Below are 72,089 nucleotides of genomic sequence, written 5' to 3'. Positions count from 1 at the left end.
AATGTCTTGGTTGCGTTATCCTCCATTCTGGTTATTTTGCATTTCAAATGTTTTCTCTTCACAGGTGACACAGCTGGAGCAGAGCTGTGTAGATGTGCATTCGGGACTCTATACGCAGTGAATTAATGATACCACTAGTAATCCATGCTGCTTTCTTCATCCAGTACTAGAGAGAGCAGTGCCGGGTGGATTCTGTTTTCTCCCAGGCTAACATTACTGGGACCAGCTGTCATTTGTATATAGCCTCATAAGCTCTATTCATTGCTCTGATGGGGGCAGCATTCCCATCAAAAGATTAGCCGCTCTCGCTGATTTAAAGAGCTCTCGCTTGTCCTTGTGTGGTAAGTCCTTACTCTGAAGACCTTTACTGAATGACGAGATCAGGTCTGAGCGCTGTCAGCAGGGAGATGAATGGTCAAACACTAAAGCTCACATCAGGCCCACCACCTGCTGCATGCATTGTGCGGGAGTACCTCTTCCTGTATACAATGACCAAGAGCACACTGAATCAGCGGACTGGAAACACACTGCTGGCATGACACACACAGCCTAAGTGAATCTAGACAGATATAGAAGGTAGATTCTAAACCAGAACTTACGGTAGGGAAAGAGGGATGTGTGTTCCGAGTTAAAGGATATTTATGAATCAACGGGGTCCCTCTTTGTTTTAAAGCCTGTTAAAAAATACAATTCCTTGAATGAGACAACACGGGACGGAGACACTGTAAAAGACAATCTTTATTGTAACAAAGAACGAGAGAGGCAATAAAATTTGTCACTGGACTAACCCTTCAGCCCTGCGTGTAAAATGGAAGCCATCTCCTTTCCACCTCTGCGCCCTTCACAGAGCAGCCATGAAAAGCATATGTCCGTGCTCGCAGCGAGACCACCGCAGACGCCATCGGGAGCGTGTGTGTTTAACTAGAAGTGTGCGGCCGCGCTGGTAAAAAAAAAAAAACAAAGATCAAAGAAGCAGCATGCCAGTTGGGAGCAGGGAAAGCATTCACGACCGCTTAATCAAAGAAGCCGCGACAGCTGTGCATGACACGCGTGCTCTCGTGCACGTTCTAGCAAGCTGATCACCGGCAAAGTAGCATTTCTCAGACCACCTACTAAATGTCTTGGCCAGACCAGCGCATGCGCTGGATGAGGCAGAGATCTAAAAATGACACAACCAGTAACTACTCGTAAAATACTGTACTCAGCTTTGGCAACAAACACATTCTGTCTGCATCACATTAGGCATAAAACACATAATGCATAAATCACAATTAGGATTGCACCGTAGTAACACTCCCCAGGTGCATATATCACCCTCAGCATAAACTCATTATGCATTCCTTTAGGGCCTTGCGCCCTACCAGTACACACAGGTACCCAAAATGACACCAGGTCAACTGGCCTTCTGTGTGGCCCAAAAGCCCATGGTCCCAAATGTCAAGGCTCTAACTGGGGCCTTCCACTGGCCCTTTGGCTGCCAATGCAGCGAGGACAATGTGCACAATACACTGGGGGCGTGTGGGGTGGTGCATCGCACCCCCTCCTCCTCATGAAGCACAAACGAATCCCCTTTGTTGCATCGCACCCCCTCCTCCTCATGAAGCACAAACGAATCCCCTTTGTTGCAGCTGCCCGCACACTCGGTGTGAAGCTGTGGCACAGAAACTAGCACTGGCACTAACAGTGCCTAGGGGGCCGCCTTCAATGGAGGCCTCCTGGTGCCCCTCTCGGCATCTACAATGCAGCCAACACGAAATCAACACTGGCACTCTCCGTGCTCGAGGAGCACCGACCTGGGACTACTGAGCAAAATTGCCCACAACTTCATAGCTGCCCGCTCTCCTGAAGGGCAGCTGAAGAAAACAGGCTCTGGCACCAACATTGTGCAAATTCGAGCCCCACAAACCTGGGCTCTCCTTGACTCCCAACCCCAATATTTATACTCATTTTCCCTTTGTTCTGCCCTGGCACAGGGCTTGGGGAACCAGCCTCAACTGGTTCTGGGGGGGGGTGTTAAAGCACTCTGTTTACCAGGCTTCCACTCTCCTTTGTCAGATGGGGCTCGGTCCTCAGACACACCACAGGGGGCAGAGGCAGTATTCACCTAGGCATTTACAGACCTATTCAGGGTCAGGGGACTACTCCTCCCACTACTCCAAATGCAGATCTTCCATTCAGCCTAGCGTTGACTCACCCTGCCCTCCCTGGAGCCACACACCTCACCTACCCCTGTCACTCCAGAGCCAGACATGCAATACACATCAGGCAGGCAGACACATAGCATACAGAAATACCAACTTCAAAAAGTGGCATTTCTAAAATAGTGATAATAAATCTGCGCACCCCACTGCGCAGCATTTATTATTACTATTCCACACATACCAAACTTGACCACGCCACTCCTCTCATATCAGGAATTACCACTGAAACACATATCAGGGAATGCCCAATGCATTCCTATGGGAGGGCAGCCTCACATCAGTGAGAAACCAAAATAGTTGTTTGTCACTACCAGGACATGTCACATACTTAAGGTACATGTCATACCTTTCACCTACAAAGCACCCTGCTCATAGGGCTAGCTAGGCCTACCTTAGGGGTGACTGACATGCAGTAAAAGGGGGGTCACAGATATGGCACACACTTTAGGTGTCATGTCACAGAGGCAGTAACACTGCACGCACAGGCCCTGCTATGGCAGAGGCCTGAGACAGGTTTGAAAGGCTACTTTGGTGGGTGACGCAATCAACGCTGTAAGACCACCAGTTTTGGAAAAAGGGGGTGGTGATGGACAGAGTTTCTGAATGATGCAGAATACTCTTACCAAGTCAAAAGATCATGGTTTTAATCCATCACCTGTTTTTTAGCTCATTGCACCATCCCAGCTCAGAACCTGGCTATATGCAAATTAGTCTGTTCCTGTCCCTGTGCATGATGGGAACAGGGCAAACCAAACTACCAAGCTTCTTATACTGGGAAGGAGACAAGCTTCCGGACCACCAGTAGCATTTAATTTACTGGCCCTGGGTATCTGAGATACCACTTTACAAAGGACTGACAGGTAAATTAAATACGCCATGTTTACCAGAGAGAGCACAGGCACTTTACACTGGACAGCAGTGCTAACGTGCCCAGAGTTCTAAAACCACCAACACCATGTCAGAAAAAAAGCTAAGAGGAAGGCAAAAAGTTCAGGGATGACCCTGAAATAAGGGCCAAGTGCAACAAGGGCGCTCTCCGCCTCTCTCCTTTTCATATAGCACAGCGCAGCATTTGCGGATGCTGAGGTGTGCTACGTGAAAGTTGCTAAATCTCCCCCAGAGTGCTTAGGGGCTTATTTATGAGCCCTTGTGTCACATTTACTCCACCGTTGTGTCACTTTTTGTGCCGCTGTGGCGGCGTAAATAATGCGCCACGTTGCTCTATATTTACAAAGTGACACATATAGGCAGATGCGTCACTTTGCAAAGCTCTCCACTACATTATACCTGCGTCAGGTATAATGTATGCAGGATGGGCGTTCCTCCGCATCAAAGCCTCATAGAAGTGGTGCATTGAAATGTATAAGATTTCATCGCGCCACTGCTAGGATGCCTTTGTGTCAAATCCTTACGTCTGCCTCATAGCAGGCCTAAGTGTGACGCAGTGCTATAATCATAGCTCTCCCCTTGCATTGCTGGAGTTGCATCACGCTTCTGACACACCTCCAGCAATGCGTCCGTTTTGCACCGAAAGATGAGTCAGTGATACTGATGTGTCTGTCATTCTTTGCGACATGATGCGTCATACAGTAAATATGACGCATCGATGGTGTCGTAAGGAGGGTGCACTGAGAAGTGTTGCATTGCTTCTTTATCTCAGCGATGCGACACTTCTCATAAATAAGGCCCTTAATGAGTTGCACTTTCGCTGCGAAGCCAACGTGGTGATTGGCTAGTCGTGAGCTTCCAGGCAAGACATTCTTATCTTTCTTTCCATCGTCCGAAAGTCCGTAAAAGCACCGCAATCTCATTCATACTACCAGCTGTTATTTGTAGCGGTTATAAACTTATGAAACGCTGTGCAAAAACAAGTTATTGTAAAATATTTATGTTGACTGCTTGCACAGCACTCAATCAACCATTCCTTGCATTCTTCCCCACACAAAACCTCCTCTCGGTGCCTTTTGGAAATGAGCAGTCAGGCTCTGCGTTTATGTCCAGCCCAACGGGGATATTTGAGACAAGCCCTCGAGACAGGCCCAAAAATGTTGAATCACAACATCCTGGGCTGAAGAAAAATATGCGAACTATGTGTGACGAAGGAGTTATTAAAAGAACACGCTGGCCGAGTAAGGATGCAAAATGTAGTCTGCCTCGAAACACGTGCTGATTTTTAGCTTACATTTTATTATTCTGAGAATGACTGCAGCGTGCTGGTATTCGGGGAGGTTTCCACGCTGCCGTGAGTTGAGTGTTGTGACTGATTTCAAAGAACAACATTGCTTTCTTTCAGATCGAGATGAAAGAATTTAAAGAAGCCTTTGCAAATTTAATTGGGACCTTTTTACGTAACACAAAAGTTGGCGACTCTTCATGAATGCCATATAATATTGGTCACGTGACAGATAAGAGCAACTCAATGGGTCAGTGGCATCATTTCTCCGCGTAACCATTGTGTTTTGCTTCCTGCTGATGAATGGAAAAGTCGTGTTTATGAATTAGCAGTAGTTGTAAAGCGCCCCGACTCTTTCTTCCCTAAATTGGAGCGCGAGAAGCATTTCATAATGATGTGCGCGTGCGTTTCTTTGGACTGTCTGGACCACTGCTATTCTGTTATAATTCCTCCACAGTTAAGTCATTACGAGCAATCAGAACGGGCTTGTAGTACAATACCATATTTGGCAATGTCATGTGAGAGGCCTAAAGCAATCTATAAAAAAAAAAACAATATTAAAGGCCAACTTGTCTGGCTGTGGAGGGATTTACAACAGGCTTCCTGGCAGATATCTGTTGGGAAATGGAACGTGCTCCTAGGTCTCGGGTCACGAGGCCTCCAAACACAACAGGTGCATGATGTTTGTGTAGTTTTAGCATTCAGATTTAACATGAAAGGAACCGCCACATATATAATAAACTACACTCGTATACAAAGTTCCAAAATGTATTCCAGGACTGATCGCCCCGGGATGTTGCTCATTTGCAGTTGGTATTTTTGGAATCTGATGCACATAAAAGTAGAGCTAAATCTGGGATATAAACGCCTAATCCAGAATCGTGTACGGAGGAACAGATGGTGCAAGAAGCTTCACTAGATACGAGGCGCGCGCGTTTATTTTGTAAAATGCGCACAAATAGTTTCTCTTTTAGGATGGAGACCTGGGGCCTCATTTATGAAAAGTGACGCATGGCTGCGTGAAAACAGCGATGCGTCACTTTTCACTGTGCCCTCCTTGCACCACCAATGATGCGTCATATTTACAGTATGACGCATCATTGCGCAAGGAGTTACAGATACGTCAGTATTTCTGACGTATCTGTATGGCGCAAAAGTGACGCATTGCTGGAGTGTGTCACAAAAGTGACGCAGCTCCAGCAATGTATCCTTTCACATGGGGCAAGCCCCATGTGAAAGGGCCTGCGTCAGTCTTACGCCTGCTGTGAGGCAGGCGTAAGAAATTGACGCATTTGTGTCCTAGAAGTGGTGCAGTGAAATCACATAGATTTTACTGCGTCACTTTTACAACCCTTTCTTGCGTCAATACGCCCCCTTGCATACATTATACCTGGCGCAGATATAATGTGGCGCAGGGGTTTACAAAGTGACGCATCTACCTAGATGCGTCACTTTGTAAATATGGCGCAACAAGGTGCATTTTTTACGCCACTGGTGCGTCACAAAAAGTGACGCACCAGCAGCGTAAAAGTGACGCATAGCCTCATAATTGAGGCCCCTGGGGCCTCATTTATGAGGCCGTGCGTCACTTTTACGCCGCTGGGGCCTCATTTATGAGGCCGTGCGTCACTTTTATGCCGCTGGTGCGTCACTTTTTGTGACGCACCAGCAACGTAAAAAATGTGCCTTGTTGCACCAAATTTACAAAGTGACGCATCTATGTAGATGCGTCACTTTGTAAACCCCTGCGCTACATTATACCTGCGCCAGGTATAATGTATGCAGGAGGGCGTTCTGATGCAAGAAAAGGTCATAGAAGTGACGCAGTGAAATCTATAAGATTTCACTGCGCCACTTCTAGGACGCAAATGCGTCAATTTCTAACGCCTGCCTCACAGCAGGCGTACGACTGACGCAGGCCCTTTCACATGGGGCTTGCCCCATGTGAAAGGAGACATTGCTGGAGTTGCGTCACTTTATGACACACTCCAGCAATGTGTCACTTTTGCGCCATGCAGATACGTCAGAAATACTGACGTATCTGTAACTCCTTGCGCAATGATGCGTCATAATGTAAATATGACGCATCATTGGTGTCGCAAGGAGGGCGCAATGAAAAGTGATGCATCGCTGTTTTGACGCAGCGATGCGTCACTTTTCATAAATGAGGCCCCAGGTTTTGAAACACATGTATTGTTTTTTTTTAGTTGAAGGCCCGGCTACTACCTACTTTATACACAATTTAAAATACTGTGAGTTGTTGTTAATAAAGGCAGGTGAATGATTATTTACCTTGCTTTAATGATGCAATCTGACCAAAGGTGAAAACAACCACCCCTAATATTTGCAAATTATAGATGAGTTACATTTTCTCACCTTTTCACACTTTATATTCATTTTGTTGCTAATATCTACACCATGTGTCAGATGTTGTGCATTATGTGGCTATGGTTTGTTTGATGACAGCAAGATGTCAAAGCAGTTTACCGAATCTATATTTATCAGAATGCTGAGTGTAAAGTTCAAGTATTTTGTTGAATTTGGCAGAAAAAAGGGGGGTCCCAAAACGTGTTTTCCCGATGCAATTTCACATAGGACCTTTAGACACGGCTACAGCCCGAACGGCTGAACGGAATTACACCAAATTTGGCAGAGAGGTAGTCCTCAGTTCCGACTTGTGCCCTTTGCTTATATGGTGTCAATCTGTTTAGTAGTTCCTGAGAAAATGACGGTTAAAGTCATTTAAATATCTATGGGCGCGGTGGATCCGTGGATCTATCCACGTACCCAAAGCGCAGCCTGCATGCACCCTGCCATGCACGAGCTGCATGCTGATTGGCTGTCAACAGTCAAAATCAGAAAGTGTTGGCAGCCATCTTGTGCCTCGGTAGAACCGAGGCACAAAAAACTCAAAACAAACTCCACAAAACGCGAAAAGGGGGCAGGGTAGATACACCCTTACCCCCTAGGCCTGCTTAAGGGGTCCCGCAAGGACCCCCAGGGCCAACATTTTTTTTTTTTTTAAATACGAGATCATCCCTAGGCCACGCCCTCTCCTTGCACCACCCTGCAAACGCGCCCCCTGGTGCATTTGCAGAGGGGGAATGAACTCCCCTTGAATACTGGGGGTCCCTGGGTGCCAACTAGCCCACCAGGAACCTCCAGTATATGCCAGGGGGCTGTGTTGCAGAGAGGTGTTCTGAGGCCACGCCCCTTTTTACACCTCTCTGCAACACAGCTCTGTGGCGCTTACTGGAGGTATCTGGTGGTCTAGTTGGCCACCAGGGGACCGCAGGATTCAAGGGGACTTAATCCCCCAACTTAAAACACACCACGGGGCACGTTTTCACAGTGGTGAAGGTAGGGGGCGGGGCCTGAAGGTGATATGTGTGCAAACACGCCCTGTGGCGTGTTTTAAGTTTGGAAATTAATTTCTCTTCAATCCAGAGGTCCCCTAGGAGTCAACTAGCCCACCAGGTACCCCCAGTAAGCGCCACAGAGCTGTGTTGCAGAGTGCTGTAAAAAGGGGCGTGGCCTCTGAATACCTCTCTGCAATGCAGCTCCCTGATGCATACTGGAGGTACCTGGTGGGCTAGTTGGCCCCCAGCGGACCGCTGCATTGAAGAGGAATTAATTCCCCAACTTAAAACGCGCCACAGGGCGTGTTTGCACAAATGTCATCGCAGACCCCGCCCCCTTCCTTCACCAATGTACAAATATTCCTCTAAAATCAGTCGAACTACAAATTCTGATTTACTCACCTGTTATCAGGAGAGAACTCAGTGCTGCATCTTTTAGCCCAGCACTGATCCTGAAAAGTAATTCTAAGCGTACTTACCAGGAACTTGTATTTACTTTCATAGGAATCCATTGTGTGGTTGTCAGCAGAAAAGTTTCTAAGTGTCGATTTTTTAAACATACAAATATTCCTCTAAAATCAGCCGAACTACGAATTCGGATTTACTCACCTGTTATCAGGAGAGAAGCCAGTGCTGCATCTTTTAGCCTAGCCCAGCACTGACCCTGAAAAGTAATTCTAAGCGTACTTACCAGTAACTTGTATTGCCTTCCATAGGAATCCATTGTGTGGTTTTCAGAAGAAAAGATTCTAAGTGTTGATTTTTGAAAACGTACAAATATTCCTCTAAAATCATCCGAACCACGAATTACGATTTAGTCACCTGTTATCAGGAGAGAAGCCAGTGCTGCATCTTTTAGCCTAGCCCAGCACTGACCCTGAAAAGTAATTCTAAGCGTACTTACCAGTAACTTGTATTTCCTTCCATTGGAATCCATTGTGTGGTTTTCAGAAGAAAAGTTTCTAAGTGTTGATTTTTGAAAACGTATAAATATTCCTTTAAAATCATCCGAACCACGAATTACGATTTAGTCACCTGATATCAGGAGAGAACCCAGTGCTGTATCTTTTAGCCCAGCACTGACGCTGAAAAGTAATTCTAAGCGTACTTACCAGTAACTTGTATTTCCTTCCTTAGGAATCCATTGTGTGGTTTTCACCAGAAAAGTGTCTGTGTCGATTTTTGAAATGTACAAATATTCCTCTAAATTCAGGTGAAGTATGAATTCCGATTTACTCACCTGTTATCAGGAGAGATGTCAGTGCTGCATCTTTGAGCCCAGCACTGACCCTGAAAAGTAATTGTAAGCGTACTTACCAGTAACTTGTATTTCCTTCCATAGGAATCCATTGTGTGGTTTTCAGAAGAAAAGTTTCTAAGTGTTGATTTTTGAAACGTACAAATATTCCTCTAAAATCATCCGAACCACGAATTACGATTTAGTCACCTGATATCAGGAGAGAACCCAGTGCTGCATCTTTTAGCCCAGCTCTGACCCTGAAAAGTAATTCTAAGCATACTTACCATTAACTTGTATTTCCTTCCTTAGGAATCCATTGTTTGGTTTTCACCAGAAAAGTGTCTAAGTGTGCCGATTTTTGAAATGTACAAATATTCCTCTAAAATCAGGTGAAGTATGAATTCCGATTTACTCACCTGTTGTCAGGAGAGATGTCAGTGCTGCATCTTTGAGCCCAGCACTGACCCTGAAAAGTAATTCTAAGCGTACTTACCAGTAATTTCTATATCCTTCCATAGGAATCCATTGTGTGGTTTTCACCAGAAAAGTTTCTAAGTGTCGATTTTTGAAACGTACAAAAATTCCTATAAAATCAGCTATTGCGATTTACTCACCTGTTATCAGGAGTGACCTCAGTGCTGCTTCTTTGAGCCCAGTACTGATCCTGAAAAGTAATTCTAACCATACTTACAAGTAACTTGTATTTCTTTCCATAGGAATCCATTGTGTGGTTTTCACCAGAAAAGTTTCTAAGGGTCTATTTTCACAAACTAAAAATATTCCTTAAAAATTGCCTGTATGACTTAAATGCATTCTTTCGACTATTTACAGGAGAGGCACCCTTGCTGGATCCAGGATCCACCACTGAATAAGAAAAAGTAACGTTAACACTACTTACCTGATAAGTTAATTTCCCCCCATAGGATAACATTGGTGATTCTATGTGAAAAAGTTTCAAAGTGTAAACTTTTAAAATACAATAATATTCCTTAAAAATCACTACTGTAACCAAAACGTTTTTACTCAACTGTTTACAGGAGATATCCCAGGACTGAATTTAGGATCTAGTCTTGTGGTTAGAAAAGTAATCCAAAAAGTAACTAGTTGCATTTAACTAGAAATTCACATTGAGCTCAATGTTGCATTGTGTCTGAAATTGTGTTGCGCATTACAACAACTGTAACTATTGTAATTAAAAGTCTATTGCCTATTTGCAAAGTATTTAAGCTAAAGTAATTCATTCTGAGAAAGTATATTTTTTAATGTAATGTATAATGTAATTATAATGTAATTTAAAAAATAAAATATCTAAAAATAAATAGTTTAAAAAAATGTAGTAAATCACTATCAAAAAAATAAATATAAGAATTAATACATTTAAAAATTGTCATTTACAAAACCTTTGAAATTCACTGAAAAATCCATAGGTTTTAGACATGTTATAGTTAGGAATTAGCATTTAAAAAAACCTTTGAAATTCACTGTCAGTCAGTGATGTCATTTGAGATGTCATCAGTGATGTCATCAGTGATGTCACTGACCATGTCATGAATGATGTAATATGTGACATCATCAGCAGTGGATTGCGGGTGCGCGAGTTATAGCTAGTACAAGTAACTATAACGGGGGAATTTCAATGGTTTTGTACGAGTGAAATGTCCAACTAACTATAACACGCCTAAAACCTATGTTTTTTTCAGTGAATTTCTAAGGTTTTTTAAATGCTAATTCCTAACTATAACATGTCTGAAACCTATAGTTTTTTTCAGTGGAAAAAAAAAAATATATATATATATATATTACCTACTGGCGGTCGCCAGTAGGTAGATATAGTTAGGACCTAGTTTTCATTGGAAATCCGCAACATTCTATTGGGAATAACTTTGGCGCCGGTTGATAAATCTTTGTAAATTTCTCAAAGAAGATGGCCCGCTCCGCTCTGCTCCTTCCCTGAAAGTTTTGGGGGGATTTGTGAAGTGGGGGCTGAGAAAAAAGGGGGGTCCCAAAACGTGTTTTCCCCATGTTATTTTCCGTAGGACGATTAGACACGGCTACAGCCCGAACGGCTGAACGGAATTACAAGAAATTTGGCAAAATGGTAGAGTCTGATTCGCAGATCACCCTTTGTTTTAAATGGTGTAAATCCCTCCAGTAGTTGTTGAGAAAATCAAATTTGAAAAGATTTATATATCTATAAGCGCGCACCGTGCGCGCACCGTACGTGTACCGTACGAGTACGGTACACGTACGGTACGCGTACCCCGCGATTTTTTAAAAAAAAACATTTTGGGGGCTTGGGGGTCCTTGTGGGACCCCCTGAGCAGGCGCAGGGGGTCAGGGTGCTTCTACCCTGCCCCCTTTTTGAGTTCTACATGTTTGCTTTTCTGCTTTCTTGTGCCTCAGTCTACCGAGGCACAAGATAGCTGCCAACAATTTCTGTTTTGTAGTGTTGACAGACAGTGGCAGCCAATCAGCACGAGCTGCATGCTCATTGACTTTCAACTCTTCAAACCAGGAAGTGTTGGCAGCCATCTTGTGCTCGGTAGACCGAGGCACAAGAAATCAGAAAAACAAATGTGTAGAACACAAAAAGGGGGCAGGGTAGAAACACCCTGACCCTCTAGGCCTGCCCAGGTGGTCCCACAAGGACCCCCAAGGCCCAAAAAATGTTTTTTAAAAACCCGGTCTGTTTTTTTCAAATTACCCCCCGGGGGGACCAAATCACGGGGGCATAGTGATAAAGAAGTGTGGGGGGCCCCAATCCCCCCCCCACACTGCCCCGGGGACCGCCGTCCCCCGGGGCAAAGCAACGGAGCCCCCTGGTGCATACTGGAGGCTCCTGGTGGGCTAGTTGGCCCCCAGGGACCCCTGTATGCAAGGGGAATTCGTTCCCCCTCTGCAAATGCGCAAGGGCGCTGCGTTGCAGCGAGGTGTAAAAAGGGGCATAGCCTCATTACACCTCTTTGCAATGCAGCCCCCTGGTGCATACTGGAGGTTCCAGGTGGGCTAGTTGTCCCCCAGGTGCCCCCAGTATGCAAGGGGAAGTAGCTTCCCTTCTGCAAATGCGCCAGGGGGCTGCGTGGCAGAGAGGTGTAAAAAGGGGCATAGCCTCATTACACCTCTCTGCAACGCAGCCCCCTGGCGCATACTGGAGGTTCCAGGTGGGCTAGTTGGCCCCCAGGGACCCCTAGTATGCAAGGGGAATTAGTTCCCCCTCTGCAAACGCGCCCAGCGGCTGCGCTGCAGAGAGGTGTAAAAAAGGGTGTGGCCTCATTACACCTCTTTGCAATGCAGCCCCCTGGGGAATACTGGAGGTTCCTGGTGGGCTAGTTGGCCCCCAGGGACTCCCAGTATGCAAGGGGAATTAGTTCCCCCTCTGCAAACGCGTCAGGGGGCTGTGTTGCAGAGAGGTGTAAAAACATTATTTTTCTCAATTTATATTAAAAATATGTAATGTAATTTAAAAAATAAAATATCTAAAAATAAATATTTTAAAATAATGTAGTAAATCAGTATAAAAAATATAACAATTAACACATTTAATGATTATCATTTACAAAACCATTGAAATTCACTGAAAAAAACATAGGTTTCAGCCACGTTATAGTTAGGAATTACCATTTAAAAAACCTTTGAAATTCCCCCGTTATAGTTAGTTGTACTCACTATAACTCGCGCGCCCGCAATCCACTGCTGATGATGTCACATATTACATCATTCATGACATGGTCAGTGACATCACTGATGACATCTCAAATGACATCACTGATGACATCATCCATGTGAAAGAGTGGCAGACCTCCTCTCAGCGTAATATAACCCTTGATACACACATTCAAAAATAGAAACTAAAATTTTCAAAAAATGGAGATACCAATTCAAGTTAGAACAACCTATTCAGTAATTCCAAAATCTACATACACATCCAGTCATTCACTAACAGTTCTATATGGGCACTCATACATATACTCACTCATCATATGTACTCATACACCTATACATCTTATTACACACGGACACTCATCTATAGAGTTACTCACACACAAACTCAGAAGAATCCTGTGGCTGCTGTTCAACCATTTTGATATGAAAAAATCTGGAACAAAGCAGAGATCCTTCTCTCAGGAAACCAAAAGAGATAGTGAGGGAAGTGGGTGGGGTTTTTCAAGATTCTGGAAAAGAAACTACTAGAAACCAATCAAAAGTGTTGTTTTCATGTCACATGACTTTACGTGCACGCAACGTGTGCGCACACATGCGTGCACGTTGCGTGACCGTCGCATATAAATGAGGTTTTACCCGATTTTCGTAAAAGCGTTTTTTAAAACATGAATAGGATGCAGGGAAGAGACTCCCAGACCCCCTAGGCCTTCTCATGGGGTCCCTGAAGGACCCCGAAGGGCAAAAAAATTATTTTTTTTAATTGTGAGGTGTGCGCACGTTGCTTGCACCCTCGAGGCAGAACTGAATCAAAAACAATAGTGGAGAACGTGAAAAGGGGGCAGGGTAGAGACTCCCTGACCCGCTAGGCCTTCTCAGGGGGTCTCTGAAGGACCCCAAAGGGCAAAACATTTTTTTTTTAAAAATCACAAGACACGTTGAAAAAAAAATAATTATTGACAAATTTGACTGTTTATATTTTGATTGAAGATGTAGACTATACTGTTTAACTTTATCCAAATCATAAAAACTAGCTGTGCCGTTGCATATTACAGGATACAGTCAATATAATACAATATACAAAGGCAGTTTTTTGGAAAATAAATATATAAAAAATATAAAAATTGATACAGAAATTAGCATTTTAAAAACCTTGGAAATTCCCTGAAACAACCATAGGTTTCACATATGTTATATTAAGGAATTAGCACTTAAAAAACTTTGTAAAATCACTGAAAAAAACGTAGATTTCACACACGTTAGAGTTAGGAATTAGCAATGAAAAAACCTTAGAAATTCACAGAAAAACCATAGGTTTCACACACATCATAATTAGGAATTAGCATTTTAAAACCCTTGCAAATTCACTGAAAAAACCATAGGTTTCAGGCCTGATATAATTAGGAATTTGCATTTAAAAAACCTTTGAAATTCACTGAAAAAACCATAGGTTTCAGGCCTGATATAGTTAGGAATTAGCATTTAAAAAAACCTTAGAAATTCACTGAAAAAACTGTAGATTTTAGGGGTGTTATAGTTAGCTGGACATTTCACTCATGAAAAACCATTGAAATTCCTCCGATATAGTTAGTTGTACTAACTATATCTCGCGCGCCCGCAATCCACTGCTGATGATGTCACATATTACATCATTCATGACATGGTCAGTAACATCACTGATGACATCTCAAATGACATCACTGATGACATCATCCACGTGACGATACACCTCATCATACACTAGTATAACCTTTCGTCACTCACTGTAAAATACAGAGTACCATTTTAAATCCATTGACACACAGATACAAGTTTCTAAAAAAACCACTCAGTGATTCCTAGATCTATACACACATCTAATCACTTACCTACATATTCACTCATACATGCAGTCAATGATCAATAGAACACTATCAAATATACTTATACACCTATATCGACATTACACACCCGCACACATCCTATTCACTTATAAAGTCATCCTATTCACTTATGCAAACAATGGATCATACTTACATTTACTTAGCTATACACTTATACAAACACCACTTTATCTATTCATATAGATAGTAAATTATACTTAGTGTGTTATAAAATCACTATTACAAGTATACAGTTATCTATACAGTCACGCATACAATCAGTGAGTCTTACGTATACTTATTTATAAACAACAACTGACACATACATTGCCTTTTATTTTTCTACTTTGTTGGACATGTACCATTAAGAGAGATATTTGCTCATCACCAAACCCATAAAGATATTCACTCACCCAAACAACTGTTATAACATGTAGTCTTAACGTCATATACCTACTAAATCAACAATTCACACATCTTTGAGCAGTCACACACCTCCCACCGAACCACACACACATTCACTCCCCCATACAAATACTTAGTTAACTAATCAATAACTAATATAGACTTTCAAATAGCTAGTAACCAACTGGAGAAGTAGTTTTTACAACAACTGACAAAGTGATACAGATGTTCACACAGTTTAGTCACCATCCAATATATTTAGAGAGACACTTTAAATTAGTAAAGTAAACAGTCAATCACACTGCTACTAAATCCTCCATCCAGATATTTTTATTTATATATCCACTCATTCTTCAATGCAAATTGCTATATATATAATACATATGTAAATAACAAAGCAAACCACATTCACTGGATGATGTCATCAGTGATGTCATTTGAGATGTCATCAGTGATTTCACTGACCATGTCATGAATGATGTAATATGTGACATCATCAGCAGTGGATTGCGGGCGCGCGAGATATAGTTAGTACAACTAACTATATCAGAGGAATTTCAATGGTTTTGTATGAGTGAAATGTCCAGCTAACTATAACACCCCTAAAATCTACAGTTTTTTCAGTGAATTTCTAAGGTTTTTTAAATGCTAATTCCTAACTATATCAGGCCTGAAACCTATGTTTTTTCAGTGAATATATATATATATATATATATATATATATATATATATATATATATATATATATATATATATATATATATATTCACTGAAAAAACCATAGGTTATAGACCATATATAGTTAGGAATTAGCATTTACAAAACCTTATTTTACTCACACAAAACCATTGAAATTCGCATATATAGTTAGTTGCACTAACTATATATCGCGCACCCGCAATCCACTGCTGATCATGTTACATATTACATCATTCATGACATGGTCAGTGACATCACTGATGACATCACTGATGACATCTCAAATGACATCACTGATGACATCACTGATGACATCTCAAATGACATCACTGATGACATCTCAAATGACATCACTGATGACATCACTGATGACATCTCAAATGACATCACTGATGACATCACTGATGACATCACTGATGACATCTCAAATGACATCACTGATGACATCTCATTTGACATTACTGATCACATCACTGATGACATCATTCATGTGATAAAACGATGAACCTCTTCAGACTCTAATATAACCTTAGATACACTCAGTGTAAACAGACACTCAAAGACTGTCACTCATCCATGGAGTTACTCACACACCTAGTCAGTCATGCAAAGAATCAATCACACCTCCATTTCCTCAACTATACAGTTATACACACCTTACTTATTCAAACATATACTAACACATATTTACTCTCTTATACAATCCCTGATACAAGTTCACAATGATCCATACAGCCACTCACACATTCACTGGCTCTTATGCACAGTTATTTATATATGTCAACTCTCACATATACTGTGTTTTACATATGTACTTACTTTGACATGTAGCACTGAGATATCCATTCACTCACCAATACACTCATGCACACAGTCAACCGCCCATACAGCTGTTTCTACATGCACTTTTGAACCCATACATCTAGTGAATCAACTGCTCACAAATCTATGCACAGAGTCATACACCTCCCAGCCACCCACACACACACTCAGTCTCCCATACAAATACTTGGGCAACCAATCAATAACCCATATAGTTACTCATATAGCTACTGATCAACACATGCAGCAGTTTACAGAACAACAGACATAATGATGCACAAATTAAGACAGTTTAGTCACTAACCCATGCACTCAGTGAGACACATTTAATCACTCACTCATACAGTCAGTCATGCACCTACTAAATCCTTCATCCAGACACTTATACATCCACTCATTCTTCAATATGTAAGACATATTTTAACTTTACAGAAACATACAGTCACTGGATGTTGTCATCAGTGATGTCATCAGTGATGTCATTTGAGATGTCATCAGTGATGTCATCAGTGATGTCACTGACCATGTCATGAATGATGTAATATGTGAGATGATCAGCAGTGGATTGCGGGTGCGCGATATATAGTTAGTGCAACTAACTATATATGCGAATTTCAATGGTTTTGTGTGAGTAAAATAGGGTTTTATAAATGCTAATTCCTAACTATATATGGTCTATAACCTATGCTAAAACAGATCTAAATAAATGTAATTGTGGAAAATCAGAGCGAGTGCGCCCATTACTTTCGTGGTTACGGAGGAGTGAGAAATATATATATATATATATATATATATATATATATATATATATATATATATATATATATATATATATATATATATATATATATATATATATATATATATATATATATTACCTACTGGCGGTCGCCAGTAGGTATATATAGTTAGGATTTTTTTCCTATGGGATTTTTGAAAATTCTATGTCGAATAACTTTGGCGTTTGAGGACGGAATTGGCTGAAATTTTCAGGAAAATGGAACATTTTGTTTTTGAGCAGCTCCTGAAAATTTGGGGGGGTTCCATCAAGGGGGGGCCGAGAAAACAGGGGGGTCCCAAAACGCGTTTTTCACATGCAATTTTCCATAGGGCGGTTGGACTCACTTTTAGCTCGAACGGCTGAATAGATTTCCACGAAACTTGGCAAAATTGTAGATATTGTTTGCCCGATGTGCCTTTGCTAGGTCTCAATATATGTGCTCCAGTGGATTTTGATAAATTAACGTTCAAAAAAATATATATATCTGTAGGCGCGCCCCGGTTCGCGTACTTGACGCGTAACGGAACTTCGCGAAGCGAAGTTGATTGACTCTCCGGTGTCTGTCAACATTCTAAACAGTCCGGAGCAGCCGCCATCTTGTCTCTCGGTAGGATCGAGAGACAAGAGGTGAAGAAAAACGAAGGGGGAAATTAATGAAAGGGGGCAAGATAGACCCCTCCTGACCCCCTAGGATTGATGAGGGGGTTATTAAAGGGTCCCGCGGGGCAAAAAATAAAAAAAATAAAAATTTCATTTTTTCGCGGTAGAGGCGCTACCCGGTACGCGAACCGGGTAGCGAACCAGTAGCGTAACGGGAGTCCGCCATCTTGTGTTTCGGTGAAATTTAATCACAAGATGGAGGATAAACAATGTGGAAAATGGGTATAAGGGGGCACGGGAGACGTATCCTGACCCCCTAGGTTTTCTGAGGGTGGTAGTAATTTTTGTGAAGTTTTTTCAGGAGAATGGATGCATAGTTTTTTTTTAAATGTTCGCGCGGTTAGCGTCCGGTGCGCGAACCGGGTAGCGTTCCGGAAAGCGTAAATCGTGAAAATTAGCAAAAAAAAAAGTTACATTTAAAATTTGTTTAGAGTGATCATAGTTAGGGTAGCTCTGAGAAGAGCTTTTGGGTATGTGGTAGATTTAGGTACTTATAAGTAGGTACCAATACATAGTCTTAAATTCAGGATGAAAACTCTGTTCCCCTCATCTGAAAAGTGAACTCCATCTCCTCTGTAGATATCTTGCATGTATCTTGCATGTAGTAACGCAAGTTATTGTTGTAGATGGAGCCCACTCCATGGTCTCTCATGTAAGCTGAAACAGACTTATTTACATGCTTCCTCGATTTCTCAATTTGTGGACAAAATTGGTTGGACCACCTCCATTTCTGTCTTTGGCATATATTTGAATATACCAAGGCAGTTTGAGGAAAAAGTGCCATCAATTGCTCAAAGGTGTCCTTTAAAAGCATTTCCAGACCTACCCCAGTCAAAGTGCCCAAGTCATTTCCTCCACAGTGCACAATTAACAGGTCAGGGTTTGCCAAATGCAAAAATTGCTCAAAGGTGTCCTTGAAAAGCATTTCCAGACCTACCCCAGTCAAAGTGCCCAAGTCATTTCCTCCACAGTGCACAATTAACAGGTCAGGGTTTGGCAAATGCAAAAAGGTTTTCAACAATGGTATCAATTGGTGACATCTTAATCCTCTGTGACCAATCCAGTTGATTTCCACATTTTGTAAATTAAGGTTGTGTAAATTTCTGTTATCAGCATACCTTTGAGCCCAGTGGATGTAACTATGTCCAACAATCCAGACAGAAAACATGGTGAGAGGAGGTTCTGCTGCAGTCAGATGAAGTGTGGGAATCAAATGGCAGTTGAAACAGTAGGAGTTTGTAATGAAAAAAACTGTGGAGTTTCTGTGCTAATGATTCAGTAGCAGTGATTGGTGGATTTTGATTGCTGAAAACAGAAAGTTAGGGTGCATGGATGAGTTCTTTGAAAGATGTAATTTGAATGGTCAAGAAAAAATCATTTTATGAAAGATTGCACTGGATACGCAGGTGTACTGAGAGTTCAGAGTTCAATTGAAACATTGTTGTGTGAACTTGTAAACATGACAGGTCTTTCAGGAGGTGGTTGATATGGAAAAAAGGCAGAAAGGGCAGAGGGGGAAGGGTGTTGATTTGAAAAATGTGAGGGAAGAGTTTTGATTGGGTGACATGAGAGATATGTGTGATGAATTACAGCATTTCTGCGCCTTTGTTGGTTGCAGCCTCTGGAGTGCATACCCTTTGCTCTGCTAAAGAAAAATTGGTGTGTGTCTGAGACTGTTTTGAAACTCAAAAAGTATTTGCTAAGGTGAGAAAAGATTCATTTAATTTAGATAGAGAATAGTATGCTTTAGGGAGAAAATTATGAAGAAAGTTGTGTATTTAAAATGTTGCTTTGTGTCAAGTGTTTTACAAATAGATTTAGTTTCTTTGAGTTTCATAGCCATGTTAAAAGTGACGCAAAAGTGGTGCAAGGGCCTTAAAAATACGCTTTCATGTGTGTTAGGGCATCTTGATATGTACTGCTAGAGTTTCATAGGCTGCTTGGGGCATATTTACAAGGCCTTTGAGTCACTTTGATGTTATTTTCCCCATTTTAATTTAAGTCATTTCCCCGTGGTGCAAGGTCCTTGTAAATACGCCCCCATGTGTGCTTGGCAAATTAAGATTTTGTTTCTTTGAGTTACATGGCCATGTTAAAAGTGACGCAAAAATGGTGCAAGGCCCTTACAAATACGCTTTCATGTGTGTTAGGGCATTTTAAGTCACTTCCCCATGAATGTGGGTGAATAATTGGTTTACTTGATGTGTTTAAAAACGTTTCTTGAAGTAAATTAGGTTTCTTGATATGTACTGCTAAAGTTTCATAGGCTGCTTGGGGCATATTTACAAGGCCTTTGAGTCACTTTGACGTTATTTTCCCCATTTTAATTTAAGTCATTTCCCCGTGGTGCAAGGTCCTTGTAAATACGCCCCCATGTGTGCTTGGCAAATTTAGATTTTGTTTCTTTGAGTTACATAGCCATGTTAAAAGTGACGCAAAAATGGTGCAAGGGCCTTAAAAATACGCTTTCATGTGTGTTAGGGCATTTTAAGTCACTTCCCCATGAATGTGGGTGAATAATTGGTTTACTTGATGAGTTTAAAAACGTTTCTTGAAGTCAATTAGGTTTCTTGATATGTACTGCTAGAGTTTCATAGGCTGCTTGGGGCATATTTACAAGGCCTTTGAGTCACTTTGATGTTATTTTCCCCATTTTAATTTAAGTCATTTCCCCGTGGTGCAAGGTCCTTGTAAATACGCACCCATGTGTGCTTGGCAAATTTAAGTACTGACAGGGTGTGCTTCTACATAGGAGCTGTGTTGTGTTTTCAAATTATGACCAGTTAAAAAAAAGAAATGCTTTTCACATTTATGAGAAGGTCATAATGGTGTCTGCTTCTTTAAATAAATATTTTACTTTCCACCATGAATATGTGAGAATAATTTTCCTTGTTTGCCGGTTTAAAAACACGTTTCTTGAAGTCATTAAGGTTTCACAATATGTTCTGCAAGAGTTTCATAGTCACTATGATGATAATGATATACATTTAGAACTGTGTAGGAGGCATGGAGAAACTGAGGCTTCTGTAAGTGTCAAGGGAGGTGAGTAATGTACATTGCTCTGTTGCATACAGTCCTCATCTTCTGCGTACTCTTGGATATGCTCGACTACATCTGCACAATGAGATACCTAAGCTGAGGAAACACAGGTGATGTGATTGTGAATTGAGCATAAATATTTGCACGTTTTTCAATTATATCACCTGTGTTTTCTAACATTACGAATCACATTGTGCAGATGAGGTTTAGGTCTGTCCAGGGAGACAGAGGAGGTCAGGCCTTTGTTCAAGAGTGCAGTGGACATGACTCACTTTATTGGTAGGCCTGCCCATGTATTATCTCCTTTGTACTCTTCAACAAGCCTAAATTTCATCTGTAACCCTGAGTAGGCCTCACCTCAAACAAACCCCTGGATAGGCCACACCTTATCGGCATCCTGAACCAATCATTTAAAATGTTAGGGGCAGATTTATGATGGCCGTGTGCCTCTTTTTCACCGCTGTGCGTCACTTTTGTGACACAGCGGTGGCGCAAAAGATGCGCTATGTTGCGACATATTTACAACTTGATGCATCTAGGCAGATGTGTCACGGTGTAAAGTCCTGTGCCACATGAAACCTGCGTCAGGTTTCATGTGGGCATTTTGTTGCAGGGTGGGCATTCATTTACATGAAATCCCTGTAAAACTAACACAGTGAAATTTAGAAGATTTCACTAAGTCAGCTTTATGGCATTGCTGAATCAAATCCTTACGCCTGTTTGAAACAGGCATAAGGAGTGATGCACCATGCAATGTGTGGCTTGCCCCTGTGCATTGCAGTAGACATGTCACGCTTGCGACGTGATTCCTGCAATGCGCCGCTTTTGCGGCACAGATGCGTGACGCATCTGTGCTGTTTTTGCTCAATGGTGCTCCACATTGTAAATGCGGCACATCATGGGTGGCAGAGCAGCGGCGCACGTTAACTGGTGCATCCCTGGGGATGCGCCAGTTAACATGAATCTGCCCCTTTACATTTAAGTATGAGCAGGGGACACAGAGTTGGTGAGGCTTATCCAAGGTTAAGAAGAGATGAGTCCTGTTCACTGAAAACTTGGACATAGGCCTCACCTCCTCAGCATCGCTGGACATGGTTAAATAATATCTGCAAAAGGTTACTCTTGTTAAACAATTTTACTAATATAGTCTCTGAGATTTGTCTCTTACTCTGCAACATCTCATTGTTGTTCTCTTTCTTTAAAGATAACGACAACATCAAGCATGAGTGATAATGAGCAATCTGTTGATCTCGATCTTATCATTGAACTTGTCATTGAAACATCAGTGGAAGTAGATCCCTTGGATGATTTAAATCCTGTGGATGATGAAGAATATGATGAGGATGCCGATTTGTCAGAATTGTATGACATAGGGTGGGAAGCTGACCTGCTCGAGCCTATGGATCTATAAAGACTTATTTTTAAAAGTTACTGGAAATGAAAAGTAACCATGTTAACCGTTTCATTTAAAATTAAATACAAATTCAAAAACAGCTTGTGTGAAGTGTCTTTAATAAAATAGTGAAATATGCTAATAAATTAGTTCAGATTCACATATAAAAGAGCAAAGGTCAAATGTAGACGCATTCCATTTCTTTGCTACTATTTGTGAGTTTTAAATTTGCCAATGCACTAAAAATTATTGTATGTAGAATTGACAAGTAGTGTGTTAATTTTTTGATGACTGTTATTGATTTACTGTTTGGTAATAGTGGTTAATAACATTTTTTATTATATTTTACCACAGATTCAACTGCAGATCATTTCAAAATTACACAATGCCTTCGAAGCAAAGAAGGAGAAAGGCTACAAAACGTCAAACACAGCAGCTTACTACATGCTTGCAGCAGTCCTCTACAATAAAAACTTGTCAAGTCACCAAAAAAGGTCCGGGTAAGAGAACGAAATCTTTCCTAAGAAACATTTCCAGAAAAAAAAGTATCACTACAGAACATGTTTTAGTCCAGAAAAAGAGAGCCAATTTAAACGGAAAGGAAAGGCCACTCAAAAATTTTACTGCTAGAGCAAGAGATAACTCTGTGCATGGTAGTAGAAGGAAAAATCAGTTTAGGGACATTCGTAGACGACTGTTCCGCAACAGGATAATTGGCAATTTGTTAAAAAATATTAAGAAACGTCAACAGAAAGTGGCTTTTTATAAGAGAAAGAGAAACATTGAGAAAATTATTGATCAGGCATTCGAAATTAAGAGAAAGTTATTTATTTTGATAATCAATAGAATTAGGAATCTAAACAAGGTAATTTATGATTTCAAAACAAATAGTAGATGGAAGAGAACAGTTAATCGTAGTAAGTTTTGTGAAGTTTTTTCAGGAGAATGGATGCATAGTTCAAGTTGTGAGGCATTTTTTAATGAGGAGAGTTATTTCCAGGATAATGATTTGGTGCATGCAATTGACACCAGTGGTCGAGCATATGAGGTGAAAGATGGTTGTCCGGTTGAAAAAGAAAAACTTGTGTCAACAGAGGCAGAAGAGGTGTTAGGTAATGAGGTTTTAGGAAGACGTCCTAAGGGACCAGTGTACACCTGGAAGTGTAGTAGTATTTGCAGTGTGCGACAGGATTCCATCAATTTGCTTTGTGATTTTGTACGGACATTTAATAAGAAAACTTTAAAACAGAAAATGAAGTTGTTGCAAGAATTAGATCCTTGCAGAGTGAGAGAAGTGATAGGTTTGCATGGTCATTCACTGGCTTGTCTTTCCAGGAGAGTATGCCAGAGTGTTTTTCATCATTTCAGGATGATAGCAGTGCATCATATTAAAGTGAGGAAATTAGTTAGAATGTTGTATTATGCTAAGAGTCCAGCAATTATGCTTAAACAATTATGCACTGCTCTTTTGCATGGTTCTGAAGTAGATGTGAAGAATATTTGTGAAGAAATTGAGTTTTGTTACTTTGCAAGTAAAGAGAAGAATGTTGAAATTGACCCAGAAGAAGAAGGTAATGTGCAAGAGAGTGTACAGGTTTCCAGTACAGATAATTTTCAGAAGGAAATTGCCACGTTTCAGGTGAAATCAAGTGAGAGGCCTAATTTCACTTGTGTGTGTTGTCGACGCACTTATTATAAGAATCAGACTAAGTTAGTGGATTTATATGCAAAAAGTGAAAGGGGAAATAATAGTGAATGGAAGGATTTCGCAACATACTTGATGGTAGAAAATTGTTTTGATTTGGGATCGGATCAACGTGTGTGTACTTATTGTTGTAACAAATTAAATCAAAACCAGATGCCTGCTAGAGCGGTTCATAATAATCTGGAATTGGTTGACATTCCTTCTGAATTGAAGGATTTAAATACTTATCAATCTATTTTGATTCAAAGGGTCCATCCCTTTCAGGCTATTGTACGAATGGAGCCAAAGACAGGGAAATTGCCTCCATCAGATTTACAGAGAGGATTAAAGGGAAGAGTTGTTTATTTGCCTCTAGATTTGAAGAAAAACATTAATACAATTGGAGTAGAGAAAGTGGAAGAGGAACCTCTGGTTATCTTAGTTAATGGGGTTCCAACAAAGAGTAAGAAAATCTGGCAAGATTTAGTGGATGTTAGGAAAGTCAAAAAGGCAACATTGTATTTGATGAAAAACAATAAGTACTACAAGAATGTATATGTTGCAGAAGAGGAAGTAAGTGAAGAAGAGGACAGCGATTTGTGTGCTGGACAAATTGAGAAAGTAGAAGCCTCTAAAAATGAAGAAATATATGAACATTATAGTGTTCATCCTTTGCATTCCAAGGAAGTCATGGGGAATGCTATTGAGTTGTTTCAAATGAAACAAGCCAAAGGGAGTCCCATTAGTGTTTGGGAGGAAAGTTTGGAAGCTCGGTGTTTTCCACAACTATTTCCAACAGGTCAAGGAGGAAGATATGATGAGCGACCTGATCAAATTCCTGCTTCTGAATACCGGACTTTACGATTGTATGCAGAAGATCCTAGGTTTCGTCAATGCATTCCCTATTTGTTTCATCTACTGTTTGAAAGCGATCTGTCTGGACTGTCATATGCAGTGAACCACATCTTGAAAAGTGGTATACAGATGCAAAATATATCAGCAAGGGACTTTATGGATAAAGTCAATGTGCAAGACAGTATTTTGGATTCTCACCTGATTAATCTCATGGCATGTCAGCGTGGTACTAATGAGTACTGGTACCGTCGACATGGAGATTTAAAATGTATGCTGAGGAACTTAGGAACTCCCACATGGTTCCTCACTCTCAGCTGTGCCGAGTATGGCTGGGAAGACTTACTTGAATTTCTATGAGAGGCAAATGGAAACATTGAAAATATCGAATTCAAGACACCCGGAGAACTGTGCTCTTTGGATCCAGTGAATGTATGCAGGTACTTCAATTATAGATTTGAAGCTATGATGTCTTTCATCATGAACAAGGAAAATCCACCTCTTGGAGAGGTGTTGGATTTCTTCTGGAGAAAGGAGTATCAAGCAAGAGGTGCTCCTCATATACATATGCTGCTATGGATCAAAGATGCACCCAAATTTGGAACAGATCCGGATGACTTAGTGATGAGTTTCATAGAACAGTATTCTACATGTGCTGTTCCAAAGACAAAGGAAGACAAAAGCCTAAGAGAACAAGTTTTACGCTTTCAAAGCCATCATTGTGGAAAGTACTGATGTCGTAAATTCAGAAACAAGGACAAGTTCTACACAAAATGTCGTTTCAGCTTTCCACGACCGGTGATTTCTAAAGGAAGAGTGAACAGTTTGATGTCTTCGCTGCGACATAATGTGACGAGGAAATCACCCAAAATTACATACAATTTGAAAAGAAACGAAGAGTCCAAGTACATCAACGACTACAACCCAGTGATTTTGTCCATGTGGAATGCTAACATGGATATACAGTTTGTGGCTGATAACAGTATGGCTGTGGCTCTGTATGTGACATCTTACATCACAAAAAAAGAAAAGACAGAATTGAAGGATATGTGGGAGGACATTTCCCATGAAAAGAGCCTCAGTAAGAAGTTGTACAGTGTCAGTTTGAAGATGTTGTCGCATCGAGAAATCGGAGCTTACGAATGTTCTGACCGGTTATCTTCAGCAAGTCTCTATGCCAAATCTAGGAGTATCATTTGGGCGAGTCTTGGTCTTGCTGCAACACGTAATCGAGTTCTGAAACCTGTACGGGAAATTGAGTATTTGGCGGAAAAGGAGCCAAACAGTACAGATATTTTGAAGACCAACATGTTGGATACATATTATCCAAATAGAAGCAGTCACCTCGAGAATGTTTGTCTGTATGAGGTTCTACAAAATTACATATTCAAGAGGAACATCAAAGAAGATATTGATAAAGGAGTGTATGCTGTAATTGGAACTGAGGGATGTCTGGTCAAGCAAAGAAAATGCCAATTGGTAAATCATCGAAAATTGAGTGGCGAATCTCCTGAAAGAAAAGAGTTTTTCTATTTAGCTCTTTTGCAACTTTTCAAGCCTTGGCGTGCAGAAGAAGAACTGCTTGGAGATTTCCTCTGTTACGAAGACTCTTTCAATGCAGCCAAGGACACCATAGAATGTCCTGTTTTTCCAAAATATCTAGAAATGTTGAATGCGGAAATCGAGCAGGAAGCAACAATTGCAGCCGAGATTGCTAGAGACAGTTCTCAGGACAGTCAGAGTTCTGTTTCATTGAGTCAGCATCCACTAGGAGGACCAGTTATCGAAAATGAAGCTGCCACTGCCATGATTGAAGTGGAAAGAGCCATGGCACATGCTCAGGAGGATGCGGTTAACTTAGAAGATTTGGAAAGACAACTCAACGTTGAGCAGAGGAAAATATATGACGAAGTTACCAACCAAATTGATCATGGATTAAGTCATGAGAATAAAGAGTGCTCATGTATGTCGTTGAAGCCTGTCCGACTGTACGTGAGTGGAGAAGCAGGAACTGGAAAAAGTTTCCTCATTAAAGCAATTCCATGTTATTTGCAGAAAAGAACTGAGTCATCCCTGTCTTGTGTTGTCACCGCCCCAACTGGACTGGCAGCACATAACATTAAAGGTATTACTTTGCATCGTCTACTGATGCTGCCAGTGGAGCATGATAACAAATTACAATACCACAAGTTATCTGGAGATGCTTGTTGTGAAGTTTCAAGAGTCTTGAGGAAAATGAAACTTCTTATCATTGACGAAGTAAGCATGGTTTCCAATGTCATGCTTGCCTTTGTGCATTTGAGAATGCAAGAAGTTCTTAAAACAGAGTATGATGTGTTATTTGGTGGCAAACACATCATTGTTTTCGGTGATCTTCTGCAGCTGACACCAGTGAAAGGACAACCAGTGTTTAAACTACTTACACATGAAGATACCAGGAAGTGCCTAGGGAGCATTGGCAACGTAATATATGGTTAAACTTCAATTATGCTGAACTGCGTGAAAATATGCGTCAAGCGAAAGATGAAGATTATAAGAATATTCTACAAGATGTTAGAATCGGAAAAGTGACCGAGCATGGGAAAGAAGCTTTACATGCACGATTACTGTCAAATTTGTATCCAGAAGAAGACGTTGTGCCAGAGAATATTTTTCGGAAAATTACTGAGAAGAAATCTGGAATATGTTTGATGCCAACTCTTGCAGAATGTGCCATCTTCAACAACAAAATGTTGAATTTAGAAAACCAAGAGATTGTGAAACTGGAAGCTATTGACAGAATAGAGCATATGGGAGCAACAATTATTTTGTCTGAGAATTTGAAATCAAAATTGGATTCATTAGAGAAGACTATATCTAAAACTGCTGGTTTTGAAAAGACTCTGAATGTGTGCTTAAATTGCCGTATCATTTTGAGAAGGAATTTACATGTTGAAAGAGGTCTGGTAAATGGATCAATGGGTAATGTTGTTGATTTTGAGAAATACAGAAATAGAGATGGAATTGAATTTTAAAAAAATAAATTTGATGGCATTGAGGAAGTACAGTTAATTGGTCGTTGCTCTGCTAGATGTTTGCTTGTAAAAGACTTATATGTTCGCCGTAAGCAGTTTCCTGTTTGCTTGGCATATGCGGTGACAATCCATAAATCGCAAGGTTTAAGTGTAGACAGTGCATTGGTGAATATTGGCAGTTCTGTGTTCAAGGAGGGAATGGCATATGTGGCATTGTCACGAGTCAGAACTTTATCGGGATTATACTTGATTGAGTGTGATGTCACAAACATTTGTGCGGATCTAGATTGTGTTAAGGAATACAATAGGTTAAGAAGAGAGTATGCACCACATTTGTCTCAATATCCTTTGTTTGAGAAACGTGTGGTAGGCCGGAAACGAAGAAATGTGACCAAAAGTAGGGAGGTTGTAGCAAAAAGACGAAAAGTCGATGAACCCGAAATTATAAGCAGAAAGAAAATGGATTCTGTTGAAGATGTTGTTGGTTTTCAATTTGAAAATAGTTCTGGTGTCAACTGCTATGCTAATGTAGTGGTTAATGTTGTCTTTTCTCTAGAAACTTTAAAAGAACAGATTGTGATCAATTCGGATCAAAGTTTTTGCTTTTTACTGAACTCTGTGTTAGAGAAATGTAGCACTGATAGAACAAAAATAGAAAGTGTGTCTGAAATTCGAAATCTGATAGACAAATGTTTAGGTCAAACGCAATTCTCTCAAAATATTCAGCAAGATTGTCAGGAGTTTTTAATGTATATTCTTGATGTATTGCAAGATGAAGGTGTAGATGTGGATCATCTGTTTGGCCTTTCTTATCAATGGCAGCATGACTGTGAGAACTGTAGGGTATCAAGTACTACTAGTGTAAACTCAGAAAGATTTATATATTTAACTTTGCCAGACAGTAAATCAGTGTCCTTTAATAAGCTAGTAAAAGCAGCCGATCACAACATGGAGTGTAGCCAATGTAAGTCTGCAATGTTGTCCACATTATTTATATGAACATATGGCCAGTATGTCATTTTAATGTTCCAACGATGTAGGCCTGATGGAACAAAATTGACAACTTTAATTAAAAATGTTGTGGCTTCGCAGTTGTCAATATCAGGAAGGACTTTTGTAACTACAGCAATTATATATCATGACGGTCCTTCAACAACATCAGGACATTACACAGCTTATTTGAAGTCTAAAAACGGCTGGTCATTCTGCAATGATTCTGTTTTAACTTTCAAAAAAAAAATTGCCTTTTGACCTTAAAAATTCTTACCTGGTGTTTTTACAACCAAAATTTTAGGGAAAGAATCTCGGGATTTGCTCTGAGGAATTTCAAGAGGTTCTAATGGCTCCTACACTATTTGGCCTTGAGGATAAGTGTAGTACAGAGTAAAAAGTAATTTTTGAGTTTTAAGTAGTTCCTGAAAAAAAAGAAGGTTTTCTTACAGAAAGTGGTGGGCACGGATTAGTTAAAGGACAACAGAGTATTTCCCAAAGCAAACGGTGTTCTTACCATAACACTTGACGTCATGGAAAAATAACTGCACTTTGAATGAGTTCAGAAAAACTGTTTCTTTTAATAAGCTAATTCAAGCAGCCAATCAAAACATGGAGTAGAGGTAATGTAAGTCTGCAATGCTGTACACATTATTTGTACAAACTTTTGGTTATAATGTCATTTTAAAATTCCAACTTTATAAACCTGATAAAGTAAGTTTTCAACTTTAATTACAAATGTTGTGGCTACACAGTCGTTGATTTTAGGAAGAACATTTGTAACTGCAGCTATTATATGACATAATGGTCCTTTGACAACATCCGCTTATTACACAGCTTATTTAAAATGTAAAAAAAAGCTGATGTTTCGGAAATGATTCACATTTGACTATGAAACAATGTTGCCTTTTGACTTAAAAATATTCTTACTTTCTGTTTTCAGAAGAGAGAATTTTGGGTAGGTAACTGGCCTATAATGATTCTAGGAGTTGATATAATTTTATGTACTGTTTTAAATTGCTTTGTGATTAAAAGTGATGTAGAGAATTAAATAATTGTAGTAGTCATAGAGGTAGTGTAAGTGTGCCTCATAGTAAGCAGTATCAGTGTCATAGGAAATGTGGAACATGAGTGAGCAAGAAGGGTGAGATATTACTAGTACAGGATTGTGAATGTGATCTTGAACGTTTTCTTTCTGAAAGTTGCGGAAAAAGAAAATGACGGGATTTGCTTAGAAGAATTCCAAGAGTTATAAATGGCTCTTACACGATTTGGCCTTGAGGAGAAGTGCGGTAGACAGCGAGAAGTCATTTATTGTATGTAACATATTTGTCAAAACGATGGAGCTTTTCTTTCAGAAAGTGGCGGGCTGAAAATAATAACAGCACAACAGAGTATAAGCTGTTCATAGAACATCCTTCGACGTCATGGAAAGTAAGTTACTTTTAAGGAGTTCTGATTTCTGATTGGTTATGTTATATGGGTTTTTTAAACACAATCATTTTGATTGTGTTTTTTTTCCCCGCTGTTATATGATGAATACCTTCAACTCACTGTTTTTAGTGAAATTTGATATATTCTGAGAACAGCAAAAATAAACCATTTAACATGTATAATTAATTCTGTACTTTGTATAGTGAATTTTAATTTGTACTCGTCTTATCTCATGCTCACTCATCTTTACTACCTTCTATCAATCCTCCTTACATACTCACATTGCCTTTTGTTTTATTCTCTTTCACCCTTGCTATCTAACTCCACTTATCTTTCAACCTTTGTTTCCCTAATCCAACTCTGCTTTTTTCTTTTCTCCCTTGCACCATTTTTCAGCTTTTAGACCTTCTGCTTCGCTTGTCTTTTCCATCTTTCCTCCCTTTGTTTTCTAAATTAAATATTTTTGGGTTCTCCTTTTTTGGTGCAATCAGTTAGTATAACTCACCCTCACTCATTTATCTTTCTTTGTTGCCTCGCTCAGTCTGTATCTGACACTCTTTCCTTCACTTCCTCTGTCTCCTCTCTCCCTCACTCTCTTTTCCTTATTCACCCTTTCCTTATATAGTTTACCTTACTCACTTTCTTTTAGTAGCTTACACAACTTCAATTTAGTTTTCTCTTTTATCCTTCTTTTCTGTCACTGAAAGTATCTTCCTTTTTTTCTCTTACTAATTTACTCTATTACAATTTCTTTTTGTCTCTGACTGTCTATCACCGTTTCTTTCTCTTTTTTTTCTGCATGTTTATCTCTAACTTTATTTCTTTGTAAAATTGGATGATTTTCAATCTTTTCCCTTGTCTTTTCTAATTTGTAAATACATGTTTTAATATTTTTCAAATTTTTGTTCTTTCTTTCACAGATTGAAAGTATAAAAATAACAAGTGACTAAGTTAACGACAATTATAAGGTAAGTGTTTTGTACTCTTTTTGTTACATTTCTATCACATTTAACTTCTCTTAGTTCCACTGCTTCATTTCTTTAACCCTCAGTTTCCTGCCTTTGCTACCTCCCTCATTCCTTTCTCTATTACTTACTTACTCTACTCCTTCCACTCCTTTTCTCAGTCCCTCTGTTCTCATAGTTCCTCACTCCTGTTCACTCACTCCGTCTCTATTACTCTTACTGTCTCTGACTGATCACTCTTTCACTACTTGTTCATTATGCTTTCTCCCTGTAGTTCAAGCACACTATGTTATTTACATTTCTTTGCTGTTTCAATTATTCCTTTTCTCTCACTTCTTCTTTTCTGCTTTCTGTTTTTTCTCTCTGTTATTCCACATGTTTTAACCTTAGTCACTGTCATACATCTTGTTTTATTCCTATTTACTTTCACTCACTCTTTTCTTAACACTTTCCCTCAGGGTTGTTCTTTTAGTCCGGTTCTATCCCTACCTCTCATTCCACATCCTTTACTGTTTTTCTTCTTAATTTGAACATTCACTCATATTCTCCAAGAAACTCTTGTTTATTATTCTTCTACTCTCCTTTTTTCTTTCACTTCCTTATCTATTTTGTGTTACTCAATTATACCCTCTTACATCTTTTCTTTGGTAAATAGATGTATTAAACAGTATCTCTGTGTTACTCCCTCTAGCTGTCTTTCTTTTAACATTACTCTCTGTTTCCTTCCCTTATACTCACTCTTCCTTTTTTTTAAAAAAACAAATTTTTGTTTCGCTTCCGGTTCGCGTACCGGCGCGCGAACCGGGAAGCGAATCAAAAGAAATAGAGGTTGCCAGAGTGCTAAACATTCTAGCAATTTTTTATAAATGGGAGGTAGTTCTGAAAAGAACTTTTTTTTATTGTTTTTGTTGTTTTATATTTTTTTTATTATTTTTCTGAACATTTTTTTACTTTTTTTGTATTTTGCGAACGGTTCTATATTTTTTTTGTTTTTTTTGGGGGGGGAAACGAAAATCATTCATTATAAAGGGCTCAACAGGAGCAACAAAAAAAAACATAATTTATTTTCTGGGACGTTTTGGACATTTATGATTTTCAATTGCTAGGTTGATCAATTTTATGCTACTCTCCCTGTAGCAAATTAATTGGCCGCAATAAATGCACACATGCTTCACTTCCCCGAACTTCAACTGGATGTTGGGGACCATCTCCCTCGCCTCTGGTCCCGTCACTGCCTCTCCAGATGATGTACTGGCCACAGGAGGGGGGTTTTCCTGCAGGTGACGTACCTGCGCAGCACTATAATTTATAGGGTGCCACCTCTCCATATGCCGATGCATAGTGTAATTGCCATAACTGTACTTCTTATCAGTCCCTCTGGACAGATTTTTTTTACAGATGAGACAAGTAACGTAGCGGGCATTAACTTTTTTTTGGCCCTGGGGAAATGAGTAAAATTGCCAGATGTAATCTCCTTTTACATGGGACCTCCTTGGTTCTTCAGGCAAAAACTGCCTCCCCCCTTGCTCCTCTTCCTCTTCTTCCTCTTCTTCCTCCTCTTGATTGAGGATTACCTGAGGAGGTGGTCCTCTCTTCCTAGGAGGTGGTGGTGGTGGTGGGGGTGCACCAGCTGCAGTTACTAATGAAGCCATTGCTTATTAGTGAAAATAGGTCTCCCTCTCACAAAGTTGAAAGTCAGAGTGAGAAAAAAGGTGGGGGCTTTCATCATTTGGAAAAAAAAATGTTCTAAACCAATGAAAAGTGTTATTTTTAGGTCACATGACCTAGCCTTACATCATTAGGAAACCAAAAGTGAAATGAACCAATGAAAAGTTTTATTAACAAGTCACATGACCTGTTACGCTTACGTTACACGCTGCGCGCCACGCCCCGGATCGCTTCCGGGGAGCTGCGCTTCGCGCCTCGGTTCGCGCTCCGGAGCACTTCCGGGTGCGCTAACGCGGTGCGTCATAAGACGCATTATGCGGGGACGCCATACGTCGCGCTTACGCGACGCGCCACGATGTTGTTTTCTAATGGGGCAGTTGCGCAAACGGAACGTTTACCGGTTCGCGGCACCAAATTGAGGTAACGGGAAGCTACCCGGTTCGCGGACCGGGAGCGAAACAAAAAAAAATAATAAAAAAAATACATAAAAAAATTGTATTAAAAACATATAAAATATATTTTTCGATTTAAAGAAGAATACATTTTAAAGCTTTTGATATTTGCTATTAAGAAACCATTGAAATTCACTGAAAAAACCATAGGTTATAGACCATATATAGTTAGGAATTAGCATTTACAAAACCTTGAAAATTCACTGAAAAAAACCATAGGTTATAGACCATATATAGTTAGGAATTAGCATTTACAAAACCTTATTTTACTCACACAAAACCATTGAAATTCGCATATATAGTTAGTTGTACTAACTATATATCGCGCACCCGCAATCCACTGCTGATCAAGTCACATATTACATCATTCATGACATGGTCAGTGACATCACTGATGACATCACTGATGACATCTCAAATGACATCACTGATGACATCACTGATGACATTACTGAGCACATCACTGATGACATTATTCATGTGATAATACGATGAACCTCTTCAGACTCTAATATAACCTTAGATACACTCAGTGTAAACAGACACTCACAGACTGTCACTCATCCATGGAGTTACTCACACACCTACTCAGTCATGCAAAGAATCAATCACACCTCCATTTTCTCAACTATACAGTTATACACACCTTACTTATTCAAACAGATACTAACACATATTTACTCTCTTATACAATCCCTGATACAATTTCAGAATGATCCATACAGCCACTCACACATTCACTGCCTCTTATGCACAGTTATTTATATATGTCAACTCTCACATGTACTGTGTTTTACATATGTACTTACTTTGACATGTAGCACTGAGATATCCATTTACTCACCAATACACTCATGCACACAGTCAACCGCCCATACAGCTGTTTCCACATGCACTTTTGAACCCATACATCTAGTGAATCAACTGCTCACACATCTATGCACAGAGTCATACACCTCCCAGCCACCCACACACACACTCAGTCTCCCATACAAATACTTGGGCAACCAACCAATAACCCATATAGTTACTCATATAGCTACTGATCAACACATGCAGCAGTTTACAGAACAACAGACATAATGATGCACAAATTAAGACAGTTTAGTCACTAAGCCATGCACTCAGTGAGACACATTTAATCACTCACTCATACAGTCAGTCATGCACCTACTAAATCCTTCATCCAGACACTTATACATCCACTCATTCTCCAATATGTAAGACATATTTTAACTTTACAGAAATACAGTCACTGGATGTTGTCATCAGTGATGTCATCAGTGATGTCATTTGAGATGTCATCAGTGATGTCATCAGTGATGTCATTTGAGATGTCATCAGTGATGTCAGCAGTGATGTCACTGACCATGTCATGAATGATTTAATATGTGACATGATCAGCAGTGGATTGCGGGTGCGCGATATATAGTTAGTACAACTAACTATATATGCGAATTTCAATGGTTTTGTGTGAGTAAAATAAGGTTTTGTAAATGCTAATTCCTAACTATATATAGTCTATAACCTATGGTTTTTTCAGTGAATATATATATATATATATATATATACCATCATGGAGTTTAGCCCTCGAAGGAAGAAGCCACAAGATCGGTAAACTTTGCATCCATTTAATTTAGGAATCAACTGCAACAGGAGACACAGAGAAAACAGTCACCATCTGTTCTTTTCAGCCAAACTGGTTTCGGGAATCCTATCCCTTTCTCAATGGCATCTGCTGACATTGATGATGCAGCATGCACTGTGATTTAAAGCGCCTACCCCCAAGGGCGTGGTCACATGAAATGACCTTCTGGGTCTTGTAGTGCATGAACCAATTGTCTCAAGTGAGTTCATCATTGGAGCAGTAAGTAACTGAATTATTAAAACCCCTGTGGGCTGGTGAAAACGAAACGTGTCATGCGGACTTGCTGGGTTTTATGGAAATAAAACACTAATATTGCACCAGAAACTTTGGGTCTGACTTGTTTGCTTTTCTTTGAGAACTGTCCGGACAGAGAGGATGGTGAGGTGGCGGCTGCTACATCGAGCGGAGTACAAGGAATATATATATATATATATATCAAAAAAAGGGTGTGCCACTTGCTTGGAACGCACACAATGACAAGCCGGACTCCTCTGTATTTTAAAAGCGTCCTTTATTCCAGCAGGTCAGTATTCCTGAATTCCCATTAAAAACGCCCGATGCGTTTCGAAGCTAACATGCTTATTGTTCACGGGCTGGTGTGCAAATGAGGCAGTGATTGCGAGCTGGAGCCGTCAGTCATTATAATTGCTTTTTCCCGCCCCCTGGTGGGCTTGCTCAGGTGCATTGTGGAAAAGCATTCTGGAACTTCGAGTTTCTACTCGTGTGTTTTCTTCCACTGGTTGGATCTGCCTGCCTATATATATATATATATATATTTCAAAGAAAGAACGAACCCAGCCGGGCTCCTGTCCACAGCCCAGCAGCTCGAATTCACCACAGCACAAACGGAATCCAGAACGTGATTTCTTCAAGTTAAGGTATTTTTATTATTTTTACAACACCATTAGTGCAAAGGAGGACGGTATATATATATATATATATATATATATATATATATATATATATATATATATATATATATATATATATATATATATATATATATATATATATATATATATATATATTACCTACTGGCGGTCGCCAGTAGGTATATATAGTTAGGATTTTTTCTCTATGGGTTTTTTGAAAATTCTATGTCTAATAACTTTGGCGTTTGTGGACGGAATCGGCTGAAATTTTCAGGAAAATGGCACATTTTGTTTCTGAGCAGCCCTTGAAAATTTGGGGGGGGTTCGTCCAGTGGGGGCCGAGAAAAAAGGGGGGTCCCAAAACGTGTTTTTAACATTGAGTTTTCCATAGGGCGGTTGGCCTCACTTTTAGCCCGAACGGCTGAATGGATTTGCACGAAACTTGGCAAAATTGTAGGGACTGGTAGCCCGATGTGCCTTTTGTAGGTCTCAATATATGTGCTCCAGTGGATTTTGAGAAATTAACGTTTAAAAAAAGATATATATCTGTAACAGCGGACCGGTTAGCGCTCTGGTTCGCGGACTTTTCGCGCAACGGAGCTTTGTGAAGCGAAGCTGATTGGTTCTCCGGCGTCTGTCAACATTCCAAACAGTCCGTAGCGGCCGCCATCTTGTCTCTCGGTAGGATCGAGAGACAAGAGGAGGTCAAAACAAAGGGGGAAATAACTATAAGGGGGCATAGTAGATCCTCGCTGACCCCCTAGGTTTGATGTGGAGGTTTTAAAAGGGCCCCGCGGGGCAAAAAAAAACCAAAATAATAATAATCGAACGGCTGAATGGATTTGCACGAAACTTGGCAAAATATTAGGGACTGGTAGCCCGATGTGCCTTTGCTAGGTCTCAATATATGTGCTCCAGTGGATTTTGAGAAATGAACGTTGAAAAAAAGATATATATCTGTAACAGCGCTCCGCTTCGCGTACTTTTCGCGTTACGGAGCTTTGCGAAGCTGATTGGTTCTCCGGCGTCTGTCAACATTCCAAACAGTCCGTAGCGGCCGCCATCTTGTCCCTCGGTAGGATTGAGAGACAAGAGGAGGCCAAAGCGAAGGGGGAAATGACCATAAGGGGGCATAGTAGATCCTTCCTGACCTCTTAGGTTTGATGTACCATTTTGCCAAGTTTGGTGTAATTCCGTTCAGCCATTCAGGCTGTAGACGTATGTAAATGTCCTATGGAAAATTGCATGGGGAAAACACATTTGAAAGTGTTGAAATTTAGAACCAATTAAAATGTTACTTTGGTTTTGTATTTGTGTGTGATGAAAGTTAATTGGTTATGTATATATGTCAAATGAGAGGAAACCACAGCCATTTTGTGATACTACTGTCTGAGGTACATTTGTGAGGAATTTTTGGTGGTGAATTTCTGGTGTTTGATTTACACAGTACTAACACTTCTGCTACTTTTAAAAAGGTGAGTTGTTAATTTGTAAGGGGAACTATGTTGTACACTTGAAGATAATTTGAAAAATGTTTTCTGTTATTTATTTGCTGTCCTTCTGTTATACTAAATACTTGATGAAGTTAGTTTTATATTATGTATTACTAAAAACGATAAATGAAAGTGATTATTTTTTTCTGCAATTTACAGCAAGCAATTTCAAAATAAAATGGCTCACAATGAAGAGACCGTGGCAATTTCTTTTGAATTGTCCACTACATTGATTGAAATTGAGAGCACCAATAATGAAATATTGTCACAAGGAGGACATGACTTGTATGATTCCATTAGATTGATTGAAATGGACAGCACCAAGAATGAAATATTGTCACAAGGAGATGACTTGAATGATTCCACTACATTGATTGAAATTGAGAGCACCAATAATGAAATATTGTCACAAGGAGGAGATGGCTTGTATGATTCCATTAGATTGATTGAAATGGACAGCACCAATAATGAAATATTGTCACAAGGAGGAGATGACTTGAATGATTCCACTACATTGATTGAAATTGAGAGCACCAATAATGAAATATTGTCACGAGGAGATGACTTGAATGATTCCACTACATTGATTGAAATTGACAGCACCAATAATGAAATATTGTCAGAAGGAGGAGATGACTTGAATGATTTTTTTGATCAATCTCTTGATGGCGAATTTATCGAGTGTTTGGAGACCATAGAGTTACAAGAATCATCATTGCAGACTTTTAATGAGGAGATTCCAGATGAGATGATTGAAGAGGAAATTACTGATGAGGACATGTTAGTAGTTGTTTCAAATTTAGAAAATTCTGAAGAATAAATTTATATTTAGAAATCAAAAATTGTTTGAGACATTATTTATTTTTATTTTTAATTTATGAGGTTGTAGCGAAGTGATTGTAGTATAAAATGAGACTTATAGTATAGAGTGCAACATTTTTATGTTACATGGTAAGTTTACTCATATTTACTTCCCTTCTGCCACTATATTATCTCCAATGTGTATTTGACATGTCTTCTTCATCTCCGGCCTCCTTTCTCTCACTGTGTGTCTCCGATGCATCTTATCGCTGGTATTTTGTGTAATTACAGAAGAGAGTAAAATAAAATAGTTCGGAACGTGAAAAGGGGGCAAAGTAGAGTACTCCTCACCCCCTAGGCCTTTTTAGGCGGTCCCAAAAGGATCAGTTTCTGCTTTCCTGAGAGATTATGGTATGAGTTCCATATACCACAATAACTTGCATTACAACATGCAAGATATCTATCTCCTATTACCAACTTTTGGAGATATTCGCGCTAAGCGCGAATATCTCCAAAAAGTAACACCTGCCCTGAGCAGTTCTTAGCCATGTTATCCAATGGGAGGTGGATAACATGGCTAAGAGTATTAGCTCGGTAATGCATGAATATCGCTGAGTTTTTAGCGATATTCATGCATTGCGGCCGTTTATTATCGCATTTGCGATAAACCTTGATAATAGTAAGGTTTATCTTCGATAATTTCTGACGATGCTTAGTGGTAAAAAATTGGTTGGTAAGCATCGTTAGCGATAAAAATCGCTTAACTTTGGTAATATGCCCCAACGTCTGTTAACGTTCGATTCGAAGGAAATGAGGAAGTGTTGAAAAACATTGTCTGCGCCATCTTGCCTTTTTTGAAATGCCACACTTTTGTCGTGCACGGCAGCCATTTTAGATGTCTTGACCAGACCCACTCTCTGCACGCTGTCGATTCGTAGCATGGCTCCTCACCCTCGTAAGCATCTCCCCCAGGCACTGGTCACCACCGCTCTCTGTCTTATGCATGGGCAATAAACCTTCCCCCATCTGCGCTGCTCTTCCCTGAGAATCACACTCTGTGCCCGCCCGACACCTCCCTTTCGCCCTATTCACTACCGCACCCTCTGACACTCCTCTTCCTCTGTGTCCGAATGTCCAGGCCGGTCCTAGGCTATCAGCTAGCCCTGCAGATGTAGTTTATGGCCCCAGCTGTAAAGAATCACCCCTCTTCAAAGGAGTTATAGTAGATCAAGGCCCACACCCGATGTGATCCGTCACAGCACACGCGTTCCTACTATCTGAAAACCATCCTGTATTGTGATTGGGGAGAGGACCGAGCCTGAAGCGGAAGATTCCAGGAATGACTCTTTGTACATCAAAGTTTTTACAATTATGTGTCACATTAAAAATATATAGCACTCCAACAAAGTAGTAGGAATATAAAACTTTAATAACATATAAATATATACAACAAAACAAAAACAGTAAAAACATTTAAACAACGAAGAGACCGTGGCAATTTCTTTTTAATTATCCAATAGATTTATTGAAATTGACAGCACCAATAATGAAATATTCTTGTCAGTAGCGGTCTGTTGTGCGAATAGTTCCAAGGCAGCAGAACGCGCTGAAATCTAGATGGCACGAAAGTGATGTCTAGCAAGTTGCCGCCCAGCAAATAACGGCGTGGGGCGCCGCGGGGGTGAGTGAGTCCAGTAGGCACCACAGCTATTCTTACCGGCATTGCAGAATTACTGCTGGGGACAATGCCTGTGCTGTAGCAGGGTCACAGCAGAAACAAAAAGGATTCTGTTGAAGATGTTGTTGGTTTTCAATTTGAAAACAGTTCTGGTGTCAACTGCTATGCTAATGTAGTGGTTAATGTTTTGTTTTCTCTAGAAAATGTAAAAGAGGGGGAGGCAGTCCAAAGTTCCGTTAAAAGGGCAAAGGAAAGGATCGGTGGTTTGAACTATCAGTCAAAAAGGGGAGGGGGTGCAATAATTTTTCCTACCGGGTCACACTGTGCTTTCACCGGAAGTGAGGTCTGCAGGATTGTAGTAATTCAAAGTGAGGCTGGCGCCAGCATGGGAGCGCCGACGTCCCGCGGATACAGTTTCGTCACTCCACGGGCGATCATGGCAGTCATTCCCCATCGGGGGTCGGAGACTCCCGCGGCTCCTCTAGAATCTTCAAGGTCGTGGAGGACTACGGTGGTGGAGTCAACCAGTGACCGGGCCATTTCTTTATGTTGGGCCCGCTCTTGCCAGGTCGACCGCCATTTTGAGAGTTCGGCAGCTACCGGCGATCGCGGGGTCACATGAGCGGACGGGCTCCACCCTGCCGGGCGAGACGTTGCAGCATGGCCACAGTGGAAGAACCGTTATCTAGGTCGTTCCGAAACTGTGCAGCACTGGAGTTGTTAGGATGCCACCGCCTGGAGCGCTGAGGGTGCAGCTGGGAAGCCTCCACCTGGGGAGGCGGGAGAGGCCTGTTCGCACCGTCTCTCCCTCCCAGTGCACCCCACGGCGTCTCGCTTGAGATTTGTTATGGCCGGACCAGGCGATGAGGACGAGGGGGGGTCGGAGGCATGTGCAAGACATCCCCCTCCAGTGTTGTCGCAGCCATTATAAAAGAAAGAAGTGTCCCGTCCGTCTTCGGGCCGGGCTTCCGGTGGATGTCGGCCGGACGCCCCTGGCTCTGGCCCCATGAACGGGTTTCTTGGTTTATCGGCTGCAGCCGGATCCCGTCGGCCTCGGCCCCCCGACCGTTGGTGGTCGGACCGGAAGAGCATGTGGCGGGACTACCTGCAACTCTCAAGGGCCACCGCGGCCGGACTGGGAGAGAGAGGGGAGGGTCGAGGAGACATTCCCCCCCCCTGCAACTGTTCAGCGTTGTAAAGGCAATCCCCTGGCCGGGTCCCGCTGGTCTCGGCCTCTCCTCCGGCTACACCCTACGTTAGGATCTCCTGGCCGAGGCGTGGCAGCAGAACCTGCCTTATATGGGCTGCTCCCGGCTGGGCGTAGCCGGAACCCTGCCCCACCTTGGAAGTTTCCAGAGTGGGGGTGGATGTTCTACTGACTTGCATTTTCCCTAGTCTATCGATTTTTTTGGCGTGGCAGGCGGTGGGACAGCGAGGGGTGATTTGGTTTCTCTTACTGTTTTTCTGGTCTCTCACCACTGGCATATTTTAACGTTTTCTTGTTTCTAGGACATTAATAGGTTTTATCATTACGTTATGTTATCGTTTCTTTGTTCGTTGTTTAATAAAAGTTCATGTTCATCAGTGGCCTACTGATTTTCGTTTTCCTATTTTTTTCTTTCCAGGTTGTTTCATGGTAAAGTTTCTGTTAACAGGATACAGTGATCACTTCGTTATTATTGCATATGTCCTTTTCACTAGGGGTGCTCTCTGGTCGGGCCAGATGACGTATCTCTAGTAAATGGTCCGGGTGAAAAAGGTGCATCAATCAGTGGGGAGTAGATAGGCATGACAGATTACAACGGGGGAGAACGGTCCGCATTACGTACCCTTTCACTACTTGCAAAGATTTTCCTACGTTTATTTGCAAACAGGGAATACCTCCAAAAAGAACTAATTCCCAAACAGTCAATGTTCGGACAATCAATCAATCAATGAGGAATGAAATAGGTACGACGTGTTAAAGGCTTGCGTTACCTACCCTTCACTATCTGCAAAGGGAGATAGAATATTCCTATTCTTCCTCGTTTGCAGGTAGAGAAGATCGTTAAGAGAATTAACTTCGAACAATTCAATGCTCGATTGAAACAATCAACAAGGGGTACTGTGAACACAAATGAACACCGCTTATATACATACGCATTGCTATTTTCAACAGGTTGTTCCTAATGTTTCTATTTTAGCGAGGTCAAAAGAGATCCCATTAGTGGCCTACTGATTTTGCTCGATTCCTTTTGTTTTTTTACACGATTTTTCGCTATCTGCAAAGACTAAACAGAGTATTGCGACTCTGTGCTTGTTTGTAAATAGAGAATGAACCAAAGAGAACAATCAATCAAATGGAGAGAGAAGCAGGCACGACGGATTACAAAGGGGGAAAGGGCTGCATTAACTACCCTTCACTATCTGCAAAGAGAGAGTACTCCTAATAGAAATGAGGGGTGGGGGGCAGCAATCAAAGCAGATCAGTGTGCATAAACACGAAAAAAAAAATTCTTACCACGTACTTGACATTCGACAGCTTATGATATTTGCTATTAAAAAACCATTGAAATTCACTGAAAAAACCATAGGTTATAGACCATATATAGTTAGGAATTAGCATTTACAAAACCTTGAAAATTCACTGAAAAAACCATAGGTTATAGACCATATATAGTTAGGAATTAGCATTTAAAAAACCTTATTTTACTCACACAAAACCATTGAAATTCCATATATAGTTAGTTGCACTAACTATATATTGCGCACCCGCAATCCACTGCTGATGATGTCACATATTACATCATTCATGACATGGTCAGTGACATCACTGATGACATCACTGATGACATCTCAAATGACATCACTGATGACATCACTGATGACATCTCATTTGACATCAATGACCACATCACTGATGATATCATTCATGTGACAATACAATGCATCTCCTCACATTTTAATATAACCTCTGTTTCACCCAGTGTTAAAAACAGAGTATAATTTTTGAAACCATTGACACACCAATACTAGTTACTACATACGTACTCACTGATTCCTACGTCTACACACACATTCACTCATTCACCCATACAATCATTCATACATACAATCACTCATGTTTACAACACAATCATATGCACTCATACACCTATACAGACACTCACACTCTGCCACTCATCCATGGAGTTACTCACACACCTAGTCAGTCCTGTAAAGAATCAATCACACTTCCATTTTCTACTCTATACAGTTAAACATAGAGCACCTTACGTTTTCAACCATATACTAACACATACTTACTCTCTTATACAATCATTGATACAAGTACACATTGATCTGTACAGAGTCACACACCTCCCATCCAGCCACACACACACTCAGTCTCCCATGCAAATACTTGGGCAATCAATCAATAACCCATATAGTTACTCATATAGCTACTGATCAACACATGCAGCAGTTTACAGAACAACAGACATAATGATGCACAAATTAAGACAGTTTAGTCACTAACCCATGCACTCAGTGAGACACATTTAATCACTCACTCATACATTCAGTCATGCACCTACTAAATCCTTCGTCCAGACACTTATACATCCACTCATTCTTCAATATGTAAGACATATTTTAACTTTACAGAAACATAGTCACTGGATGTTGTCATCAGTGATGTCATCAGTGATGTCATTTGAGATGTCATCAGTGATGTCATCAGTGATGTCACTGACCATGTCATGAATGATGTAATATGTGACATCATCAGCAGTGGATTGCGGGTGCGCAATATATAGTTAGTGCAACTAACTATATATGGAATTTCAATGGTTTTGTGTGAGTAAAATAAGGTTTTTTAAATGCTAATTCCTAACTATATATGGTCTATAACCTATGGTTTTTTCAGTGAATATATATATATATATATATATATATATATATATATATTCACTGAAAAAACCATAGGTTTCAGACATGTTATAGTTGGGAATTAGCATTTAAAAAACCTTGGAAATTCACTGAAAAAAACATAGATTGTATGGGTGTTATAGTTAGCTAGACATTTCACTCATACAAAACCATTGAAATTCCCCCGTTATAGTTAGTTGTACTAACTATAACTTGCGCGCCCGCAATCCACTGCTGATGAGGTCACATATTACATCATTCATGACATGGTCAGTGACATCACTGATGACATCCCTGATGACATCATCCAGTGAATGTGGTTTGGTTCGATATTTAAATATGTATTATATATATAGCAATCTGCATTGAAGAATGAGTGGATGTATAAGTGTCTGGACGGAGCATTTAGTAGCACTGTGATTGACTGTCTAAGTGACTAATTTAAAGTGTCTCACTAACTATATTTGATAGTGATTAAACTGAGTAAATATCTGTTTCACTATATCACTTGTTGTGTAAACTACTACATAAGTTGTTTTTTACCTCGAAGTCTATATTACTATTAATTAGTTAAGTGAATATCTGTATCGGATAGTGAATGTATTTGTGGTTGGGTGGGAGGTGTGTGACTGTCCAAAAATGTGTAAATAGTTCATTTAGTAGTTATATGAGTTTAGTACTGCACGTGGAAACACTTGTTTGGGTGAGCGAATCTCTTTATAGGTGTTGTGATGAGTAAATATATTTCTCAATGATACATACATGAAATATAAAAGGCAGTGTATGGGACACTTGTTTATAAATAAGTATATATAAGACTCAGTGATTGTAGGAGTGACTGTATTGAAAAGTGTATACCTGTAATAGTAATTTTATAACACACTAAGTATAAGTCACTATCTATATGAATAAATAAAGTATTTTTTTTATAAGTGTATAGCTTAGTAAATGTAAGTATGCTCAATTGTTTGCATAAGTGTGTAGATGACTGCATAAGTGAATAGGATGTGTGCTGGTGTGTAATGTTGATGTAGGTGTATAAGTGTATTTGATAATTTTCTATTGATCTTTGTTAGCATGTATGAGTGAATCTATAGATAAGTGTTTAGATGTGTGTGTAGATGTAGGAATCACTTAGGGGTTTTTACAAACCTGTATTGGTGTGTCAATGGTTTCAAACATGGCACTCCATATTTTATGAGTGTTGAAAGGTTATGCTACTTTATGATGAGGTGTATCAGTTTGTCACGTGAATGATGTCATCAGTGATGTCATCAGTGATGTCATTTGAGATGTAATCAGTGATGTCATCAGTGATGTCACTGACCATGTCATGAATGATGTAATATGTGACATCAACATCAGTGGATTGCGGGCGCGCGAGTTATAGTTAGTACAACTAACTATAACGGGGGAATTTCAATGGTTATGTACGAGTGAAATGTCTAGCTAACTATAACACCCCTAAAACCTATATTTTTTCAGTGAATATATATATATATATATATATATATATATATATATATATATATATATCATATGTGATCAAGGCCGTTGTACCGGCCGAAACGCGTCATGGCAGGCAGTAGAGCGAAATGTAAATATTCCTTTTTGCTACTAAGATGAGTTCGCTCGTTCCTTTTCGCCGCATCAGGAGGTTCAGGAATGTTTGGAATCAATATATATATATATATATATATATATATATATATATATATATATATATATATATATATATATATATATATATATATATTCACTGAAAAAACCATAGGTTATAGACTATATATAGTTAGGAATTAGCATTTACAAAACCTAGAAAATTCACTGAAAAAACCATAGGTTATAGACCATATATAGTTAGGAATTAGCATTATCAAAACCTTATTTTACTCACACAAAACCATTGAAATTCGCACATATAGTTAGTTGCACTAAGTATATATCGCGCACCCGCAATCCACTGCTGATGATGTCACATATTACATCATTCATGACATGGTCAGTGACATCACTGATGACATCACTGATGACATCTCAAATGACATCACTGATGACATCACTGATGACATCATCCAGTGACTGTGTGTTTCTGTAAAGTTTAAATATGTTTTACATATTGAAGAATGAGTGGATGTATAAGTGTCTGAATGAAGGTTTTAGTAGGTGCATGATTGACTGTATGAGTGAGTGATTAAATGCGTCTTACTGAATGCATGGGTTAGTGACTAAACTGTCTCTAAAGTGTGCATCAGTATGTCTGTTGTTGTGCAAGCTGCTGCATGTGTTGATCAGTAGCTATATGAGTGGCTATATGGGTTATTGATTGGTTGCCCAAGTATTTGTATGGAGACTGAGTGTGTGTGTGGCTGGCTGGGAGGTGTGTGACTCTGTGCAGATCAATGTGTACTTGTATCAGTGATTGTATAGGAGAGTAAGTATGTGTTAGTATATGTTTGAAAATGTAAGGTGTTCTGTGTTTAACTGTATAGATGAGAAAATGGAAGTGTGATTGATGCTTTACAGGGCTGACTAGGTGTGTGAGTAACTCCATGGATGAGTGGCAGAGTGTGAGTGTCTGTATAGGTGTATGAGTGCATATGATAGTGTTGTAAAGATGAGTGATTGTATGTATGAATGATTGTATGGGTGAATGAGTGAATGTGTGTGTAGACGTAGGAATCAGTGAGTGCGTATGTAGTAACTAGTATTGGTGTGTCAATGGTTTCAAAAATTATACTCTGTATTTAACACTGGGTGTAACAGAGGTTATATTAGAGTGTGAGGAGATGCATTGTATTATCACATGAATGATATCATCAGTGATGTGATCATTGATGTCAAATGAGATGTCATCAGTGATGTCATTTGAGATGTCATCAGTGATGTCATCAGTGATGTCACTGACCATGTCATGAATGATGTAATATGTGACATCATCAGCAGTGGATTGTGGGTGCGCGATATATAGTTAGTGCAACTAACTATATATGCGAATTTCAATGGTTTTGTGTGAGTAAAATAAGGTTTTGATAATGCTAATTCCTAACTATATATGGTCTATAACCTATGGTTTTTTCAGTGAATTTTCTAGGTTTTGTAAATGCTAATTCCTAACTATATATAGTCTATAACCTATGAATTTTTCAGTGAATTTCAATGGTTTTTTAATAGCAAATATCAAATGGTGTAAAATATTTTCTTCTTTTAAAGGAAAAATATATTTTATATGTATCTAATTTAATTTTTTTATGTCTTTAATTTTTTTTTTTTTTTGTTTCGCTACCGGTCCGCGCACCGGGTAGCTTCCTGTTAGCTCAATTTGGTGCCGCGACCCGATCCGCGCACCGGGAAACGTTCCGTTAGCGCAACTCCCGCGATCGAACACAACATCGTGACGCATCGCGTAAGTGCGACGTTTCGCGATGCCGCGTAATGCGTCTTATGACGCGCCGCGTTAGCGCACCCGGAAGCGCTTCGGTCCGCGTCCCGAGGCACGAAACGCAACACCCCGGAAGCGAACCGGGCGCGGAACGGGACGCGTAACGTAAGCGTAACAGGTCATGTGACCTGAAAATAACACTTTTCATTGGTTCATTACATTTTTTTTCACAAATGATGAAAGCCCCCACCTTTTTTCCTCACTCTGACTTTCATCTTTGTGAGAGGAAGACCTACTTTCCATATTTTCTAAAATGGCAATTGTTGTAGCTGCAGCTGCTGGAGCCAATCCACCACCACCACCACCACCAAAAAAGGATGGACCACCTCCTCAGGTCATCCTTAATCAAGTGGAGGAAGAAGAGGAAGAAGAGGAAGAGGAGCAAGAGAGGAGGCAGTTTTTGCCTCAAGAGGCAAGGAGGTCCCATGTGAAGGATAATTATATCTGGCAATTCTACACATTTCCCCGGGGCCAAAAAAAAGTAAATGCCCGCTACGTCACATGTCTGATCTGTGACAAAGTTCTGTCCAGAGGGACTGATAAAAAGTACAGCTTCGGGAATTACAACATGCATCGGCACATGGAGAGGTGGCACCCTATAAATTATAGTGCTTCACAGGTACGTGACCTGCAGGAAAACCCCCCTCCTGTGGCCAGTACATCAACCGAACAGGCAGTGACGGGACCAGAGGCGAGGGAGACGGTCCCAAACATCCAGATGAACTTCGGGGACCTGAAGCATGTCTGCATTTTTTGCGGCAAATTAATTTGCTATGGGGAGAGAAGCATAAATCTAATCAACAGAGCTTTTGAAAATCATAAATGTACAAAATGCCCCAGAAAGTAAATTATCTTTTTTTTTTGTTGCTCCTGTTGAGCCCTTTATAATGAAGGATTTTCGTTTCCCCCCCCAAAAAAACCAAAAAAAATATAGAACCGTTCACAAAATACAAAAAAAGTAAAAAAATGTTCAGAAAAATAATAAAAAAAATATAAAACAACAAAAACAATAAAAAAGTTCTTTTCAGAACTACCTCCCATTTATAAAAAATTGCTAGAATGTTTAGCACTCTGGCAACCTCTATTTCTTTTGATTCGCTTCCCGGTTCGCGCGCCGGTACGCGAACCGGAAACGAAACAGATTTTTTTTTTTTTTTAAAAGGAAGAGTGAGTATAAGGGAAGGAAACAGAGAGTAATGTTAAAAGAAAGACAGCTAGAGGGAGTAACACAGAGATACTGTTTAATAGATCTATTTACCAAAGAAAAGATGTAAGAGGGTATAATTGAGAAAAACAAAATAGATAAGGAAGTGAAAGAAAAAAAGGAGAGTAGAAGAATAATAAACAAGAGTTTGTTGGAGAATGTGAGTGAATGTTCAAATTAAGAAGAAAAACAGTAAAGGATGTGGAATGAGAGGTAGGGATAGAACCGGACTAAAAGAACAACCCTGAGGGAAAGTGTTAAGAAAACAGTGAGCGAAAGTAAATAGGAATAAAACAAGATGTATGACAGCGACTAAGGTTAAAACATGTGGAATAACAGAGAGAAAAAACAGAAAGCAGAAAAGAAGAAGTGACAGAAAAGGAATAATTGAAACAGCAAAGAAATGTAAATAACATAGTGTGCTTGAACTACAGGGAGAAAGCATAATGAACAAGTAGTGAAAGAGTGATGAGTCAGAGACAGTGAGAGTAATAGAGACGGACTGAGTGAACAGGAGTGAGGAACTATGAGAACAGAGGGACTGAGAAAAGGAGTGGAAGGAGTAGAGTAAGTAAGTAATAGAAAAAGGAATGAGGCAAGTAGCAAAGGCAGGAAACTGAGGGTTAAAGAAATGAAGCAGTGGAACTAATAGAAGTTAAATGTGATAGAGATGTAACGGAAAGAGTACAAAACACTTACCTTATAATTGTCATTAACTTAGTCACTTGTTATTTTTATACTTTCAATCTGTGAAAGAAAGAACAAAAATTTTAAAAATATTAAAACATGAATTTAAAAATTAGAAATGACAAGGGAAAAGATTGAAAATCATCCAATTTTACAAAGAAATAAAGTTAGAGATAAACATGCAGAAAGAAAGAGAAAGAAACGGTGATAGACAGACAGAGACAAAAAGAAATTGTAATAGAGTAAATTACTAAGAGAAAAAAAAGGAAGATACTTTCAGTGACAGAAAAGAAGGATAGAAGAGAAAACTAAATTGAAGTTGTGTAAGCTACTAAAAGAAAGTGAGTAAGATAAACTATATAAGGAAAGGGTGAATAAGGAAAAGAGAGTGAGGGAGAGAGGAGACAGAGGAAGTGAAGGAAAGAGTGTCAGATACAGACTGAGTGAGGCAACAAAGAAAGATAAATGAGTGAGGGTGAGTTATACTAACTGATTGCACCAAAAAAGGAGAACCCAAAAATATTTAATTTAGAAAACAAAGGGAGGAAAGATGGAAAAGACAAGCGAAGCAGAGGGTCTAAAAGCTGGAAAATGGTGCAAGGGAGAAAAGAAAAAAGCAGAGTTGGAATAGGGAAACAAAGGTTGAAAGATAAGTGGAGTTAGAGAACAAGGGTGAAAGAGAATAAAACAAAAGGCAATGCGAGTATGTAAAGAGGATTGATAGAAGGTAGTAAAAGACGAGTGAGCATGAGACAAGACGAGTACAAATTAAAATTCACAATACAAAGTACAGAAATAATTATACATGTTAAATGGTTTATTTTTGCTGTTCTCAGAATATATCAAATTTTACTAAAAACAGTGAGTTGAAGGTATTCATCATATAACAGCGGGGAAAAAAAACCACAATCAAAATGATTGTGTTTAAAAAACCCATGTAACATAACCAATCAGAAATCAGAACTCCTCAAAAGTAACTTACTTTCCATGACGTCGAAGGATGTCCTATGAACAGCTTATACTCTGTTGTGCTGTTATTATTTTCTGCCCGCCACTTTCTGAAAGAAAAGCTCCATCGTTTTGACAAATATGTTACATACAATAAATGACTTCTCGCTCTCTACCGCACTTCTCCTCAAGGCCAAATAGTGTAAGAGCCATTTATAACTCTTGGAATTCTTCTAAGCAAATCCCGTCATTTTCTTTTTCCACAACTTTCAGAAAGAAAACGTCCAAGATCACTTTCACAATCCTGTACTAGTAATATCTCACCCTTCTTGCTCACTCATGTTCCACATTTCCTATGACACTGATACTGCTTACTATGAGGCACACTTACACTACCTCTATGACTACTACAATTATTTAATTCTCTTGATCACTGTTAATCACAAAGCAATTTAAAACAGTACATAAAATTATATCAACTCCTAGAATCATTATAGGCCAGTTACCTACCCTAAATTCTCTCTTCTGAAAACACAAAGTAAGAATATTTTAAGTCAAAAGGCAACATTGTTTCATAGTCAAATGGGAATCATTTCTGAAACACCAGCTTTTTTTACATTTTAAATAAGCTGTGTAATAAGCAGATGTTGTCAAAGGACCATCATGTTATATAATAGCTGCAGTTACAAATGTTCTTCCTAAAATCAACGACTGTGTAGCCACAACATTTGTAATTAAAGTTGAAAACTTACTTTCATCAGGTTTATATAGTTGGAATTTTAAAATGACATTATAACCAAAAGTTTGTACAAATAATGTGGACAGCATTGCAGACTTACATTACCTCTACTCCATGTTTTGATTGGCTGCTTGAATTAGCTTATTAAAAGAAACAGTTTTTCTGAACTCATTCAAAGTGCAGTTATTTTTCCATGACGTCAAGTGTTATGGTAAGAACACCGTTTGCTTTGGGAAATACTCTGTTGTCCTTTAACTAATCCGTGCCCACCACTTTCTGTAAGAAAACCTTCTTTTTTTTCAGGAACTACTTAAAACTCAAAAATAACTTTTCACTCTGTACTACACTTATCCTCAAGGCCAAATAGTGTAGGAGCCATTAGAACCTCTTGAAATTCCTCAGAGCAAATCCCGAGATTCCTTCCCTAAAATTTTGGTTGTAAAAACACCAGGTAAGAATTTTTAAGGTCAAAAGGTAATCTTTTTTTGAAAGTTAAAACAGAATCATTGCAGAATGACCAGCCGTTTCCAGACTTCAAATAAGCTGTGTAATGTCCTGATGTTGTTGAAGGACCGTCATGATATATAATTGCTGCAGTTACAAAAGTCCTTCCTGATATTGACAACTGCGAAGCCACAACATTTTTAATTAAAGTTGTCAATTTTGTTCCATCAGGCCTACATCGTTGGAACATTAAAATGACATACTGGCCATATCTTTGTATAAATAATGTGGACAGCATTGCAGACTTACATTGGCTACACTCCATGTTTTGATCGGCTGCTTTTACTAACTTATTAAAGGACACTGATTTACCGTCTGGCAAAGTTAAATATATAAATCTTTCTGAGTCTACACTAGTAGTACTTGATACCCTACAGTTCTCGCAGTCATGCTGCCATTGATAAGAAAGGCCAAACAGATGATCTACATCTACACCTTCATCTTGCAATACATCAAGCATATACATTAAAAACTCCTGACAATCTTGCTGAATATTTTGAGAGAATTGCGTTTGACCTGAACATTTGTCTAACAGATTTCGAATTTCAGACACACTTTCTATTTTTGTTCTATCAGTGCTACATTTCTCTAACACAGAATTCAACAAACAGCAAAAACTTTGATCCGAATTGATCACAATCTGTTCTTTTAGAGTTTCTAGAGAAAAGACAACATTAACCACTACATTAGCATTGCAGTTGACACCAGAACTATTTTCAAATTGAAAACCAACAACATCTTCAACAGAATCCATTTTCTTTCTGCTTATAATTTCGGGTTCATCGACTTTTCGTCTTTTTGCTACAACCTCCCTACTATTGGTCATATTTCTTCGTTTCCGGCCTATCACACGTTTCTCAAACAAAGGATATTGAGGCAAATGTGACGCATACTCTCTTCTTAACCTATTGTATTCCTTAACACAATCTAGATCCGCACAAATGTTTGTGACATCACACTCAATCAAGTACAATCCCGATAAAGTTCTGACTCGTGACAATGCCACATATGCCATACCCTCCTTAAACACAGAACTGCCAATATTCACCAATGCACTGTCTACACTTAAACCTTGCGATTTATGGATTGTCACCGCATATGCCAAGCAAACAGGAAACTGCTTACGGCGAACATATAAGTCTTTTACAAGCAAAAACCTAGCAGAGCAACAACCAATTAGCTGTACTTCCTCAATGCCATCAAATTTAATTTTAAAAAATTCAATTCCATCTCTATTTCTGTATTTCTCAAAATCAACAACATTACCCATTGATCCATTTACCAGACCTCTTTCAACATGTAAATTCCTTCTCAAAATGATACGGCAATTTAAGCACACATTCAGAGTCTTTTCAAAACCAGCAGTTTTAGATATAGTCTTCTCTAATGAATCCAATTTAGATTTCAAATTCTCAGACAAAATAATTGTTGCTCCCATATGCTCTATTCTGTCAATAGCTTCCAGTTTCACAATCTCTTGGTTTTCTAAATTCAACATTTTGTTGTTGAAGATGGCACATTCTGCAAGAGTTGGCATCAAACATATTCCAGATTTCTTCTCAGTAATTTTCCGAAAAATATTCTCTGGCAGAATGTCTTCTTCTGGATACAAATTTGACAGTAATCATGCATGTAAAGCTTCTTTCCCATGCTCGGTCACTTTCCCGATTCTAACATCTTGTAAAATATTCTTGTAATCTTCATCCTTCGCCTGACGCATCTTTTCACGCAGCTCAGCATAATTGAAGTTTAACCATATGTTAACGTTGCCAATGCTCCCTAGGCACTTCCTGGCATCTTCATGTGTAAGCAGTTTAAACACTGGTTGTCCTTTCACTGGTGTCAGCTGCAGAAGATCACCGAAAACAATGATGTGTTTGCCACCAAATAACACATCATACTCTGTTTTAAGAACTTCCTGCATTCTCAAATGCACAAAGGCAAGCATGACATTAGAAACCATGCTTACTTCGTCAATGATAAGAAGTTTCATCTTCTTCAGGACTCTGGAAACTTCACAACAAGCATCTCCAGATAACTTGTGGTATTGTAATTTGTTATCATGCTCCACTGGCAGCATCAGTAGACGATGTAAAGTAATCCCTTTAATGTTATGTGCTGCCAGCCCAGTTGAAGCGGTGACAACACAAGACAGCGATGACTCAGTCCTTTTCTGCAGATAACATGAAATTGCTTTAATTAGGAAACTTTTTCCAGTTCCTGCTTCTCCACTCATGTACAGTCGGACAGGCTTCAACGACGTACATGAGCACTCTTTCTTCTCATGACTTAATCCATGATCAATTTGGTTTGTAACTTCGTCATATATTTTCCTCTGCTCAACGTTGAGTTGTCTTTCCAAATCTTCTAAGTTAACCGCATCCTCCTGAGCATGTGCCATGGCTCTTTCTACTTCAATCATGGCAGTGGAAGCTTCATTTTCGATAACTGGTCCTCCTAGTGGAACCTGACTCAATGAAACAGAACTCTGACTGTCCTGAGAACTGTCTCTAGCAATCTCGGCTGCAATTGTTGCTTCCTGCTCGATTTCCGCATTCAACATTTCTAGATATTTTGGAAAAACAGGACATTCTATGGTCTCCTTGGCTGCATTGAAAGAGCCTTCGTAACAGAGGAAATCTCCAAGCAGTTCCTCTTCTGCACGCCAAGGCTTGAAAAGTTGCAAAAGAGCTAAATAGAAAAACTCTTTTCTTTCAGGAGATTCGCCACTCAATTTTCGATGATTTACCAATTGTCATTTTCTTTGCTTGACCAGACATCCCTCACTTCCAATTACAGCATACACTCCTTTATCAATATCTTCTTTGATGTTCCTCTTGAATATGTAATTTTGTAGAACCTCATACAGACAAACATTCTCGAGGTGACTGCTTCTATTTGGATAATATGTATCCAACATGTTGGTCTTCAAAATATCTGTACTGTTTGGCTCCTTTTCCGCCAAATACTCAATTTCCCGTACAGGTTTCAGAACTCGATTACGCGTTGCAGCAAGACCAAGACTCGCCCAAATGATACTCCTAGATTTGGCATAGAGACTTGCTGAAGATAACCGGTCAGAACATTTGTAAGCTCCGATTTCTCGATGCGACAACATCTTCAGACTGAAACTGTACAACTTCTTACTGAGGCTCTTTTCATGGGAAATGTCCTCCCACATATCCTTCAATTCTGTCTTTTCTTTTTTTGTGATGTAAGATGTCACATACCGAGCCACAGCCATACAGTTATCAGCCACAAACTGTATATCCCTGTTAGCATTCCACATGGACAAAATCACTGGGTTGTAGTCGTTGATGTACTTGGACTCTTCGTTTCTTTTCAAATTGTATGTATTTTTGGGTGATTTCCTCGTCACATTATGTCGCAGCGAAGACATCAAACTATTCACTCTTCCTTTAGATATCACCGATCGTGGAAATCCAAAACGACATTTTGTGTAGAACTTGTCCTTGTTTCTGAATTTACGACGACAGTACTTTCCACAACGATGGCTTTGAAAGCATAAAACTTGTTCTCTTAGGCTTTTGTCTTCCTTTGTCTTTGGAACAGCACATGTAGAATACTGTTCTATGAAACTCATCACTAAGTCATCCGGATCTGTTCCAAATTTGGGTCCATCTTTGATCCATAGCAGCATATGTATATGAGGAGCACCTCTTGCTTGATACTCCTTTCTCCAGAAGAAATCCAACACCTCTCCAAGAGGTGGATTTTTCTTGTTCATGATGAAAGACATCATAGCTTCAAATCTATGATTGAAGTACCTTCATATATTCACTGGATCCAAAGAGCACAGTTCTCTGGGTGTCTTGAATTCGATATTTTCAATGTTTCCATTTGCCTCTCGTAGAAATTCAAGTAAGTCTTCCCAGCCATACTCGGCACAGCTGAGAGTGAGGAACCATGTGGGAGTTCCTAAGTTCCTCAGCATACATTTTAAATCACCATGACGACGGTACCAGTACTCATTAGTACCACGCTGACATGCCATGAGATTAATCAGGTGAGAATCCAAAATATTGTCTTGCACATTGACTTTATTCATAAAGTCCCTTGCCGAGATATTTTGCATCTGTACACCACTTTTCAAGATGTGGTTCACTGCATATGACAGTCCAGACAGATCACTTTCAAACAGTAGATGAAACAAATAGGGAATGCATTGACGAAACCTAGGATCTTCTGCATACAATCGTAAAGTCCGGTATTCAGAAGCAGGAATTTGATCAGGTCGCTCATCATATCTTCCTCCTTGACCTGTTGGAAATAGCTGTGGGAAACACCGAGCTTCCAAACTTTCCTCCCAAACACTAATGGGACTCCCTTTGGCTTGTTTAATTTGAAACAACTCAATAGCATTCCCCATGACTTCCTTGGAATGCAAAGGATGAACACTATAATGTTCATATATTTCTTCATTTTTAGAGGCTTCTACTTTCTCAATTTGTCCAGCACACAAATCGCTGTCCTCTTCTTCACTTACTTCCTCTTCTGCAACACATACATTCTTGTAGTACTCATTGTTTTTCATCAAATACAATGTTGCCTTTTTGACTTTCCTAACATCCACTAAATCTTGCCAGATTTTCTAACTCTTTGTCTGAACCCCATTAACTAAGATAACCAGAGGTTCCTCTTCCACTTTCTCTACTCCAATTGTATTAATGTTTTTCTTCAAATCTAGAGGCAAATAAACAACTCTTCCCTTTAATCCTCTCTGTAAATCTGATGGAGGCAATTTCCCTGTCTTTGGCTCCATTCGTACAATAGCCTGAAAGGGATGGACACTTTGAATCAAAATAGATTCATAAGTATTTAAATCCTTCAATTCAGAAGGAATGTCAACCAATTCCAGATTATTATGAACCGCTCTAGCAGGTCTCCGGTTTTGATTTAATTTGTTACAACAATAAGTACACACACGTTGATCCGATCCCAAATCAAAACAATTTTCTACCATCAAGTATGTTGCAAAATCCTTCCATTCACTATTATTTTCCCTTTCACTTTTTGCATATAAATCTACTAACTTAGTCTGATTCTTATAATAAGTGCGTCGACAACACACACAAGTGAAATTAGGCCTCTCACTTGATTTCACCTGAAACGTGGCAATTTCCTTCTGAAAATTATCTGTACTGGAAATCTGTACACTCTCTTCCACATTACCTTCTTCTTCTGGGTCAATTTCAACATTCTCCTCTTTACTTGCAAAGTAACAAAACTCAATTTCTTCACAAATATTCTTCACATCTACTTCAGAACCATGCAAAAGAGCACTGCTTAATTGTTTAAGCTTAATTGCTGGACTCTTAGCAAAATACAACATTCTCACTAATTTCCTCACTTTATTATGATGGACTGCTAGCATCCTGAAATGATGAAAAACACTCTGGCATACTCTCCTGGAAAGACAAGCCAGTGAATGACCATGTAAACCTGTCACTTCTCTCACTCTGCATGGATCTAATTCCTGCAACAACTTCATTTTCTGTTTTAAAGTTTTCTTATTAACTGTCCGTACAAAACCACAAAGCAAATTGATGGAATCCTGTCGCACACTGCAAATACTACTACACTTCCAGGTGTACACTGGACCCTTAGGACGTCTCCCTAAAACTTCATCACCTAACACCTCTTCTGCCTCTGTTGACACAAGTTTTTCTTTTTCAACTGGACAACCGTCTTTCACCTCATATGCTCGATCACTGGTGTCAACTGCATGCACCAAATCATTGTCCTGGAAGTAACTCTCCTCATTGAAAAATGCCTCACAACTTGAACTATGCATCCATTCTCCTGAAAATACTTCACAAAAATTTGTAAGATTAACTATTCTCTTCCATCTACTAGATGAGACAGCAGAAAGCGCCGCCACCGCCGAGAGTCACGCAGGGGTCAAGAAAGCCTACCTGACTTTGCCGCCACCGCCAAGAGTCACAAAGAGACCGGACTCCGCGCCGCCGCTCCGGGGGACTACCACTCCCGGCAGGCTTCGCGGCGGCGCGTCTAGAGTGACGGGAAACGCGCCAGAGAGCGCCAACGACCAGGATAAAGCCGGCAGAACCCCGGCAGAGCGGGGGAGAGACAGCAGAAAGCGCCGCCACCGCCGAGAGTCACGCAGGGGTCAAGAAAGCCTACCTGACTTTGCCGCCACCGCCAAGAGTCACAAAGAGACCGGACTCCGCGCCGCCGCTCCGGGGGACTACCACTCCCGGTAGGCCTCGCGGCGGCGCGTCTAGAGTGACGGGAAACGCGCCAGAGAGCGCCAACGACCAGGATAAAGCCGGCAGAACCCCGGCAGAGCGGGGGAGAGACAGCAGAAAGCGCCGCCACCGCCGAGAGTCACGCAGGGGTCAAGAAAGCCTACCTGACTTTGCAGCCACCGCCAAGAGTCACAAAGAGACCGGACTCCGCGCCGCCGCTCCGGGGGACTACCACTCCCGGCAGGCCTCGCGGCGGCACGTCTAGAGTGACGGGAAACGCGCCAGAGAGCGCCAACGACCAGGATAAAGCCGGCAGAACCCCGGCAGAGCGGGGGAGAGACAGCAGAAAGCGCCGCCACCGCCGAGAGTCACGCAGGGGTCAAGAAAGCCTACCTGACTTTGCCGCCACCGCCAAGAGTCACAAAGAGACCGGACTCCGCGCCACCGCTCCGGGGGACTACCACTCCCGGCAGGCCTCGCGGCGGCGCGTCTAGAGTGATGGGAAACGCGCCAGAGAGCGCCAACGACCAGGATAAAGCCGGCAGAACCCCAGCGACGCGGGACGCCCGGGGCAAAGCCCGGGCAAAGGGCGGGCCCTCTATGGCCCTCATCGGCACGAGGAGGCAGGGCAGGGCCAGAAACTCTACAGGACTCACACTCAAGTAAGCTATATTGTTGAATATTATATATATATTAAGTATCTTAAGTTTAAACAACATTGGCTGTGAGTACATTGAAAAGTATGCCTGCGAAAACGAAGGAAGCCCCACAGAACACCCTTGATAATTATCTTGTCCAGACAGTTAGGAAAATCAACACACAAAGGAGAGACTCTCTTGGGTTAAGTCAATCCCCAGACCTTCGCTGTTTGTCACCTACTGCTTCCACTATGATTGATGACACTATTCTGCAGGAAACCAGTCAGGAGAATGTAATTGGCGGCCCCATTCTCCTAGATTTAAGTAGTGCACCGGATAATGCAGTTATGGCTATTGAGACCTCTAACATACAGGTCGAGGGTGGTATTGATATTGACACTGACTCTGACCAAGAGAGACATGCACAAGCTGCACCCGAGGAGATGACACCAAAAGGGCGTGCAACAAGGCCAAGACGTTTATGCACTAAGAATCCTCCTAAGTTGAGTGGCCCGCGTATAGGGGCAAGAAAGAAAAGGGTCACTACTCCAAAGATTAAACAAGCAAACGTCGTGGAGGACAATCAGAGTCATATCTCCGAGGATGCTTTTTTCGAAAGGATCTCTGACTTTCTTGAACAAAAAATCAACGCCATTGTTAAACCCCTAATATCTAAATTAGACAAATTGCATGCAGAGGTTAAGAGGTTGGGTGGCTTAAGTACTATGGTTGCAGATGGGGTGGAAAATATCACCAAGATAGTCACTAATCTGCCCAATAACATAGGGGGAGATGTGATTAATGAAGTCTTTTGTTACCTGTTGACAATTTATTGCCCCAGCCATTAATACCTTTGTCTACCATCACTGAGGGCCCTCTTTTAGTTACCATCCCAACAGATGATCTCCCTTCTGCTAGACCACCCCCAGCAACTACCCATACTACGGTCCCCCTCCAATTTTTAGTTGAGGCCACCCCAGTGGTCCTGGTGCTTGCAAACGTACCCCTCTTGGAAGGGGGAAAAGTGGAAAGCCCTACCTCCCTTACAAGCAAGGCTCTGCACTGGCTAACCAACAACATGCGGTTAGCCCCAGGGGGGAAACATCATCTGGCAAATGTCATTAAGTCTGCGACCAGGGTCCCTTGGTTGGGAAACCGCCCGAAAAAGTTTAAAGGGGACTGTGTGGCAGTGACCCTCTCGAATCAAGATGTTCTCCCTAACATACTGGCCAATTTATTCCCCCCCCAACGCAGACAAGGCACTGTTGTTCCTCTAACCCTGAAGTTCTTTTATGGGGAGCAACAAAATGTCACGTATCCAAGGACTCCAGCGTTGGGGTGGGATAGACCCTGGGATCTTAATCCCAGACGAGGGCAGGATATAAGGCATAATCCTGTAGCCCAATATCCCCTTTTACCACAACATAACTCTTTTGTTGAACCTCTTCAGTTATTTAATCGCTATGCCCCATTGTCCTTCATGGATCAGAACGACTGACTCGCTCCTACAGAAGATACCAACAATGAGGGTTTTTTACCTGTTTCTTTATCCGTCCCTGTGCTTTCAGACTTAAAAATTATAAGTAACAGGGTTTGTAGTATCTCGAGCTGGAATGTCGCTGGTATTAGTTCTAAAATTAGTAACAAGAACTGGTTGGAAATGGTCAGATCATATTGTAGTGTAGTTCCTATCTTCCCAATAGGCTCTGCGCATTGGAATAATACCTACAGCAGTAAAGGCCTAGGCCAGACGTTAACTAGGTCTACTACTGTCGATACTAGACTTAAAGTTTTGGGTTTGCCAGCTTAGCTCAGAGTTCACTAGAAACTTTCTCGAATGTTCAAGGAGGAATTAATTTCCCTGATTAGACAAGAAGGGATTTAGTTTCTGACAACCATAGAACATGACAACTTTGCTCTCCCCTAATCAAGAGTCAATCTCGAGAGTCGTGTGAACAAAAGGCAAATTATTTTACTCAGTCAGTACGTGCATTCTTAGTCTCATCAGAATGTAGAGAAAAGGAAGAGACGGGCGTGTTCAATAAAAAGGTGTTATTTATTGATCAGTCTCTTTTCTCATACAAGAGAAATGGATCGATATTATTGCAATACTTATAGCTAAGTAAAGTGCATACATTAAAAGCAATAGTATAAAATAATACTGTAAAAACATTGATATGGTTTCTAAGCCATAAGATGTTTTAAAATGAATAAAATATATTATATACACATATACATTTGACTAAACGTACTCAACTGGTGTTTCTAGATACGCCTACCCCGTGTACCTGACCTAAGTCTAATACGTGGGCGGGAATAGATAGTTACAGTTTAAGTTAAGTTTGTTTTTGCCAAGTGAAAACCTAAAGAATTCTCTGTGAGGGGTTATTCAGTTCTGTACCTGGAATTTAGGATGAATGAGGAATGGTATCTCTTTCTCTGGTCTCGATATTCCAGGCTGCCTGCGAGGGCTACCCGGAAACGCCGGTGCTGGATTCTCGGCAGGAGAAAGCAGCGCGTCTCTCAGCGCGTCAGGAAGGCGGGGCTGCTGCCAGCGGGGTCTGCTCTGCTCTTCGCTTCGGCAAGTATGGCTGCTCCGTCTCGTCACCACGCGTGTGTTTGCATATGGCAAGATCGGTAATATTTATACCTTTAAGGTGCCGAGATTGACGTAAGGATGGACATAGATACGTCAATAAAGATGTCATACGACTTGCTCGTTAGCACATTCTTTTACTAAAGTTCTCGGTGAAATCAAAACAATGGCCGCAGGGTTTTGCCAGGTTGTCATAGGTTTGATTTGTTATGAGAACTCCGTATGCCTTATCAGGGGCTGGAGGAATATCGCTTGTCTAATTAGATCGCAAGTGTTATGACCTAATCAGATAACACGTTCCTGTGCCGTAGTGTGACTGCGTCAGATAACGGTATCTGCATCATGGGGGTTTTCTGCCTCATGGGCTGACTGCTAGTTAACTTGTTGGTTTGTTTAACTAGAATAGGGTCAGGAATAGGGGGATCGATTCAGGACCTATAGGAATACATGACACCCACTCCACGCTAACTATGGACATATTTACTAATCTAGGCATAGTATAACATAGTACAACATACTATAGAGTAGTGTGTATACCTTACCACCCCAAAATACATAAATGCATTTTGAAATTTTCAAATATACTGAAAAAAAATTACAGACATATATAAATGGTATGCACTCAAGCTGTAGAAAAATGCCAAAGTAATCGCATTTGTATACATTATTGCTTATTTGGTATATGAGAATTACACATGAAATGGTTTCTTACAGAAAAAAGTTTCGAGACCATTCCATCACAGAATAAAATATCTTTATGAACAAGCCAGCGGGCAGCTAATGTCTATAAGCTATCTAAAATTTAGAAACCTTAGTTCTCTAAGAATAGTTCTTACTTTAAGCAGAAGATAGTGTCCCGAAAAATATGCAAAAATATTTGGGGCTGCTGGAAAAACTGCTGTCCGTGAACTGGAGCGAAAATGTTCATGTGACTTTATTTTTAAAGTTGAAGGCCGAATTCAGGGAACGCCGTGTGCGAGCCTGCTCAAAAGTCTCTATTTCTGATTGGGTGAGAACATCATATCATTTAGGCTTTCGAAAAAACTGTCAACAGCTTCCTGGGAAAGTTCCACTAACTCGGAAATAGGTGTAATCATGCATTCTTGCGCATGATTGTCTCCATTGACATTCTGATTTGCATTACTGACAGAAGGTCGTACCTGTTCGATGCTGCTTTCATCTTGAACTTCACTACCCATCAATCGTAGTGGTGAAGCTTCCACGAATGCCGTCATCAGGATTGGTAGCCTTTGAGGGCAGCACAAAGCATGAACCTTGATCGGGCTCAACAATGTTTCTGCATCCATCGGCGCATCCGATTGTAGCGTCAGACAGGTGTCTAACACGCATTCTTCTCCGCATAGCAGACACCTCAATACAGGTAAAACACATCTTTGCCACATTGGTCGAAATGATAGAAACCAAGTCATGTTCAGGTCTCTAAGCCGGGAGAGTCCCAGGATTTTTGATATCCGGTCCCGGTATCCAATGGCTAGGATTGTTTCTTCCCTTGTCGCAAGAGTTTTGTCTGTGACATGGGTTGCCATAACGAAAAATAAGGACTAAGAATAGGATTCCTGCAATTAGTCCCAGGATCAGGGGAAGTCCGCCAAAAATCGAATGGACGAAATCTGGAAAAATACCCAGTATGGCTTTGAATGGTGTTAATGCCATCGAAAATACTGTCTTAAATACCTTTGAGACCCCATTGGTATCAGAAATATTTAAGATTTCATTCAGGATTTCCGCGAAATGTACGGGGGAATTAGTTGATAATAATGTATGTATCTCTGCAGTCGTCCTTGCGACTTGTAGATCATACGTTTCTTTTGATGACGAGAGCCTGGTAGGCGTCTGAAGAAGGACTGTTTTCATTCTGCTTAAAGTATCTATTCGAATAGAAGTAATTTTCAAATCGGGCCATGCCCTTGCCTCCCTGTCTGGGAAGGAGCTGGGGAACAATGTGCGTCCACAGCACTTGACCTTCGCAGTAGTAGTTACTAGATAAGGAGTCCCGGGCATAAGACTACAACATCTGCGGTCTACAATAAGAATGTAACTCCCATTATAGAGTCTTTGAAAGAATGGTTCTATTTCTGTTGCAGGTGCGCCTTGCTGGTGACATGAAAGGTTGTATGAATTCCCTTCACAGGCTCCATGCAAACTAATTCCGTTACACAGAAGTGTGCCACTTAGTGACATCGCACAATTGTTGCCACTAAGAAACACTTTCTGTCCTTTATTACTGACACATGCATGTGAATAGGGCAGGTTCCATGTTGTTTTAAGGTACCCCTTTCCCAATTTCTCGTACATGCCAGCCTGTATATATTTTTGGCAGTATTGAAACCTGAAGGTTGAGATTGGAATATTTATTATCCCATGTATTATCCATTCATTGACAGGTCGTTCTGACATTGTCATTGGTAATCTTTCTAGTTTTTCAATGCTCAAGATTGTACAATCAGCACCCTTTTGCGCCATACTGATTTGTCTATCAGTAAGGTTAAAGATTTGGAATAGTGACGTTGTGTTGATTAAACGCCAAGGCACATAGCCTGAACGCAGATTTTGTAACGTCCAGCCAAGCTGTACAATAGAACGCAATTGTGACTGACCGTGTTGTAATAGCAGTAAGTCTTGCGATAATATATCGATTGCTGACGACACAATGCTGTCCAAAGAAAAAATTCTGGAGGACAGAGTCATTAACCCATTGTCCACTACAGAAAGTGATTTTTCCAAATTAATACGGTCAATTTCCCGTATTCTCTCTGCTGTTTCAATTTGAGTAACCTTCCAGGCCTCATTGTATGCTGCATATACAGAGGCTGCTATGAAACGCTTTTGACGCTGTTTGCGTGGTCCCAAAGTGAAATCACGCAAGTCAGCACCATCAGTAAGTAAAGTTAGGTGTTGCTTAATTTCTGCCAGTGTGGAAGTTTGTAGCCATTGAAGGCATAATTTGCCCACACTGTAGGTGGTTATTATCCCTGGGTGATGTCTTTGAGGATATCTAGGGTCTGGCCTGGTCATTTTGAACCCCTGTGTTTTGTTCAGGAATCTGTCTTGACAGTTATTAGTATCTGTGGGCCAGATCAACCACTGTTTCCAATCAGGATGTGTTCTGTTTTGGTTTAATATATGGTTTACGTCTATCTCTTCATCTGTATCAGAGTTATTGCTAAACATTATTGGCTTTGGAATAGACGGTTTATTTAAATCTTTGATTTTGGCTAAGCCAAGACAGGTGGTCTGTTGAACAGTGTCATTTAAAAATATCATTTGTTCTGGGATCATGCAGGCTCTAAACAAAGCTTCTATACCCTGTACTTGCCATTCTTTTGTACCCCAAACACTTTTCAATTCAACATTTTTGTCCCAATAATCAAATCCAAAAGTATTCATTTGTTCAAAAAATGAGTCTGAATATAACAATTTTGTGTTGGTTATCATGGTTTTGGTTCCTGTCTTGTTTGACAATTTAAAATAAAATGCTTCAGCATTACTTGTGTTAAAACCTGAAAAATATGAATATTTGTCGTAAACGGTTCTTGAGCTCCCTTTTGGAGGTGTTGCACAATGTTCCCATTGATTATAATTTAAAACATTTCTAGGTTGTGCAGATCTATGTAGAAAGGGGTTACCATAGTGGTTATAGCAATACATACTGTCATAATTTGTAGAACCCTGCAAATAATCATGTTTGGTAAATTTAGCAGACATTACTAAGTCAGACATCATGTTATTAATGCTTTCGAAGTCCCAATCATCAGCAAATGAGTTTGGTTTTGCAAAGTCACTCAATGAGATCTTAATTTGGTGTGGATATTTCAGGATCTCGACCGGACCATAAATTTCATAGTCAGTGTTGTCCCAAGCTACCCCACCAGGTATCGGATTGGCTGTGAAGTTGGCTGAAGAAAGTTCTCTTTTCTCGACGTGTGAAGATGTGTGTGGTTTGAGGATCAAGTTGATTTTCTGACTTGCTGTGTCCATTTTAGCATATTTTCCCTCAATGAAGCGTCCCAAAGTTAGTATCATGATGAGCCAAAGTATGAGGATAAATGCACCAAAACCCACCCAAAATTCAATCCATGGAGAAATCAGATATGTTTCTTTCAGTTGTCTCAAAAGTTCCTTAGCTTTGTCTTTAAAGGTTTTTGATGATGGCTGTGTCTTTGATTCGCTGAAGCCCTCAGAGGAATCATCGAAGTTAATGAAGTAGCCGGATGCAGTTCTGTCAATTGTTCCAATTGGTTCAGGATTTCTGTTTCTTGCATTTTCACTTGGTACTTCATTATAGATTGGTGTGTCTCTGCTAAATGTTTTTATTTGGGTTTTCAGAGGTCTTAGTTCTATTGCATTGTTGCATAGTCCTTGTTGTTCTTCTGTAGGCGTTTCGAATGTGATGAGCCTCTTCGTTAGGACCTCTGTACTGGTAGCAAACCTTGGTGTTCTGCTACTTATTGGGAGTCCACTTGGCCTACTGTTTGTTATCGGCCACATGTTGTGGTTTTACCAGGTCGATTGATACAACTCGGTTCTCCTTTTTACCAGCAAGTGGCGGTAGTACAACTGATCTTGTCCCGTTGACAGACAAGACAGGAACTGCTTTTCTGTAAGAAGGCCCAAATTCCTTCTTTACCGCGATCTTTTCCCTGACTAGATCCCCGACTTTTGGAATCCAGACAGGTCTTGCTGGGACAGGTGGTGGTTCTTCAGTGGTTGTTGGCTGTTGTTTCAACTTTATGTTGCTCAGGTCTTTTCTTGTTTTGTTTAAGTCCTGCAAAATAGCCAAACGGTCTTTGATATCAAAGCTTTTTTCTTTCACCACTGAAGTCTGACTATCAATGTCAGAGATCATCATCCTAGTTCCAAATAATAATTCATACGCACTGAATCCCTTCAGAGAATTTCTTGGCAAGTTATTGAGACTACGTTGGACACTTATTAGATGTTTGACCCACCCAGCTCCCGAACCTAATACCTTTGCCGTTATAGATTGCTTTATGTCACGGTTTTTTCTTTCAACAATTCCGTTCCCCTCAGGGTGAAATGGACAAGAGTACCGCAATTGCACGCCCATGCTGACCATGGCCTCCTTATAAGCCCGAGAGCTAAAAGCAGGACCATTGTCCGAATGCAGCATGCCAATTGCGTATGTGCCGATAAAGACTCGCAAATCTTTTATAACAGTTCTGGCGTCAGCCGTTCGCTGGGGCCACATCCATATGAATCTCGTGCATGAATCCACTGCGACCAAGATATATTTATAGTTACCATCCCTTTGTAAGGGACCGCAGTGGTCTAGATAAACACAGGCTAATGGTTTATCCGAGATTAGAAGGGGCGTCTGCGCTGGACGTCTCACCGTTGATACTTTCATTTTTTGACATATTTCACATTCTAGAACATAGTTCCTTGTTTGTCTTCTCATTTGTGGCCACCAGTATCTCTGCTTTAATAATGATACTGTGGCTGAGACGCCAGCATGAATAGAAGCAAGCCCTTCATGTGCCGCTATTATTAGTCCTAACCTATGTTCCATGTTTGGAATTGCCCTATCCCCCACTCCAGGGATTCGAGCAAAAGGAACATTGTTTGCATCAGTTATGTATGAGTATTTTACTGGAAAGCCTTTAGGGAGTGGTTCTATCGAATCCTTTTCTGAAGCGCTGACAGCTTGTAATATTTCGCTGTCTATTTTTGTTTTTGTCCGGGTGACGGCAGCTACGGAAGCCGTTTGCACAGCTGCCTTCGCGGCCTCATCAGCCAATGAATTCCCTGCAACGTGAACGCCATCACGTTGATGACTCAGTGTATGTATCACGTGAGTCTTTGGTAGTTCTTTTTGTAAAAGAACTACTTGTTCCCAGAGCATTTTATGCTTGATTGTGCCACCTTTCGCATCCTTGAAACCATTCTGAAGCCAGATCTGCAAGTATTCATTGTAAGATTGAACGCAATAATACGAATCGCACACTATGAGTGTGGGGAATTCTCGATCGGTATTTTCAAGCGCCATCTTGAACGCCAGTAGTTCAGCTCGCTGAGCTGTACAATCTCCTAAAGATTGTGTTTTAGTGATTGCTGGTTTAAATTTTCCTTCGTGCCAGCGACCTTTAACGATCGCGCACGCAGCACTGTAAGCTTGCTTACCCCCCACTGCGGGTTGTGCTGATCCGTCTGTATATATTATACAGCCGTAGTGGTCTAGAGGCAGAATTTCGGTTGGCGGAGGACATTCAAATTCATATTGGTGAAATTCTTGTGTTTTTAAGTAAGGATCAAATTCGTACACCACGTCTGTTGCAGCAAGAGAATTAGCCCATTGTATCCATCTCGGATGGAGTGCTTTAGCATTTGGAATGCTTGCCTTTGTTACCGCCTCTAGGGCGGGTATTGGTGTCACGATTATTATTCGTTTACCTTGTGCCAGGGCTCGTTCTTTTGCTATAGCTGTCTGTGTTGCTGTAAGAATTTTTTCCATTGGGCTAAATTTCATTTCAGCCTTAGTGTACAAGTGTGATTTGAATGCAATCGGTACCTTTTCTCCCTCATTAGAGGTCAGGTATGTGAATCCGCATCTCCCTGGGATGACTCGAATCACAAGATTGCGTGTGTTATCACGTGTTTCTAATTTTGTTTTAATTAGCATGTCTGTTTGTAAGGATCTCAAAATTTCTGTGTGTATTTGAGTCCAATTGGATCTTTTAAAATCTGGTTTAATTAGATCATAAAGGGGTTTGACCCTTTCTGCGTAATTTGCAATGTATGTTCTTCCGAAATTTAGGAAGCCTAGAATCGACTGTAAGTTTTTTAGTGTTCTAGGTGCTTGGAGTACGGCACATTTCTCTAGGAAATTGTCAGCCAGGCTTTTGCCTTCGCTTGATAATTCATATCCTAAGAACAGGACTGTCAGATGGGCAATTCTGGATTTTTTAAAGTTGAATTTGTAACCCTCTGCAGCGAACCCAAGTATTATGGTGTTCACTCTTTTCAAGTGAGTCTCCAAGTCATCATCTGTTAAGTAAATGTCATCGACATAAGATAATGCTTCATCATCATATAGTTGAAGTAATTCTGTTACTCTCGCTGAGAATACCCCCGGGCTGTTCTTGTACCCCTGGGCTAACCGACAGAATTGTTTTTGAGTGCCATTTACTGAGAACGCAGTTAAATATCTGCTCTCTGGTGCTATGTTTTGACAAAAGAATCCATTAGAGATGTCTAAGGTTGTTTTGTATTTTTTGCGCACTATGTTATTCATTAGTGCAGCACTGTGTGAGTTTTGCACTGCAAAAGTTTTGCAACATGTGTTAAGGTGTCGGTAATCCAAAACTAGACGATATGAATTTTCTGGTTTGGAGACCGGAAACAAAGGATTGTTCATTTGTGAGGTGCAAGTTTCAATCACCCCCTGGTATTCTAGCTGATCTAGTATTTCATTTACCTGTTTTTTAGCTTCTTGCTTAATTGGGTACTGCCTTTGTGCAGTAGGTTGTGATTTTAACTGGATTTTGTGAGGAGGGGAGTCCTCATCCCATCCTACATGATTTTTATATAAAGCAGGTGCTAGAGCCACTGCCCACTTTCTAGCAAGTGTGTATTTTTTATGAATTGGAATTTGATTTGAGAAGGCAGGCATAATTACTTCTTCGCCACGAGGGCACTCCCTGACAAACTCTGGTGGCCAGTCTTTTTCAGCTAGAAGGATGTCATAGCCCTTGGAGAGATTATCCCAAAATAGTCCCCTTATTTTCCTAGTCTTATCTCCCTCTATACGTAATGTTATCTCGTATATCTTGTGAGGTTTGCTAACCCTGGTGTCTGCAGTTTCCACTTGAAGATATTCATTCGTGTCCACTGTCTCCAGATGATTCATAAGGACTTTGCGAGCTATGCTCACTTCTGCTGCGCTGTCTAGCATTGTCTGAGCCCACTCTCCGTTTTTCAGTTGTGTCCTCAGTATTCTCGGCATTGTTAACTACCTTGATACTGGCTACCTTCTTTTTTGGAAATTGTAATTTCTTTTTAAGCTGAGCAGGTTCCTTGTCTTTGGACTTGGCGTGCTCTTCTCTTTGTTCTGATCATCCTCTTCTTTCCGATATCTGCGAGGAAGTCTGAAAAGATTGAGAGGGACGCGTATCAATGTCTTGATATCTATCAGGTTTTTTTATATTATCCCTATTTCTAAGGTTATATCTTTTCCAAGAGGGGTCACTCTGGGGTGACCTGTGTCTTTGGTTCGGAGATTTCTCCCTTCGCCTAGGAGACCTTCCTCTGGACTGGAATTTCTTTTCTTTAGGATTGGATTGTTTGTTTCCATCCCAGTTCTTTTTTGGTGAATTTTATTAAAAAATATTTTTTCAGGACTTTCAGTCAGTTGCGGTTTTACTGGTATTCCACCTAAACTGTCCCTACCTAGTTCCTCATAGGATTTTTCTATGATTCTGGCAATTTCAGCTGGTTGGTCTGCTATATCTGTCTCTTTTAACCTCTGGCGGATCGCCACGTTGGCTGCTTCACCTTTTATGTTGGCTAATAATATAGCCGAGACCTGCTTGAAGTCTTTCAGTAATTTCATACCAAGAGTTAAAGCGGGTTCTGGACCGTATTCGTCTTGAATTTGTTTTAGCACATCTGGTATCACCGAAATGGATGGAACACCGTGCGTTTTTGTGTAGATGGAAGCAAAGACTGTACCCCAAGTGTCACAGTCCTCTATGTGTGGTGCGATTCCCATTGGGAGACAGATAGTCAGAATCCTGTGTTTTTCTAGCGGGGTGGTGTCAGGAAACACCGCCTCTATTTGGGTAATTTTCTGTGCCAACCAGAATGGTATTTGTTCCCGTTTAGTCGGTACTTTACCTAGGCAGGATTGGATGTTCTGTGGTGTAATTTTATTTGTGTTCCCTTGTTGAGGGGTCAGCTGTGGAAGTTTAATCGCTGGCTGAATTGTTGATGTCCGCATCACATACTGAACTAATTGTCTATGAATTTTTAATAATTGTTTTAGCTGTGTTAACAGTTCTGCTGCAGACATCCCATTGATGTCTGGATGTGGTGTGTATCCGGCTAGGACCGGCCACGTTGCTCCTGGTCTACCTAAAGGACCGAGTCTGGTGATGTGATTATTATGTTTTAGAGCGCCATCAAATAAGAGCAAATGCTCTTGGAATTTGAGTGGTACTTCCACCTCCTCGAAAGGAGTGTACTCATTAGGAGGTTCCTCTATTTTGTGATAGTGGAAGTACTTTGTTACAGCATTTGCTGCTGGAAAATGTATCCATGAATAATATACCTCTGTCTGCCGATATTCGTGTGCCTCAATTACGAATATGACTGTGCCACCTCTAGGTGTCAGTCCATTTTCTATAAGTTTCAAGGTTATAGATTTTCTTTTAATGACCGGGATGAGTATTATATCCGGGTCTGCATTTTGTAGTGCAGTATCAGCTTCTGCTATGTCAGCTGCTAATCTAACTGCCTCTCTTTCTTCTTCATTTTCTGACATTTTACTGTCCTGAAGGTTATTTTGTTTGTTTGCAGATCAGGTTTCTTATGGAAATAAAGATTAGATGCACAATATGTTGGAACTGTTTATCCTTCAACGTTGACTATACCAAGAACCATACATAGGAGTTCCCTCCTGCGAGGTCTGGCGGATATAACCTTTCACCCACTCCAGACGTCTTTGGAGTATTTGGGAAAAGGGGTCTGAGTGAGAAAGCACGACTGAGTTACTCTAAATGTCTTACGTTAGTTTTATCGCCCTTTCCAAACGCGTTGGGCGCCATGTAGTGTAGTTCCTATCTTCCCAATAGGCTCTGCGCATTGGAATAATACCTACAGCAGTAAAGGCCTAGGCCAGACGTTAACTAGGTCTACTACTGTCGGTACTAGACTTAAAGTTTTGGGTTTGCCAGCTTAGCTCAGAGTTCACTAGAAACTTTCTCGAATGTTCAAGGAGGAATTAACTTCCCTGATTAGACAAGAAGGGATTTAGTTTCTGACAACCATAGAACATGACAACTTTGCTCTCCCCTAATCAAGAGTCAATCTCGAGAGTCGTGTGAACAAAAGGCAAATTATTTTACTCAGTCAGTACGTGCATTCTTAGTCTCATCAGAATGTAGAGAAAAGGAAGAGACGGGCGTGTTCAATAAAAAGGTGTTATTTATTGATCAGTCTCTTTTCTCATACAAGAGAAATGGATCGATATTATTGCAATACTTATAGCTAAGTAAAGTGCATACATTAAAAGCAATAGTATAAAATAATACTGTAAAAATATTGATATGGTTTCTAAGCCATAAGATGTTTTAAAATGAATAAAATATATTATATACACATATACATTTGACTAAACGTACTCAACTGGTGTTTCTAGATACGCCTACCCCGTGTACCTGACCTAAGTCTAATACGTGGGCGGGAATAGATAGTTACAGTTTAAGTTAAGTTTGTTTTTGCCAAGTGAATAACTAAAGAATTCTCTGTGAGGGGTTATTCAGTTCTGTACCTGGAATTTAGGATGAATGAGGAATGGTATCTCTTTCTCTGGTCTCGATATTCCAGGCTGCCTGCGAGGGCTACCCGGAAACGCCGGTGCTGGATTCTCGGCAGGAGAAAGCAGCGCGTCTCTCAGCGCGTCAGGAAGGCGGGGCTGCTGCCAGCGGGGTCTGCTCTGCTCTTCGCTTCGGCAAGTATGGCTGCTCCGTCTCGTCACCACGCGTGTGTTTGCATATGGCAAGATCGGTAATATTTATACCTTTAAGGTGCCGAGATTGACGTAAGGATGGACATAGATACGTCAATAAAGATGTCATACGACTTGCTCGTTAGCACATTCTTTTACTAAAGTTCTCGGTGAAATCAAAACAATGGCCGCAGGGTTTTGCCAGGTTGTCATAGGTTTGATTTGTTATGAGAACTCCGTATGCCTTATCAGGGGCTGGAGGAATATCGCTTGTCTAATTAGATCGCAAGTGTTATGACCTAATCAGATAACACGTTCCTGTGCCGTAGTGTGACTGCGTCAGATAACGGTATCTGCATCATGGGGGTTTTCTGCCTCATGGGCTGACTGCTAGTTAACTTGTTGGTTTGTTTAACTAGAATAGGGTCAGGAATAGGGGGATCGATTCAGGACCTATAGGAATACATGACAATATGACATTCTTGTATTCCAGGAGACTTGGGAGACGTCCGACGGATTTGCTCTAGACGGCTTTTCCCAGTTCTCTGTACCTGCTGTTTCTAGCACATCTGGAAGGGCAAAGGGAGGCTTGGCTATATATATTTCCTTAAATGTCCAGGGAAAGCCAAGACAAATTAAATCTAACTCAACAAACATACT

This window comes from Lissotriton helveticus, chromosome 8 (genome assembly GCF_964261635.1).
Source record: "Lissotriton helveticus chromosome 8, aLisHel1.1, whole genome shotgun sequence".
Taxonomy (NCBI): Eukaryota; Metazoa; Chordata; class Amphibia; order Caudata; family Salamandridae; genus Lissotriton; species Lissotriton helveticus.
The sequence above is the reverse complement of the archived record's forward strand: the minus strand, read 5'-3'. Positions refer to the sequence as shown.